General features: G+C 35.8%; 3 protein-coding genes across 9 annotated transcripts; 2 read left to right on the forward strand and 1 right to left on the reverse strand.

Annotated features, from left to right (window-relative positions):
• The first annotated feature begins 2755 nt into the window (after window positions 1–2755).
• LOC129281972 (serine/threonine-protein phosphatase 2A catalytic subunit beta isoform) lies at window positions 2756–16924 on the forward strand. Its single transcript, XM_064113411.1, has 6 exons — window positions 2756–2797; window positions 4134–4307; window positions 5979–6068; window positions 7368–7529; window positions 8212–8330; window positions 10402–16924. The coding sequence occupies exons 1-6, from the start codon at window positions 2756–2758 to the stop codon at window positions 10472–10474; spliced, it is 660 nt and encodes a 219-aa protein (XP_063969481.1). The 3' UTR covers window positions 10475–16924.
• Window positions 16925–19151: 2227 nt separating this feature from the next.
• On the forward strand, window positions 19152–42776 carry LOC129282310 (coiled-coil domain-containing protein 177-like). 7 transcript variants are annotated; one of them, XM_064112706.1, is made up of 16 exons: window positions 19152–19651; window positions 21939–22141; window positions 23142–23259; window positions 24048–24200; window positions 24496–24914; window positions 25347–25532; window positions 26040–26159; window positions 26876–26929; window positions 29048–29173; window positions 31085–31158; window positions 31871–31978; window positions 34014–34116; window positions 34828–34937; window positions 36706–36876; window positions 37966–38107; window positions 42542–42776. In XM_064112706.1, exons 2-15 carry the CDS (start codon window positions 21968–21970, stop codon window positions 38063–38065), a joined length of 2016 nt encoding a protein of 671 aa, XP_063968776.1. In that variant the 5' UTR covers window positions 19152–19651; window positions 21939–21967; the 3' UTR covers window positions 38066–38107; window positions 42542–42776. The 7 variants fall into 7 exon arrangements, with proteins under 7 accessions (XP_063968776.1, XP_063968780.1, XP_063968773.1 ...); XM_064112710.1 differs by having other exon boundaries at window positions 29048–29167; XM_064112703.1 differs by lacking the exon at window positions 19152–19651 and adding an exon at window positions 19720–19848.
• A 5279-nt stretch (window positions 42777–48055) lies between these two features.
• LOC129282254 (translation machinery-associated protein 16-like) lies at window positions 48056–58003 on the reverse strand. Its single transcript, XM_064113041.1, has 5 exons — window positions 57840–58003; window positions 52994–53106; window positions 52061–52183; window positions 51438–51586; window positions 48056–50648 (listed from the first exon to the last, which is right to left on the reverse strand). The coding sequence occupies exons 1-5, from the start codon at window positions 57840–57842 to the stop codon at window positions 50308–50310; spliced, it is 729 nt and encodes a 242-aa protein (XP_063969111.1). The 5' UTR covers window positions 57843–58003; the 3' UTR covers window positions 48056–50307.
• Window positions 58004–72089: the final 14086 nt, after the last annotated feature.

Here is a 72089-nt window from a genome sequence, read left to right on the forward strand (position 1 = left end):
ATGAACAGGAAAATGGAAAGCAAATCTACTCGTGCTCTGAACGTCATAATGATGGAAAGTGAATCTACTCGTTCTTGGAATGAACGATGTAACTGATAAAATAAAAATACAGAATTGTTGAACAGAAAAATGATGGACAGCGTTTCTTCTTTAGATAAAAGACGTAACTGATGAACAATGAAAACAAAACACAGAATTGATGGAACTCAAAAAATGATGGAAAAGGAATCAACTCGTTCTTGCCATGAACGATGTAACTGATAAAATATACAGAATTGAACAGAAAAATGATTGAAAGCGAATCTTCTTTGAATAAAAGACGTAAATGATGAAATTATTTAAAAAAAACTGAATAATGATGAACAGAAATTGGGAAAAACGAATCTACTTTCCTTTGAATGAACGACGTAACTGATGAAATAAAAATACAGAATTAATGAACAGAAAATGATGGAAAGCGAATCTTTGAATAAAAGTCGTCAGTGACGAAAAAAAAAACACAGAATATTGATGAACAGAAAATGATGGTTAGCAAATCTAGTAATATCTGTTCCATTCTTAATGGATTTCACATCTCATTGGTTGTGTTTTTTTTTTATGTTCTATAACTATGATTAATTCTAACTTGATTCTAAATCTCTGTTTCATAACTTCATAATAAAACTCAAATCTGAATTATACTCGTCCTTTGAATTAACGTCGTAACTGATTAAATGAAAAAAGGGTCAATCAATGAACAGAAAAATGATGGTAAGCAAATCTACTCGTCCTTTGAATGAACGACGTAACTGATAAAATAAAAATGCAGAATTTATGAACAGAAAAATGATGGAAAGCGAATCTTTGATTAAAAGACGTAAGTGAGGAAATTGAAAAAAAACAGAATTGATAAACAGAAAATGATGGTTAGCAAATCAACTCGTCCTTTAAATGAACGATGTATTACTGATTAAAAAAAACAAAAAAAAAACAATGAACAGAAAATGATGGAAAGCGAATCTTCTTCTTTGAATGATGAATAGAAAAATGATGAAAATACTCGTTCTTTTGAATGAAATACGTACCTGATTAAAATTACAGAATTGAAGAACAAAAGATAAAAAATAAAAGATAGAAAAAGATTATCTACTTGATTTGATTTGACTTTATTTTACATATTTCACAAGTACAAACAAAATTATGAAAACAATATCAGAAAACTTATGAGAATACAAATCAGACAACAATTAATTCAAATTAAAGAAAATAGCGATTTGGAATTAAAGACAATTTAAAAGAGTGAAATATGAGGGAACCTGCATAAAAAGCAAGACTTGTCCTTTAAACGGAAGACGTCTTTGATAACATAAACACTGAAAAATAAACCATGGAGCTAGCTCCACAAATAAACAGTGGAAAGATAATCTACTCGTCCTTTAAGCCAAAGATGTAACTATAACTGGGTCACTCGGTCAGGAGCTGGGCACATGGATTTCTAGCGGGGACTCGTCTGATGCGCGCGCTTGAGGCAGTTTTTCAACCCGCTGTCTAGCTATTGGGAATTTAGGATTTTCAACCCGCTGTCTATCGGGTTGAATATCTTGAAGTGCAAATGACGGGATGGTGAATTAAAAGAGAATTGGACTAAGTGGGTTTAGCCCGAATGTTGTTAGCCCATCTGATGATTAGACCAAGTGATAATAGACCATCCGTCAGTAAACCGACGGGATTGCATCGGGATTGCGTCGTGTTTTGACCAAAAAGTGCCTAGAGTTGAGGCGCAAACTACATGAACAAATAGAGATCAAATCTGAAAAAATCTCGTGTTTTACGTGAGCATTGGGCCTCTCTTCTGCCAGCTGCATGCGTGAAATTGACGCGTGAATTTCACGCGCGAAATCGGCTGGTGGTAATTTTTTGGGTCACGCCTGTCTCGCGGTAGATGCGTGACCCTTCGGAAGGGTGTCAACTTTATTCCGAGCAATACTGTACATGTAGTTCATTTTAACTATGTGTTTGTTTATGGGTTAGACTCCAATCAAAAACATGTCACAAGTTGTGGGGTTCAGTTTATAGATGTACTGTACATGTACATGTCACCATGCCATGAAGACATGATAAAAAATGCTACATTCATGATGTTTCCCTTTTTTTGGGAGGGGAGGGGGGCTGGATTACATGTAGATGATGACCAAGTGGATGTTCATGGGCATAATAAGCTAATATACAAAGTACCATCATTTTTTCAGAAGAGACCAAGTAGCCACTTTTCCTGTTATTGTCTCGCCTGAACAAAGTTCACCAGAGACCGACAAGTAGTAGTGACTTTTAATGTTACAGTAGTTCATACGTTAGTCTAACTGTTGGTCTGTTACAAAAATGATTAAGTTTTTGTTCAACTTGCTCTCATAATATTTCTGCATCAGTTGTGTTTACACTTGGTACATATCATTCTTAGGGCAATACATGTAACACATGTGTGCCCATTATGATGATGGGGTCAAAGGCCATCCAGGGGTCAAAAGGTCATACATGTAATTTGATTCAACATGCTCTCCTTTATTTCTGCATCAATTATGTGTTCACTTGGTACATACATTTACATGTATGATCCAGGCTTTGGTAATACCACATGTGTCATGTGTAGATCAGGATGATGGGGTCAAAGGTCATATACGGGTCAAAAGGTCAAATTTTTGTTCAACTTGCTCTCATTTCTCTATTTCTGCATCAATTGTGTTTTTATACTTGTATGGTCCTTGGGTAATAATACCACATGTGTGTCCATGAGAATGATTGGGTCAAAGGTGATCTACATGTAGGGGTCAAAAGGTCAGATATCTAAGTTACTTTATTGCAATGGTAAGTGTTCTTGTGTAATTTTTCATTTTATACTATTTGCTCTAAGGTTAATGCCACTGTGTTACATGTACATGTACCTCTGACACATATTGTGGGACACACATTGTGGGACACACACACTTGACTTGTTGCATATGTACATGTACATGTAATTTACATTCCCATGTTGAAGTAACAAATCCCTTTTAAAAATTTCCATGTTGCGTTTTAACCAAGAGTAACAATGGAAAACCCAAGTTACACTTAATACATGTACATGTACATGAATATTGATATACATGTATATTTCACATCCATGGTACATTTTTTTACATAAGACTAAGAGAAAGAAACCCCCTATGAGTTCAAGGGGGGGAGGGGGCTCATCAGTATATCTATCTAATTAGGTGTCAGATCTGAAAATTTTGCTTGTTTTTGACGGCCGAGATGCGTACATGTAGTTCCTATGGTGACTGCTTGTAAATCCTATCAGCTTAAACATCAGACAAGTCCTTTGTGAAACGTGATGTAGCTCTGACAGTAGTGTACATGTAAGCAACATTTTGATGAAATGGATCCCTCACATTGAAACTGTATGACTAATATCCTGTTGCACTGTGATATCTTGATTCCATGCACACATGTTCTTTAACATTTCTAGTTTGTTTTTTCTTGGGGGAACAAGGATGTAGTTAAATGATAAACTGCAGTATACTGTACAACGTTTTCGGTGTGCCTTTCAAAATATTCAAACAATTATGAAAGTAAAAAAATATGCTGACATAACACTTACCATATGTATGGCTTAGTCTTCATTACCCCTTCTTACATTTCATCATTTTTTTAGAGTAACCTACATGTAAAAGGTATCACTTACACTGCAGAAACTCTGGTGTTGATTTACCACCAGCCCAGAATCTATATATTTCCACACAAGAGATGTGTTAAATAACACCAGTTTGGTTTTGGTCTAACACCAGATAGGTGTTTATACAGCACCAATTAGTATTAAAACATAATCGGTTTGATTCCAAACTGGTGTTGTTTCAATTCTTCTCTGGTGTGGACATACGGGTACATGTATACATTCCAGGCTGGTTATGAATTAACGCTGGAGTTTTTGCAGTGTAAATTTTATTTGTATGTACTGTTGAATAGGAAATTTAAGAATGCTCCTATTTCTGGAAATTTCTTAGTAATTTGCTCCTATTTCTTGGCTCTCAAGGTTGGCAAGTACATGCACATGTATGTGTACATGTATGAAATGCTATCATCAGATATTAAAGTTTCTCTTTTTCTTCTGATCAAAACAGGTTAGGCATCCGGAACGAATAACTATCTTGAGAGGGAACCACGAAAGCCGGCAAATCACACAAGTATACGGCTTCTACGATGAATGCCTACGAAAGTATGGTAATGCTAATGTTTGGAAGTACTTCACAGATCTGTTTGATTATTTACCACTAACAGCACTGGTAGATGGACAGGTAAGATCAATGGGAAGTTAGAATTATTTTTGATAGCATGGGTTCTATTCCCCCAAGTTAACCTTGGGTCAAAGTCTTGACAGAACAAAGAATTCTAGTTCACACTTGTATCAAATGCTAGGAATCATCACTCTCATTCAATATCCATAACAAATTATTTAATACTGAAAATTTTCTCAATTTTTATCAAGATTTTGGTCAATCATATAAGTTGGAAACTGTATAATGTTTAACATGTATGGGCCACCTCATTTCAGTTCTGTACTATAGAAATATGTTTTCATGCAGTGCATGCATGACAAATAGAGGTTAAATTTGCATAAGTCAACCTTTCATTTTATAATTCAAATTACCACCCAATATGAAGCAATTTTTGAAGTCTTTGAATCAAGAGTAAAAATGATAAAATGTGTTCTTCCTCTTCCTGACTGCTGTATAGCATTTGTTTACTTGATTGCGTAGTAGTTCATTCATAATACAAAAAGTTGATTTGTGTCACCATGTGACTTGCGCAATAGCCATTATTGTACATGTACCTTGATATTGGAGTCATTCTCTAAATTTAGACTCTTTATTATGATTAATTGGATATTGGGTCTAAAGTCCAATAACCCTGTTAAGTATGATGATCTGACTCCAAGTCTGAGTAATATCAGGATTTCCAATTGTTCTGAGTAATATGTATACTTTGTAGTTTGTATTAATATTTGAACTTATAACTTAGATTACTCAGGATTATAATTCAGTTGAAATGATTGTTTCTGTCATCTCATCTTTTGTCTTAATATAGATACAATAAACAAGCATGAACATGATTAGTTTATAAATTTCTATGAATGAAGTGATAGGAAACTTAGACCATTACTTGGTATTGCATTATTGAACCTTAAAGGACAAGTCCATCCCTACAAAAAGTTGATTTGAACAAATAGAGAAAAATCCAAGAAGCATGATACTGAAAATTTCATCAAAATCGGATGTAAAATAGGAAAGTTGTGACATTTTAAAGTTTTGCTTAATTTCACAAAACAGTTATATGCACATCTTGGTCGGTATGCAAATGAGGGGACTTATGACGTCACTCACTATTTCTTCTATTATATGAAATAAGTTTTCTTCCTCCATGAACATGGGGAATTACAATTGTTCTAACATCGTATGGTTCAGTAAAACTGGTCCTTTTTATTGTCAAATCTGTAAAAATGGAAATATTGTATAATGCGAACAATAAAAAACAAAAGAAATTGTGAGTGAGGGACATCATCGACTCTCTCATTTGCGTGTTGCCGAGTTGTGCATATAACCGTTTTGTGAAAAATAAGTGAAACTTCGAAATGTCATAACTTTCTTATGTTACATCCGATTTTGATAAAATTTTCAAGGTTATTCTTGTTTGATTTTTCTCTATTGATTCAAATCAAAATTTCTCTGGGGTGGACTTTTGACCTTTAACAACCAAGTGAGGGAGAAGAAAAATATGGCATTTCAAAGAAAAACATAATATTGCTGACTGATGCAATCAGGTTATTGTCAAAGTAGATGGCAATCTGATAATGCATCTGTTCATTGCAAAATAAATAAGATGAATGAATAATGATAGCAATTCATTTGTTTAAGATTTCCCTTCTTTCTATGAAAGTAATAATGATTTTATTTTATTATGCTTTGCAGATCTTTTGTCTACACGGTGGACTATCACCTTCAATTGACACACTAGATCATATCCGTGCTCTTGATCGTCTTCAAGAAGTACCACATGAAGTAAGCATTCTATTGTCAAAATGTCTACAGTATATTGGTTTATCTAATGTATCTTGAATATATATGAACATTCAAGTGAAAATGTTGGGCGTTGACGTATTTATCGTAAGAACATATTTGTGTGATCAGAAAAGCTATCAAGTTAATTTTCATTCTTACAATGTTTTCTTTTGTCATATGATAAGTATATATATATATATAGCTTGGCTGCTAGATAAAAAGTCACAAGGCCTTGTCTTCATAATATTCAACGAGCAAATTAATGGTGTAATATATCTCTGCTTGTTCTTTTGCATTTTACTGTACAGGAAATCATCGTTTAATTTAAATTTTATCCTCCAAGAATGAAAAGAAATGGATATACGTCTGATTTAATGCATTAGATATTAATTGCAGCAAAATAATTTATTAAAGGGGGAAACATATCAACTCACATACTGTATGAAAATGTGAAATATTTATGATTTCAATATTTACAAAAGAAAAGAAGAAAGTGGGGATATGACATCAGCCCACCTATGGAATATTCATGACTGATTTGGTGTCAGATTTTGATGAAATAAAGCATTTTGCTTGATAAATTTTACTATATTTATTTAAATATAGTTCTTTTCAGTCTGGATTACCCCTTTATTAAAGCACAAAATGTAGATTGATCAACAGGGCTTATATTAATCCAGTGATGCCCTTCTGACTGGCATTGATGCTTCTTTTATTTGCCTCAGAGACTTTTTTCTTTTTTTCTTTTGCCCAAATGTTGCTGTAATATAGTGGCCGTAAAGGATGAAAATCAAGGCCTTATTATTATTTAATCGGCATTTCAAAATACATGAATTATAGTACAATACAAGTTACAGAACAATAGGACATACGTGACATAGTACAAAGGACCTGGAATAGAGATGAAGGGGCTGCCTGGGTTTGGAAAAGGTTAACTAAATTACCATGACCCACAGGTCTTCTTTCCCACACCCCTTTACCTCCATCCAGGTCAGTATAAGAATATAAAAAGAAACATATGAATTAAAAGTATACAACTGAAACTGGCAACAGTTAATTTGGGGAAACAAATGTAACATGGATCCATCAGCAATTATCATTTCAGTTGATTCGTTGCAATATAAATAATAAAAGAAAAGAAAAAAAAAATAATAATGCAGTAATTTGACTTGATTGTATACATATCCAAACTGTTTGGAATCTTAATTGACTACTTTTTTTTGTCTATGATTGGATAAGAAATTGAGCTATTGAGCCTTGATTTATGAATAATTCGATTGTTGTTTCTCCATTTGTCAGGGACCTATGTGTGATCTGCTTTGGTCTGATCCTGATGATAGAGGTGGCTGGGGTATCTCACCACGCGGTGCTGGATACACCTTTGGTCAAGACATCTCGGAGACATTCAATCACACTAACGGACTCACGCTCATCTCCAGGGCTCACCAGCTTGTCATGGAAGTAAGCATTTCATTCATCACCGACAACTGTTATAAGCTACTGAAATCCTTGCATCTGATTGGCTAAGAGCAAATTAGTCAGTGAAAATCACTGACGAGTTGCTTCGTGGAACACTCCCAGAAAAAATGATGAGGAGGATAAAGATTAGATTCGGTGATATACTGATGATTTTCAAATATTTCAATTTTCATTGTTTCATTAATTCTATCAACTTTCAGTAAAAAAACCCTTTAAAAACCTTTATATTGCCCTTCTACCTGCCATATTGGGATGCTAAAACTTCTTTTGATTAATTATGGTTTTTCCATCTCTCTTGATAAATTAAAGAAATATAATATGTCAGGAATTTTAAAGCGAAAATAGCCTTTAAGTATCATTTAGTTTTTGTCAAAGAGAGAGGGAGAGAGAGATGTTAAAATATAATAAAAAGGTACATGTATGTGATTTTCGTTAAAGTAGACTTTGGATTTTAGTCCCTTATCAGTGCATTACTATGTTATTATTACCATTCTCCATTCTAAAACGACGAGGCAGAAGGTCACATTTTTTACAGTCTTTGGTATAACTCTAGCAGGGATCGAACCTATGACCTTCAGCTCATGAGGCGGGTGCTCTACCACTGTGCCAACATTCCTGGTAAAACAATTCATTCTTTTGTTTTGTAAATTGTTTATATCAACAGGGTTATAATTGGTGCCATGATAGGAATGTTGTGACCATCTTCAGTGCCCCTAACTACTGCTACCGATGCGGCAATCAAGCAGCTATCATGGAATTGGACGATGGTTTGAAGTATTCCTTGTGAGTATCAATTCGTTCATTATTTTTTTGTTATCATCATCATCATTATCATCATCACCATCATTATCATCATCATCACCATCATCATCATTATCATCATCATCTTCATCATCTTCATCACCATCATTATCATCATCATCATCACCATCATCATCTTCATCATCATCATTATCATCATCATCATTATCATCATCATCACCATCATTATCATTATCATCACCATCATCATCATTATCATCATCATCTTCATCATTATCATCATCATCATTATCATCACCATCATCATCATTGTCATCATCATCTTCATCATCTTCATTATCATCATCATCATCATCACCATCATCTTCATCATTATCATCATCACCATCATTTGTTTAGTTGGCCTTAAAAGCATTGTACAGTGTAAATACCAAAATACAATTTGAATAATTAGATATAAATAGGTAAAAATTATAGAAAAGAAGAAGAAAGTAAGTCGATTTCCATGGGCCAGTGCTCGCAAAAAAGTAAAATTCAATGGTGTTGCCATGATTCATTCATTTCCTGTACACACTACTGTCAAACCTGCTTTAGCCACAACAATTAACAGGGTTCCCACAGTCATGGAAAAAAAAAAAATCTGTGGTCATGAAAAGTCAGGGAATTTGGAAAATTTGTGAAAAGTCATGGAATTGCATTAACCTCTTGGCTGTGGCAGCTTTCCAGTTTGTGGTGTCTCGCAACTCTCATACTCTGTGATCATACTCTGCTATTATAATTGGTGTTAGTGATTTCCACTTTTCCCAGTTTTGTCGGATCGCAAATTCTACATAACTCCTGGCATGTCACAGGAAGTCATGGAAAGCAGCAATTTATTCATAGAAAAGTCATGGAATTCTGTTTTCAAATTTCTGTGGGAACCCTGAATTAATGATTCCCACAAAGAGTTTTCCCTATTGAGTGTAAAAGGAACTTGTCCACAAAGACAATTTGCTCATCAAGACCACTTTTCTTGTCTCTTTTGTGTTGTTGAAATTTACATGCATCTGTGTGCTAATGTGACTTTTGGAAGAATTGAGCAATTATCATTTTAGAGATTCTATTACTTTACAGCTGGAAATCCATCATTGTCATTATTTTTCATACAGGAAATTTGCACAATGTCCTCTGTAAACTAATGGAACTTGCCAAATTATCAATAAAACAGTGAATTCAAGAGTTTATAATACATCATATCTAGTACACATTATGAACAGACATCTATTTTAGATTTTGATGTGGCTGGCCGTCCATAGTTGGGGTTAATCTGATCAATCGCGACTCTTTGTAAGACTTGGCCCAGATCTTAGGTGCATTATTCAAATTCATAACAAGAATTGATTTTTATTTTGGATATTTTCAGTAGTGGCCATAACTCTCCACCACCTAAAGATTAAAGGGGAATCCAACCCAAATAAAAACTTGTTTTTATAAGAAAAAGATAAATCAGACAAGTTGATAGTAGAAAGTTTGAACAATATTGGATAAACAACAAGAAAGTTGTGAATTTTTTAAAGTTGTAAATATTGGTAATCACTATACCCATGGAGACTTCAAATTGGCCGCATATGGGATGTCATAGTGATGTAAGGCAAGGACTACTCTTCCATGTACTCCAATACATATTATGGCTAAAATGTCATTTTCCCCAAAAGTTTTATTTCAAATTATATTTTTCTTTCATGAGGACATAAAACAATATACTACCTGGGTTATATTTAGATTACTGCCCCAGGGGAATGGGTACTTAGGAGAAAACCGAAAATCCCTGATAATAAAGTACATGGCCTATGGGAAAGTTGTCCTGCCCCTTGTCATAATTGACTTACCCAGTTGCCAATTTGAAATCTACATACTTTTAGTGATCTCAATTTTAAAGCAGCTATAACTTTCTTATTGCTAGTCCGATTTCTTTGATACTTTCACCATTCTGTTTAATTTATTTTTCTCCTTCCCAACACAACATTCTATGGCCAAGGCTGGATTCCCCTTTAAGTATTGATGAGATTTAGGTGTCATGCTCAATGTTTTCTTTCCATTTCTCATTCTTCAGCTTGCAATTTGACCCTGCTCCTAGAAGAGGCGAGCCACACGTCACACGGCGCACACCGGACTACTTCCTCTAGACTTCAAAATTCCCTGTCATCATCTTATCCCAAATACTGGATCCATCTTGCTGGGTAGGGTAGTGGAAATGATACCTTAACCGCAGGATCACCACTGTATCCAGTTGAAAATGATCCTCCAGTTGGAGTTTCAACTTTTCTCATGATTTCTTCTTCTATAGATTGTAATTTTTCTGCATGTGTGGAGGGGGGGGGGGGTATTTGTTCAAAAAGTTTTAATTCTGTAGAAGGATATGTTGCAGAATGTGAACTTCTTGGATTCATTATCAAATTAGTATTAATTGTGAATGTACCTTGTGTTTTGTTTGTTACATCAGGGTATGCTTACTACTCGAAGTAATGCTGTTTGGCTGGTAAATTAGCCATTTCAGTATACTTAGAATGGAGTGCAGGACTTCATCAATCATCTATGTAATTGTAATTAAGTAGCCCTATAACGGCATAATCTGACTTCCTACTTGAATTACTTATTTTGTGTATTGCATTGTCAGAATACAGAAGAAGTCATGAGAAAATCATAAAACCTGATTGGCACTTACAATCTCAAGTTTTGATCCATTTCTGTAGGAAACCTTACGACTCGTTTCAAAAGGGGGCACTGCCTGATGGTAAAAATTGTCTCCCTGTTGTGCTACTGTGAATGATTGTAGGTCTACTTCTATCCTAATTTACGAATCTGAATCTGAATCTTCAACTTCAGATTAGAAATATTGGCATGTAATATAAATGGTCGGATATTGAATTCTTTTGACAGATGACGGCTCCGCTCTCACACCGGCTGATGAAGTGATTGTTAGTCTACTTGTTAGACCAACCAAATTACATGCATACTTATGTAGTGGAAATGCAAGTATTAAGGGGTATACTGCTTCAGTTGGTGGGGGGTTCACAAAGATTCACCTGGACAAGAAATAACACTCGACAATGGCACACCAGTTAAGACCATTTCTTAAAACTTGATCATCGGTCTCTCTGAATAATTTGCATATCATCACGGTTACGCATCCAAACCAATTAGTTCCCATCAACGATTAACCTTTGGATAAATAATGCTAATTTTTAGGTACGCGTGACCATCAATTTTATGTTATGCGTATTTGTTGAGAATTACAGATGAAAGCGAATGGTGGCCTTCCATAGTTTAGTGCAATAGCAGTCAAAACCAGTCTTTGTGAAAGCCCCCCTCTCCCCGTACCCAGACCGATGCAGAAACAGTTTTCATTGGGCCCGTCTTCGGTGGGATTCCATGCTCGGCTCACTTCCACGTACGCAATGGGAGAATTTAAAAATGACATAAATTAATGAATTCAAGACAGAGCCATGAGGAATTCATGATTGTTAAACGATGTTTATGTATTGTAGATATTGGTCTCAGACGAGAATGGGGATGCATTATAGTCATGTACATGTCATCTCTTCAGAGCTAAAAGGGCATAACACCTGCTCATGCATGCTCTACTGGCTTTCACCACATGCAATCTCCATTCATACTTCTCATTCATGGTGGTTAGAGTTTGAGCTGGGCTGCTTTTGACTAGTTTGAACGTTTTTTGCTTTCAAGTAAATAGATGTGTATAAAAGGGTAGTTCCAACTAACATGTTGCCATTATAGGCTTTTTCCAAGAAATCAGTCTTGTTTTAAGAATCGTCATGGCTGGATGTAACTGGAAGCCTCAGATATGGCCTATTTGCAGACATCTGTTAATTATTACTCAAAAAACAATTTGTTTAGACAGATCATTCCTGTGTGTTTTTTCCTCTCCTTTTTTTTTTAGACTTTTTTCATCAGAATTAGCTGATACATCTATAGAGAAACATGATTTGATGATGGATTTTGCAAAAAAAAATAAAATGTAATATAACATGTTCTCATATCTATTATAATATCTTTATTTAAAAGAATGGATCATAATCAATTACTTTATTTGAAAATGATAATAGGTTGGTCTATCTGAATGTGATATTCACATCATTTTGATTAGGTCGATAATCTGATATGAACATGTCTGCAATTTTTCTAATACCAATCCCCGTTTTTCTTTTTTTTTATGAATGGAAATTTTGACAGAATGCCCAGGCTATGTTATGTGGATCATTACATTATCTGGAATCCCTCCACATTAGTACACCTAATCACATGAATTCATGAGCTATGTGTACATCACTCCACATTAGTACACCTAATCACATGATTTAATGAGCTATGTGTACTCAAGATTGTGTGTTAACTGTAGCAGTCTAAACTAAGCATAGATAAGTACAATAAAAGTGAAACGAAATCAGACTGCGTTGGTTATTATCGATGTGAATCATCTCTTGATGAGAAAGTAAACAAACTGGTTATTCACTACTAACTATTAAAATGGATATATTGTTATCGCGTATATTAGAAGCAGCCTGTTGCTGAGGAGATGTAATTTAGTGGCTGCGTTTTTATCTAGCTATTGAGAAAAACAAGCAAAAGATGTGTTGCGTCAGAAGATACTGAATTGTCTGGCTTCGTTTTAAATTATTGAATTTGTCATAAAATGAAATTGTTTTCTATGTTGTGTATATTGAGAGTTAATTTGATATTTGCTTTTGGAAGAGAGCAAAAGGGGGGAATTGAATTTAATATTTAATGTCTTGATATAAGTCTGTCTTATTGTATTGCTAGACAGAGATGAGCTATAATCTTAAAAACAAATTGGAATATGTTTCACAAAGGTAATGTTGCAAGATAGGTTTTAGGTCCCAAAATCTGTTGTAAGATGCAATTGTAATTCACTGCTGGACTGTTCCTTGCAACGTAGACTAAAATCAACCTTTTTGGCATGTAATTTTGAACATTATCCGAAACAAATTTCTCACAACATGCTCCAAGATTGACTGGTATTGCTAATAACTATAACAAGCTATGGTTCCATTGTTTGCTTTCACCATACTCTGAATCATCAAAAGCACTGATGTAATTTTTTTTATCAACATTTGAATTCTACAGATTTGTGCCTGGGAGTGTTGCAAGAAAATATTTGCAATTAATTGCAAATTCCAGTAGCAAGTTACAGATCAATTTTAAAGGGATAGTCCGGGCTGAAGATATTTATATCATAATAAATGGAGATTCACAGAGCAAAATGCTGAAAATTTCATCTAAATCAGATAACAAATAACAAAGTTATTGAAATTTAAAGTTTAGCCATATTTTTTTTAAACGGTTATATGCACATCATCATGAATATTCATTAGTTGGGTTGATGATATCACATCCCCACTTTCCTTTTTCTTATGTAATTACATGGAATCATAATTGTTTCATTTTTTCATACATGTGTAAAAAATGATGCATCTCCATTATAATGAAATGTTGCAGCAATAAATAATCAGTTGCCAATCCTTATTTCATATGATAAAATACAAAAGAACAAGTGGGGATATGACATCAGTTTGCTCATTGAATATTCATGAAGACGTGCCTAGAACTGTTTCACCGGAATAATGCAAATCCTTAGAATTCAATAACTTTGTTATTTGTTATCCGATATTGATCAAATTTTCAGCATTTTGCTCTGCGAATTTTACGCTATTTATTGAGATATGAATATCTTCAGCCTGGAGTATCCCTTTAACTAAAACAAATTAATTTATAATTGTTGATCATACAAGAAGGAGACCTGCGATCAATAGTAAATTGGCAATTAATTGCAAGACTTATGATTGATTTTGGGATCTAAAATTGACTTGTCTTTGATTGCAAGTTTCTTGTTACACCACCTATGTTGACTCCATTCATGAAAGACTAGTGGTGGAAGCAGCTAGTGACATGATATGGCTTGCTATATACTTTATGACCAATTTTGGCAATCCATTCTGCAAATCTTTGTGAAACTCCGTTATGACTTTCCTGGAGATTATATTGTATATGTTTGGGTTTACAGTGTACTACTTCTTGACCTAAAAACACTGCGACACATTTGATAAAAATCTATTCTAGTTTCCTTAACCCCAACTGTTTTTAAACAAGTTTATTGATACTAAGATTGTGTTAATGTAATTATACCATCAGCGACTTTTTGTATGTGAAATTCCTTATCTATCCATGACAGTTGTAACTGTATAAAAGAGAGAATTAATTCCATGTAGATATTAGTAGCCTGTAACCCATCGTGTCAGTGCAAAAATGCCCTTAACATGACACTCTTGCGCATCACATGCACGCAAAAACGCCCCTAGCAGCATGTGTAAGTGCGTTGCATAAGGGCATTTCTGTACTGATGCGGTGCACGAATATGTTTTGCTAAGGGCGTTCTTGCGCCGACACAGTGAACTGTTAGCCTATTTTTAAATGATGTAAGGTAGTTATCTTTTTGAAGGCTTAGCTTTGTAGGCCCATTTAGATGTGACATGAAATCCTTGTTCTTCTACAGCAGACTATACCATGCCATATCTGAATGATCCTTGCAACATGGCAATTATTTCCTGTGTCTGAAAGGAGACCTTCTGTGTTAGGGTTTATCAGGTATGCCTGGTTGGTCTACACTGCTGTACACATAACTTTTTACCATCCTGATTACCAAAGTCAATAATATTCAATGTTTGAAGTAAGATTTATATATATTAAGTGTATAGCACCAATGTTGACTTTTCCTCATCTTTAGTTTCTTTAAAAATAGATGGTATTCAGTTCTAGTTCCTCCTTTTTAATTATTTTTTATTTGAATTGAGTCGAAAAATTTTGATTTAAAAAGTCTGTTGGAACTTTTGTTTAAACTGAAAAGCGAATAATCCAGCTAATTTTCAATGTCATCGAATTCTCTATGTTGTAGTTGATGTATTGAGCACCATCTTGTGAAGAGGTCCGTTCACATCAGCATCGCCAAACGTTTTAAAGCATTGTTCATTCAGGAGATTATTGTGTAGATGTTGGTTTAGAACGGTGAAGATTTATTTTTGTAATGTGAACAGTGACATTGCATTATACCCATACATCTATATTCAGTGTAATTTCTTACCATTTTATAAACGTAATTTGTACCACTCCCTTTCTGTGTAATATTCCCTGTGACCTGAATTTACACATGGAAGTTAAAAAAACTCAAAGCTTTCATTTTGTATTCTTTTGAGATAATGCTACATGTTGAAATCTGGCTATTTCTTCTGTGGCACAAAAAAAAATGACTAAGGTACCTTACCAAAAGCCTTTGTCGTGTCTTTTATTGAAAATTCTTCACAGCATCTTTACAATTTGTTTTGACGTTTGAAGGTGAAAAGTCTCTTGTTGGATTCTTGAAGGATAGACACAGCTCTGACTTATGATGAGGTACCTTAATTGCATAAATCACTTCTTTGCACCAAGAGAAATGAAATACATGTACTTCATTAAGAAAAAAAAATGATAATCACTTGATATCTCCCTTATATTTAAAAGGCCCATATCCTGCAAATCTAGTTTAAAAAATGGTTCAAGGTACCTTTTTAAAGGTGAGAGCCTACTTTGGAGTCTCTTGTACCTATCTCCCTTGCCATCTTGGCCATGCTTCTACCTTCAGCTGCTTCAATCAAATTGAAAGTCCTTGAGTATCTGTGAGTAATAGAGAGAGGCACTCTTGGGGTCTGTTTCACCAAACTATCATTTGTCAAACCTTGTTGACAATCCATGGAAACTGGTGTTAATTCTAGAACACACATCTCTATGGGTTGTTCATATGGTTCCAGGAGTGTTTTGTGAAGGTTTTTAGTAGCTTATAACAAATAATCACTGAAAATAACTTTTCTTTATGAAATGCTTCTGGGTTGTATTGTTTTGTGAAACTGGTCTCAGACAAACATCCTTGGTTGACCAGGGGCCTGGTTTCATAAAGAGATACAGCTATAGTAACGTTGTCATTATGACAACTACCATGGTAACAAGGCTCAAACTGCAATCACAATCAAGGTTTCCATTGGTAGTTACAATATTGGCAAAGTTAGTATAGTTGTAAGCCTTTCTTCAATGGGCCCCCAAAGCCCTGTTCTAGAAAAGATGAAATTATGGCAACTCAACTATTCAGTGGTGATTACATGAAATCCTTGATTTTATTTGGCAGTTGATAATTGTTGCCATGGTAGTTACCATAGGATTGTAAAGTTATTGTTTTGTGCCCCTGAACTAATATAACGTCCATCAAACTGGTTTTGATCTTGCAGAATATGGGCCTATATATTTAATCTAGAATTAAGATAATGGTCCTCGTGTAATGCTGACTGTACAGCCCCATTCATGCGTTATTAGTGTTCATATTATACTACAACATATCATTTTTTTTTATTTGATAAAGATAAATTGCAGGGAAATGTAGCCCTCTTTGTAATCTTTGTTCCATGTCTAATGAAAAAAAAGCTTTATATCTGGTTTAAACTGAGAAGAAAATTGTTAAATGTGTTTCAAAATAATTAAAAAAAAGCAATGCTATGAGTGTGACACTATTTGAAGATATGGTGTATTGTTTTTCATTTGAGTGTTGCATATATTATTTACAAACTTATAAAATTACAAGATTATAATCATTAGTAAAAGTATATGTAGTAGTAGTAGTAGTAGGAGGAGTAGTAGTTGTAGTAGTGGTAGTAGTAGTAGTAGTAGTAGTATAGTAGTAGTAGTAGTAGTAGTAGTAGTAGTAGTAGTATTAGTAGTAATAGTAGTAATAGTAGTAGTAGTAGTATTAGTAGCAAGTAGTAGTAGTAGTAGTAGTATTAGCAGTAGTGGTGGTGGTGGTGGTGGTAGTAGTAGTAGTAGTAGGAGGAGTAATAGTAGTAGTAGTGGTAGTAGTAGTATTAGGGTGCGTAACTTATCCGCCACTTTTTTACCCTAGAATCATGATCTGAATCATGATTCAAATCATGATTCTGCAGAATCACGATTGCGTTTAGTCGAACTTGAATATAATCATGATTAGAATCACAAACATGAAACACGAAAAAAGGGGCGTTTGGAAAGACGTTTCTGCAGAATCACGTACGAAAATGTTCGAATAAACGATATCGTGATTACAATCATGATTCTATGACGTCATTGTGTCGGGCTACTCTTGCCAAGCTCAAGACGCGCTGTATGCTCAGTGCATTTATACATAATATGATATGCATGCTTTCTGTGTTGGGCATCGCATCGTCCACTTCTTTTAATCTTTTTTTTTTGGTCATGTCTTCAAGTGAACTAGTAATGAACTAACTGAACAGACAATGATATCAATTGTTGTTGAGTTAACAAGTGTCAATATGAAATTTACATCCGAACACAATTTTCGATAAACCGACAAGAAGAATAATAGGTAAACAAATTGTGGTATAATAGACTGAATTCGGAAGGTACAGGATTGATTTTTCGGGAGCCAAAACACGTGCGAAAAAAGTTGACCTAACTTCCTCTGTCAAACTGCGCACTGTGATGCGCACTGGATCGGTCCGAATCCGAGGAAAAACGGCTTTAAAATGAAGGTCGTCTGTACGCCGATTCTGTGGTATTGTGATTCATGTTTGTGTTTTGAATCATGATTCAAATCATGATTCTGGCTTGAGGTCGCATAAACGCAGCCTTAGTAGCAAGTAGTAGTAGTAGTAGTATTAGCAGTAGTGGAAGTAGTGGTGGTGGTGGTGGTAATCTTTATCTTGGTAGTAATGGTGGTGGTGGTGGTAGTGGTATATTAATTTGGTGGTGGTTTTGATGGTCCCAGTGATGGTGGTGGTGGTTGTGGTAATAGAAATTGTGATGGAGATTGTGGTGGTAGTACTCGTAATGGTGGTAGTAGTAATTGGTGGTGGTGGTGGTATAGTGTGTTGGTGGTAGAAATAATGGTGTTGGTTATGATGGTCGTTGTGGTAATAGAAATTGAGCATGCTTAAAATCTTTGGCAACATACTGTCCACTGTGTTGGGTAATGTATTAACCCAATTTGGGCAGATTTTAACCAATAGTTGTGTGAACAGTATGTTGCCCAATGTTGGTTAAAAGTTGAGCATTTTTGCCCATCTATTTTAAGAGTGATGGTTTTGTGTTGTTAGTAAAAAAGTAGTGATGGTGGTGGTAGTAGGGGGTAGTAGTTAAGTAACTCACAAGTTTACAATATAACCAAGAAAATTAAAGAGAATGGGTGTGAAAGATAAACAAGATTAATTGATTAAATAAGACAAGTAGTCCTAAATCAATTTAACTTTAAAAATGAGGAAAGGGAGTACAGAGAAAGAGGGAGGGTGGGCCGGAAGAGGAAGAGAGGGGGGGGGGGGGGGTGAGAGAGTGTGAGAGAGAGAGAGCGAGAGGAGGGAGAGAGATGAAAAGGGGGCGGGGGTGCTTTGATATTTATTCCAGGCCTATATATACACCATCCCCTTCTCGAAATAATTTATGGGAAAATAAGTCACAAATATGAAATAAGCTTGTTATAGTCAAGAATAAATCGATCGATCAATTAATTAACAATGCGTATAGCCAATAACATAGATAGCCCAATACATTCATCTGACTCTATCATCGACATATGAAATTATCAACATTAAAACTTAAGTGATGTGGTATATAACATCGCCTAACAAGATAATGGAGAAGTCGGCTTATAGTAAGCAATGTCAGTCAATCAATTTTAATTTATGACAAAGAAAACGTCTGTCTTCTTGTACATTTAATAGGGCGCGGGAAAGGAAAGAAGAGGAAAATTCCTGGACTGACAAAAGAAACAAGATGTAAATTTGAAAGGTTCTTCATATATGCTAAACAAACATATTGTTCCGCATGGTAGAATATCCCGATACGGCATGATGTCAATCATGATTCTAAAAATGACAACAAAAACATCAACTTATCTTGAACAAGATAATCTAATAATCAGAGTATGGGGAGTACGGTACTCTTAATAATAATAACGGCACTCGATATTGACATTTTCGATATAGGCCGACAGTGTACATTCTGTTTTGGTTAAGGTTAATCATATATTCAAGGCGCATGATCCCTGAAAACAGAGCATCCCGGAAAAAAACTGATGCATCCACTGCATGCATTTTTATAATCCACGACGTAATCACGTCATCACCTTCAAATAGCATCTCATGATGTGGATGTCAGTTCGTATGGCGTCGTCTTGGATGATCGCATCTTCGGAAAACACCTGTGAAGGAATTTATTCTGAGCTGTAGAATTTGGAAGGTTGTGGATATTTCTTGAGGGTAAGCATCATTTTCTTGCTTAAGTTTTCATGAGTTCCGTAATATTTGTTTGTTTTCTTCAATATTTCATTTTCATGGAAGAAAGTGATGACGTTAACTGCACTGGGAAATCCCGCATCAGCATCATCTCGGCAAACAAACGTCCACGGTTCACAGAATTTTGTGCGGCTAATTTACTGTACAGTCCCATATGTGTGGTATCATGTATTGACTATTGTTTTATATTTTTGTTCCTAAGCGAGCTTGTCCTGTTTTTCAGTTGATGGTCACAAATAAATGTTCACATTTGATTGATGCGTGCTTCTGTGCTATAATTATTATAAGCTAATATGTCCAGTAATCTTCAAGTTGGCATGCAAGGATCCTTAGCTTGGAATCCCCCACCTAAAAAAAAATGAAATCGTTAACGCCTGCGTTAACGTGGCGTTGGGGGATTTTAGCCTACAAACAACATGCAACAACAACAAGATCTATAATGTTAGGCCTAATGACACATGTCGCACAACGTACTTTTGTTTTAAGGGTGCAGTGTATGTATGAAGCCTGAATTACAGCACACAAATCTGCTGTCACTTATGTCGGGGTGACCAAAATTAGCGCACATTTAAAATTTATCATGAAGTTGATTTTCAATCAAAAATTTCTCATAGCTCACGCAAAATTAATCAAAATCATAATACCAAACGGAAGGCAAAGATCCCAAAGTCAAATTCGCTTGGCGGAATTATAAATTAGGTCGAGGGTTTCACTCATATCGCGATCTCAAAATTCCATGGCGATCGACTAGTGAAAAAGTGTCCCAAAAAAGTGTGACCTTAATTTGAGCACAATTGTTTTGCAAGGCTTTAGAAAAGAAATCAAGCAGACAAAGGTAAAATAATTATTATCAGATGGAGGTTAAAATGCCATAAATTTGGTTGGTACCACATTTTATTTACTTCAGACCTCTGCTTGCAAACTGGCGATTTCTTGATGCTTGTCGAGAAGATCGGATTTTCTCGGAGCGGACGCAAAATGTAACAAAATTTGCTGATGTTTTGCCAATATTTTCACAAATAGAGACCTTACCTTCAAGAAAATTATCATACTGAGTAATTTAAAGTTGCTCTTTCTGTTGATGATATCAGTTTTTCAAGATATTTAAGTAGATATTGAGATATTCGACCGTGTGCAAAATTAGATAACGCGCGAATTAAGGTCACACTACCATATTAAAGTGAAGGTCAGTTTACAGTACAGAATGGGACGCAAAGGCCAAGCTTACTCTGACTCTTAGACACTCTGATGTCTATTTATATGATTTCCAAATGTTTTGAATGAATTTGATTACATTTCCAAGTAGATCTATTTTGTGAAATGAGATATAGAATAGATCTAGACCTAGGCCTAAAGCTACAAAAGTATTGCTATGTAAATAGATCCAATGTGATATTTTTTCCATTACAGCATGGCATCTATTGGGATGTTGGTCCCTAATCCAAAAGCAGATGAACTGTTTGAATTCAGAGGAGGTAGCTTCTTAATTGGAATTTTGTATTTTTTTCTACTATTAATCATATTATATAAACCTCCTTTAATATTGCAGTGAGCTCCCTGTAGTATATGTATTTTTTTATATTACAAGTGTCTATGCGCCACTAACCATGCTGTTTAATGCAAGCTAAACCACAAGTTGCATGTAATGGAAGTTTTGAATTTGAATGAATCTGTAGTGCATGTACCGGTAGTCTTTTATCAGTTCCAATTTTATCAATGATCATATTAAAATATATACAATGCACATTCTGTAACGTTTCAATGAAATTGAATGCATGATTAATCACTTTTATCCATCATCAAAGCCTCAGGGATATGAAATATAGACTTTGCTTTACAAAAGCAAAGATTCTTAATAAATGCACATAGAATAGATCTTCCACAGCACTGTACATACTCCTGCACAATTCTAAGTACGACGATACACCAACCCGGTGGACTGTACTTTCACGGAAGATGATGAAAAGAAGAAAAAAATAATTAGAATGATACAAAAAATGCTGGAGGAGGAGAAAAAAGGTAGAATGAATGAACAATTTTATTTCTTCTCACCTGCTTACAAGTATTAAATGAATCATCAAGTGCCAAACTACATGTAGGCTTTCCATCTAATCTATCTGTTTTGAAATGTAGCACTGCAATTCTGCAAATAAATGATAATAATAAAAAAAATGTTCAAATAGTGAAATTCAAGCGATTGTGTGTACAGGAAAGTAAGAGTAATTTGTTTTTATCTTTCTTCTGGATCCAGGTCCTGCTCCTCGTGTTGTCCATATAGGGATGATGGACCATTCAAGAGATCACCATTCTGATCTACCCATTGAAGATTGGAGATCATCTCTGATGGAGAAGAAGATAGACCTGTATAACTTTGAGAGCTGCGCTGCTGAAGAGTCGCCCTATATACTCACCAGTCCTAGATCTCTCAGGGCATGTGCAAGAGTGAAGATACAGGTATACACAAATAAATAAAACTCATCATCGAGAACGGGGGAGAAGGGCGTGGTTGAATTTCCCTTAAGTCAAGCAATTATCTATGGTTCCAAGATTTGACATAGGTAGACTCATTAACCTATACTTTTAAAGGAGTTATAAAGTGATAATGATAATGCAACTTATAAAGTGAGGCTGTAAGGATAGCTACCTTGAGGGTGTTTGAAAGTCTCTTGTACCAAAGACCCTCTAATGGTGAACAACCTTTATTGCAGGGCTTAGTAGAAATTACTTTGATGTTAACCAGGTAATTCCTTGATGCTTACTGTACTTTCAAGAATTATCTTTTGTTTCATTTGTCCTAAAAATACAATGGAAAATAGTTCAGATGCTGTTTAGATATAAACAAGAATGCAGTGAGATTGCGGTTACAGCACGATTTGAATTCTGTTTTGGATATTTCCACTTCGAATTAGCAAATCATTTGCACCAGCCTCAAGATTGGAAGGAGCCTAGATAGTTTGATTGCTTTAGAATTCAGTCAGAGTGCTTAAATTCACAGCAAAAAGTAATATGTTCATTCTTTGCTTTTTGCGTAACCTGGGGTGGTGCTATGAGGGAGCGGCAGTAGAGCCACCACCCCAATGATATTTAAGTGCTAGAAAAAAAGGAAATAAAGAGTAAAAAGTGGTAGAGGTAGAGAGTAGGAAGAAGAAACCTTTACAAAAATTGAGATCTGTGTCACGTCATTTATAACCCATTTCATTCTGTTGAGAAAAAGATGACATCACCATTGTGTCATTTTGCCCCCCCCCCTCCAATCAAAATGCCCTAGCGCCAACAACCCTGCATCTAACTTGTATTAGAAATGACCCTTTCAGGGTACTAGATTCCTCTAAGAATGCACAAATCACTTTATGGTTTACAATTATGCATTTTAACAAAACTGACATATGACATGAATGTGATGCCAATCAACTAGTCATATGGTGAACCCAAAGTTTGTGTATTTTGTCATTAGCCTGTGGAATTGTTAGCTAAGCCTGAGACTGATTTTGAGGAGGAGCTGCTAACATCTGGACAACAACCAGGAGAAGCTTCCAGGAAACTCTATGATGCCCATGAGAGACAGAGATTAAGTATGTCGATAAAGATAATCATGTCAAAGTTAGAAGTTGTTTGAATTTTTTCTGGTACTCTCATCCCCCCCAAAAAAAAAATTGTATATGAGTCAATCAAAATTATATTTTTGTAGTAAGCGTCTTATAAATGTTATGTATTATTATTATTATATTTTCTCACTTTAATGATTTTATTTTTCAGTAGATAGGCCTTATAATAAGAAAGATTTTGAGAAATATGAGGCTGAAATTTGGAAAAAGAGGATAAATTTTGCAAGCACACACAAGCTTTGTTACACTTAGTACAAACTGTAAAAGATAATGCCTCTTCATTGTCTTGCCATGTCTTGTCTTGTCTTTTCTGTTGATGCTCACATTAAAACAGTTGATGACTATGATTTTCTTAATTTAATGAAAGTTTAATATAACTTGGACATTTGGAAAGAAACATTTTCAAGAGATGGATCTGATGTAAACTAAGTTTTTATTCAACATTTGTTCTTGTGCTAGAAGGTATACTTCAAAATCATCTATCATCACTATGGTGAACTGCATATAATTTTTGATCTGCCCACATATATATAGCCTATGCTTCTACTTTGAATTTTGTTTTGTTTATGGAATTTTCATGATATGATCAATGATAAAATTTGCCGCCAATGGTTACCTTCATGGAAATCTTGAAATTTTGATTTACCGTACTGATAAGCCATGATACCATGGTAGATAATAGTGATGGGGAAAATACCCATAGTGGTGATTCTGGCCATTCCAGTAATGTCTTGATTACTGTTTGTTCTCCTCAGGAAAGCTGTATATGTGTAGACGAGCAAGAGAGGAGATAATTCAAGAAGAGGGGGGAGATGAAAGGATAGAAGTCATCGACCATGCAAAGCTGCTCTTCCAAGGATTGAACAAACCCCCTGAAAGAACAGTCAAAGCAAATGCCAATGGAATAGGTAAGACTCTGTCCTTACGAGAATCGAAGGACATTAATACTCATTATTGTGAGAATAATGTTCAGGGGAAAATATGTAATTCCTCTATGGGGATATCTTCCTATCTTTTTAATTACTCTTGTTTTTTTTTAACCAATGCAATTGGGTTTGATTATTAAATTGAAGTCAATTATTTAACAGTAAAAAGGAATAGACTCCATCAAATGTCTTTGCATTCATTTTGTATAATTGAACCTCTAAGACAGTACACATCATTCAAATACCCTGTTTTATGTTTTCATCCCTCTTTATGTAGATCAAAGTAAAGTGATTATTCCTAAATCAGGACAAGCCAACTCCAACCTGAGGCCTGGAGCAAACCCTCGACCACCCAGTCATCCTCCAACTCGACCTCCACCATCCAGATCATCGGCGAGCTCAAAGACATCATCGACCTCATCACCTAGGACATCATCCAGCAAGACAAGCTCTGGCTCGACTCCATCTTCGAGAGGCCGAAGGAACCCTACCCCTGGAGACCTTCCTGCGAGGTTCTTCAAGAGGTCAGCGTCCATGCCACCTACATCTAGACAGCGTCCGCAATCAGCCGTCGCGAGTGGGTCGAGTCATCGATCTAGTCGGACACCGTTGAGCCAAAGATTGGGTCTAGATGGAGAAAGACCCTCTAGGCCATCGTCTCGGTCAAGACCTTACAGTGCTAACCTACCAGAGAGGGTAAGAAATTAAGTTGCTAATTTTCTTAAAGATCATTGATCTTGTAGATAAATTAATGTAATTAAAACCAGCTTGAAGTTATAATTAGACAAATCTAATGTAATTAGAGGATCACATTGACGTGTATTGACTCTATGGCCAGTATTCTAAAGTGGGGTTTAACTTAAACTCAGGTTTAAAGTTGTGGTTTAAGTATGGATAGCCAATTGTTACATAAATCACTAACAGTAGAGATATCACATTTCAGCTCATTTGGCTCTCAAATTATTCATAATTGTTTGGGAAGTATAAATAAATATAAAAAACATACAACTTAATAAAAATTTTGACACTTTTGGCTTCCCATAATTTTAGCACAGAGTTAGACCATGGTCTATTAAAGTTAAACCTGACTTCAGAATACGGGCCAATTTGTCTCATTGTTATTGACAGGACCAGAAAATACTAGACTGTATGGTGTTCAAGAGAGAACAAGAGAAGGAAGACCTGAGACATCAACAGATCATCAGGAAGGTCTGGGATGAAGAACGAAGGAAAGAAGATAAGATCAAAGCAGAGAATGAACTACAGAGAAGAAAGAACTTGGTGGAGAGAGAACAGGATAGACAGAAGAAAAGGGTAGGCATTGGGATTTCTTCAGATGATGGGGAATGGAATGAGAAGGAGGAAGTATAAGAAAGAAGGAGAGGAAGAATAATAAAGGGAAATTTAGGGAGGAAATTAAGATAGGGCAGAGAAGGAAGTCCTAAATAGACAAAAGAAAAAGATAATAAAATACAAAAGAACAAGTAGGGATATGACTTCATCAACCCACCTAATGAACATTCATGAAGACATGACTAGAACTGTTTCACCAGAATAATGCAAATCTGTAAAATTCAATTTGTTATTTGTTATCCGATTTTGATCAAATTTTCAGTATATTGCTCTGTGAATTTTACTCTGTTTATTGAAATATAAATATCTTCAGCCCAGAGCATCCCTTTAATCTTGTTCTTATCAAGGATAATAATGTTCATCTTGACATGATCTTCAATGACCTTTCAAAGAGAGATGATTCAGATGAATGAATATTTTGATAGACTTTGCATTGATACATCTTGATATTCTGTGTTTTACCTGTAGGAGAGGATGCAAAAGCAGAGAGAAAAGGAAGAAAAGGAAAAATTGAAGGAGATTGAAATATCTCTGAAATATAAAGATGCTAAACATGTGCAGCTAGCCTCACAACAAGACCTACTGAAGGTAATATTACTGATGTCATTTCTCTCTATGTAATATCTTATATCCCAACACTTGGGGATGCATAGAAAGAAGAAGTTCCATTCATTTTAAATGCATAAAAGACAAATGTGATAGATAGATGGATGGATAGATAGATAGATAGATAGACAGACAGACACACAGACAGACAGACAGACAGACAGATAGATAGATAGATAGATAGATAGATAGATAGATAGATAGATAGATAGATAGATAGATAGATAGATAGATAGATAGATAGATAGATAGATAGATAGATAGATAGATAGATAGATAGACAGACAGACAGACAGACAGACAGACAGACACACACACACACACACAGACACACATACAGACAGACAGACAGACAGACAGATAGATAGATAGATAGATAGATAAATGGTTTATTAATAAAAATCAAGCCATCACCGCGGCTAAGGCTGAATTGCGATGTAAAAAATTACCAGCATATACTTCACACTGGCTCGGTACTTTGAGCTATATGTCCTTTTGACATGGTATTCATACCTAACTTTAGGCCTATGTTATGATATCTACCAGCAAATTTGTATAGATCATTCATACATTCTCCTTCATAATCTTTTAATGTTGTTTAAATGATTCACAACCTATGAATTCTTTTTGCTACTTATAATTATATATAGAATGAATTTGTTTCAAAGGAAAGGTCTTCTTTGTTTCTATTTGTTTAGATTCAGCAGATAGATATGAAGAAACAAGTTGAAAAGGCCAAGAAAGAAAAACAGGTATTTTATGATGTTTTCTGCTCCTTCAACTTTTACTTTCAAAATATGTAGACCAATTCCTCCATCCTCTTTTATTAATTTGTTTTGATATATTATTGAAATAATAGACATCAGGGTCGGTATTCTGTGCAATGCTAAAGCCAGAATTTTAATTATTTTACTCAGTATTCTGCTTAAGTGAAAAACCTGTCAATCTGGGCCTGTATTCAACTGCCATGTTTCATTTAAATCCAAGTCAACCTCCTACTGGCTAAAGCCTGGCTAGCCAGCATGTAGTTTACAAACATACATGCACGCAGGTGGATACATACATTGTGCATTATTTGGCTCAGACTTTGTGACGTCACAATGCATAACTTTGAAATGTGAAATTGTGAACTAGGAAAAACAACTTGAACTAGATAAGGGGGCTAATTTATAATGCTACATTGCAGTTATTATATTTATTGGTATATCATACTTTGAAATATCATAATTGACTTGTTAACATCATGGAAATATCTCTCACAACTGAGATTATATGAATAATCTCTCTTTCTTGTTGTGGCGACACCTATATGTATTATGAATGTATGATCTCTTTCACAAAGTGATTGGTTCTCTTTTGTATTTTCCTTCTATCTGACCCCTCTTTCCATCTCTCTTTCATTCATATGTCACCTTTCTCTTTCACTTGTCGTCGCCTTCCACACAAAGGCTGTTAGCGAAAGGGCCGTTATCGTGCAGTGAACACTATGCGCTAACAGCCTTTGTGCGGGAAGGCGACATTGTCATGCTTGTCTCTTTCCGCATACTTCATTCCATTTAGTCAAGTATATCTTAATATTCTGTTTTCTTATGTAGTGTAAATTATGTATTGTAACTTATTAATTATGCATGTTTATCAATATTATGCATGTGTCCTGCCTATTGCTAGTGAAGGGGAGTTTGTCCCATTATCACTGGTAAAGGACCTGGGTAAATCGTACCTTCTCTATTTGATAATGAAATAAATATATATAGATCTATATATTTGTAAGTATTTTGCTTAGATTTCGCTTGATATTAAGGTAAACTACCTAGAAGTTATTGAATAGGAGTATGAGCATATTGCTTAGTCAAGTAAAATGCTAAGTAAAATACTTAATTCATCATATAGTTTTACTTGAATACATCCCAGTTCTCTGTTTTGCTGGCAACTTTCATTGATCCAGCGATATTTCAGGCTAATCAGTCCATATTTGTGATGAATATTGATTTAAGAAACATAATTGACCTCTTTGTATGCCCAAACCGTATTTTTCTCCATTTTGACTTCACATCATGAATTGATCTGGTCATAAGCATTTCAACCTTTCAAATGAGCTAAAGCAGAGACAAAATTATTTCAGGAAAGCCCCATGTATAAGGGTCATACGTTCGTATTATCCTTGGCCAATATAAATGGATGCTAGACTCTCTTATTTTCATCAAGTATTCCTCATAGTCAGTTGATATCTATGGAAGATATACTTTGAAGTAGTTTTATGGGTAAATCTGCTAGATTCTCTTCTGTTTTAAATTATTCCTTATTTCAAACCAGGAAATAACTGCATTGTGAATGCATTCTATAATTAGCTTTATTTATTCACTTAAATGATAATTTGTGATTCCTTCTCAACTACTCACTTTTTCCTATGAATTTTATTTATGTTACACATGGTAGCTATCCAGACAAACACCACATGTGTTACAAAGTATCTAAATTTCTTATTTTTACTTTCAGTATTTTACCATTTGCTTGGTAATGATGGTTTTTTTTGTTCTTTTAATGCACAGATTTTGAAATAATTATTAGACCAAATCATATTCAACATTTTAATTTGGTTTAATAATCATTTCCCAAGCTGTATATGTGAACAAGAATCTTAATAGATATAAAGTGTCTTAAGTTCAAATCTAAAAAGTCACAGAGGTCATTAAAATTTTCAAAGTTCGGAATATTCAGAATAATCTGGCAATGACAGAGGCATAAGTTTTGACTGTGTGCAGTTTATGATTATATGAATATTTGATCTTACTAGTTTATGTGGAATGGAATTAAATGAAGTTGAATTGAATTGAATAAAAAATCACAATCACATTCCATTGTATCACCAGGCCAAGTCTTTACAGGTAAAAGAAGCAAAAGATGAAGAATATCGGAGAAGTGCAGAGAAACACATCATGCTCTCTCTGGAATCAGCTGAAGCAAAGAGAGAGAGGCAGCAACAAGAAGAAGTGAGGGTATGAATGTATGCTTGCTTAGATCAGGTTGATTTAATTCATCTGTTGATATTTATTGGAACAGACATGTAGCCTGGGTCTCATTCCTAAAGATTAATAAACTTGCATGACCATGAGCACAACCACCACTACACATCTTGATAATAATCGCTGGAGTACGGGGGGTAGCAGGGGGAACTTGCCCCCATAAATGTCAAGTCCAAAAAAAAACAAAAAAAAATTATCACATTCAATTGAAAATATTGTTATATATTTATAGATCAGTGTTGATCAGTGTGGATTGTAGCTTTCTGCAATGGGGTAAAATGCACCCATTTTCAGACCCTGGTTTGATATGTGTTTTGTGCATGCCTTTCCTAATTATTCATTTCTAGTTGTTTGGGTCTTGTATTTATATTTGTTTCAATGAAATCATTGCAGTGTCTGATGCCCTTTTTTATGCATAAGTTGTGGAGCGTTGTGGCCCAGTGGATTAGTCTTCGGACTTTGAAACAGAGGGTCGTGGGTTCGAATCCCAGCCATGGCGTAATTTCCTTCGGCAAGAAACTGATCCACAATGTGCTGCACTCAACCCAGGTGAGGTAAATGGGTACCGGTAGGAAGTAATTCCTTAAAAAGCTGTGTGCGCTATGAACGCCTAGCTTAGCCGGGTAATATAGGAGCGCCTTGAGCACCTAACAAGGTGGATATGTGCGCAATATAAATACCCTATATTATTATTATTATTATTATGCACAACAAAATACAAAGAAAAACATTTTCAAATTCAATGTTTAGAATAGCGCTACATTGTCTGTTATGTGGTATGAAAATGAGTAATTGATTGTACCATCCAGGCCCCTATTGTTTTAATCTTATGCTGTCCTAGTACACTCTTGCAGCCTCATTCCAATTTTTGTCATCATCTTCCCTATTGAATAATTTTATGGGCCTCCTTTTTAGTCAAGTTCCCTCTAATCTTCCCCAACATATCTTCAACAAGAAAGTTTTTGTGCCTTTTCACATGCCTAGGCTAGGGCATTTGGCTTTGATCTCTGCCAGTGAGTACATCAATGGACGTCTATCACTATTGATTTATATTCAGGAAAGTCAAGAATGGGTTCTACTCTTGGGCCATCCTAAAATTGTGTTTAATCCGATAATCTCCTGTACACCAGCAGTTGTCAGCAATTGAATGTCCTGTTTTGCTTGCTATTAGACATCTTTTATGGCTAATCTGCCTTTTGTTCCAAATGACAATTGTTAATCTCCTTACATCAGTTACTTCTAGCATTTGAATGTCATGTTTTGCTTGGTAACCCAAAAACAGGTAGTTAGGACAATCTCCTTAAATTGCAATGGCTCATTTTTTCTGATTGTGGAGATATTGACTGGTTAATTAAATCTATAATTCATTGTGTGATGTTGAAGAATGTTTATACATTGCATAGAGCATATATTGCACAAGCATGCCACTTGTAAACAGAGAATGCAGTTTTAGAAAGTTTATGACAGTACTCTGTATCCACCATCTTATTGGTGCTGGGTTGTAAGATGGTGAGACACAAACACTATACCAGAAATTTCGAAAATTACAAGTTTATCCCCCAAAAATTGATTCCTGTACAGTTATTGTTTGTCCTGATTGTTATGAAATTTGTCCTTATTTGTAATAAAATTTAAAAGTCGTGATAGAAACCTTCAATATCTACCCAAAGGAACAATTTTTATATTGCTTCAGGAGATTTTATTCAAAATCTTTAAATGCATTTTAAATGCATTATATAATAACTGATATAACTTTCTTGTCTTGTGCATGCATCTACCAAGAAATAATTTATATTTTTCATTTTATTGTTTCGTGAATACTGGTGATGATGTTAAGGACAAAATAATGCATGGTTTTTTTTTCTCTCTTTTATGAATAATTAGGAGCTTCAGAGAAAGAACAAAGAAGTCATGAAACAGCATGCTGTTAGGAAGAAGGTCATCGACAAGAAAACAGAGTGAGTTATAAATAACTTGAGCTAAACTAATGTTCTACTTGTAGTTGCAGCAAGTAATAATTTCATGAGAAAGGTTTAAGTTTAATATCAAGATCTAGATCTGGTACGTTTACATTAACCTAATCTTGTGAATTAATGAAGAGCTATAAGTCAGATCGAAGATCATGCACCAACACAGATTAGTATGTGTGGGAGAGTAATATTATTGCTTGGAAAAAGACTACATTCAACCTGCCTGGAATGCCATGCTTATTTTGCCATTTTCCAACTGAATCATTTAAATAGCTCATAGTCTCTCTTTGTTGTAATTCACTTGGTTAGTCATTTTATTGCATTGTGATCAATTTCACTTGAGATCATTTCTACAATGGGCACCTACAAGTGTTTAAAGGTAAAGTTTACCCAACAAAAAATTGATAAGAATCAAGCTTAATGCTGAATTTTTTTATATTAAAATCACATGTGAAATACAAAAAAAAGTTATGACATTTTGAAATTTTGCATATCTTTACCAAATTCAAGAAATTCAATTTGTACCTCAATAGTGCATAGATTATCAATTGATGTAACTTATACAACTGATCTGACTTGCCCTTGTCATATTTTTGCAAGTCTCTTCTGCTGATTAGGTATTTTTTTATTTGCTTTCTTTCCTCCAAGATTGCATTACTAAGTCCCATTTGTATGATTTGATGTCATGTTTTGTCTTCAGAGAGGAGAATGAATATCAAAGGATGTGTATCGATGCGAAGGATAGTAAGCACAAAGAACTCATTGAACAGCAACATTTCCAAAGACATTCAGAAATCAGGAACAGCAGGTAATGAGAGATTTCAAATTTGGTGTTGACAACTGATGTTGGTGTTTGGTTGTTTTTACACCAGACACAGCACTGAATGGGACTGGTGGTAATAGATTGTTTAAGGTTTGACATTTGGTTGATTTTTACACCAGTCACAACTTGAAATGAGTTATGTAGTAATGGGTGGTGTTAAGTTGGGTGTTGAGAACCTGTGTTAGTGTTTGGTTGTTTTTACACCAGACACAGCACTGAATGGGGCTGGTGGTATTAGATAATTGACATTGGGTTGATTTTTACACCAGTCACAACTTGAAATGGGTGATGTTAGGTTGGGTGTTGAGAACCTGTGTTAGTGTTTGGTTGTTTTTACACCAGACACATTACTGAATGGGACTGGTGGTAATAGATTGTTTAAGGTTTGACATTTGGTTGATTTTACACCCGGAGGGGCCACTTCCATTGACGAGTGGATACCATGCGCGACCACGGGGTCTTGAAAAGCACCCTAAACACGTATTTTCCATATTCTGAAAATGCACCCCTTAACAAGTATTGGCGTGTAAAACCCTACCCTTTACAAGTATTGGAAACAAATACTATTGGCAATTATTCCCAGAATTGAGCCTCTAAACAAGTACAGCGATGTATTTTCCATATTTTGAAAATGCACCCCTTAACAAGTATTGGAAACAAATTAAACGATACTCTTGACAAGTATTCCCTGAATGAACCCCTAAACAAGTACAGCGATATGTCACGGGTCTGTCGGTCGTCGGTTTTACCTTTACACACCATTATTTTGGTTTAGTACGGCCCACCTTCCACACCTCGCGCATATCGGACTCTAAACACGTACCGGTAGTGCTGGGGCAAAAATGACATCCTTTATAAAACATTTTGATTTTGTTTTATAATCCCTGCATATTTGACCCTAAACACGTATATTTTTTCGAGCGAAATAGATATCCTTTTTTCAATATTTTTGTGTTTTTGACACCCTTATCACGTTACGTACGTACCCTATCTTGAAAAAGACATCCTTTTTACGTGTTTTTTTGGTCTCGCATGGTATCCACTCGTCAATGTAAGTGGCCCCCCCGGGATTTTACACCAGTTACAACACAACTTGAAATGAGTTATGTAGTAATGGGTGGTGTTAGTTTGGGTGTTGAGAACCTGTGTAAGTGTTTGGTTGTTTTTACACCAGACACAGCACTGAATGGGGCTTTTGGTAATAGATAGTTTAATGTTTGACATTGGGTTGATTTTTACACCAGTCACAACACAACTTGAAATTAGTTATGTAGTAATGGGTGGTGTTAGGTTGGGTGTTGAGAACCTGTGTTAGTGTTTGGTTGTTTTTTACACCAGACACAGCACTGAATGGGGCTGGTGGTAATAGATGGTTTAAGGTTCGACATTGGGTTGATTTGTACACCAGTCACAACACAACTTGAAATTAGTTATGTAGTAATGGGTGATGTTAGGTTGGGTGTTGAGAACTTGTGTTAGTGTTTTTACACCAGACACAGCACTGAATGGGGCTGGTGGTAATAGATAGTTTAAGGTTTGGCATTGGGTTGATTTTTACACCAGTCACAACTTGAAATGAGTTATGTAGTAATGGGTGGTGTTAGGTTGGGTGTTGAGAACCTGTGTTAGTGTTTGGTTGTTTTTTACACCAGACACAGCACTGAATGGGGCTGGTGGTAATAGATGGTTTAAGGTTCAACATTGGGTTGATTTTTACACCAGTCACAACACAACTTGAAATGAGTTATGTAGTAATGGGTGGTGTTGGGTTGGGTGTTGAGAACATGTGTTAGTGTTTGATTGTTTTTTACACCAGACACAGCACTGAATGGGACTGGTGGTAATAGATAGTTTAAGGTTTGACATAAAAAAATTGAAAACACATGGCATTTTCTGATACTTCATACAGCAAGTTTCCAGTAAATATCCTGTCTAATAATTCTTTATGCAGAAATGTAGCAGTGGCAGAGAGACAAGGTTCATTAGATATTAATTCGTTCATTGTAAATTTGATTGACAGGCGGAAACTTGAAGAGCAACAGAAGAAAGCCAGCAAGACGAAGGTGGTCCTCGATAACAACCTGGAGAAATGGAAAGATGATATTGTCAAGCATAGATCAGTGGTAATACTCCATTTAATCTATTTATTGATTGTTTGTTTGCTTGATTGGATTTATTTCTGCTTTCAAGAACACGCTACAAAATGATATACACTGTACACCGTGTTCAGATTATCCCCTACTTTACCGGGACATCCCCTGGGGAATATCCTTGTAAGCGGGAGACCCCCCTGGACATCGGGGGACGTGTCGACACTCTGTGGTTAAAGAGATTAAAGGGGATTAACCAATCCCCTGGTAAACAGGAGACAAGTATGAAATTAAAAAAAATAAAATCCATATTTAATTGTTCGAAATGGACATGAAATGAAATACTCAGAACACAGGGGCCAGCTTGGACAGATGCTTGTCGGTACTGGCCCCTCTTGCATATAAATGCAATTTGAATTGTATTCATACGTTATTTGTTATATCTTTTATTTGACGAGATATTTATGAGATTGTATTTTATCACATTTGTTGATAGATTGTACATTTCTTTCCGGAATTTTATCCTACATTGTGAGCAATGTCAAACCTTTCTATAGTGGAAATTTACTTGAAAATCATAAGTGACATTTGGGAAACATTTCATGAAACAAAAAATCTGTGATTTCCACAGATGATATTGTTCAGAGCCAATCAGATACAAGGATTTCAGTAGCTTATAACAAACAGCCAGTGAAAAACATGGACTGCTTATTTAATGAAGTACTCCTGTTGATGTATTATTAGGTTCAGGACCAAGCCGTGGTAAAGGCAGAGAAAGTAGTTCAAGAGAAAGCCCAGAAAGCCCAAGAGCTTCGTATTGTCAAGGAGAAGACGCACAAAGAAAGAATAGCAAGGTATGGAACCCCTCATATCTATACTGTATGGTCTGTCGTGCACTATAATGGATTGTATGGATTATCTATTAGTATTACAAAGATTTGTGATTGATCCGATTAATCACAACTATGGAAAGCCAGCAACGACAACATCTAAATTGCATGTTTGTTAAAAATATTTTCTAGAAATGACATGTATCCATACATTCACGGTTTTCTTAACAATTCAGTATGCTTCTCTTTGTTTTCAAAGGACATTGAGCAAATTTCCAAAAGAAAAAAATTATGACAATGATGGATTTCCATATAGTTGAGATTGATCAGATCAATCGTAACTCTTTGTAAGACGGGACCCTGTAATGCAATATACTGGAATATATGGAGTCTATTACAGAACATGATACAAGCAACTAGACTGGATCGTTAGCTAAGTCTGTGAATGGTGTATCATGCATTATCATCTTAGATACCTAAAAAAAGAGAAGATCTTTCATGCACTATACTTGCTTTTATGCACAATAAATCCATTATATTCTTCAGAAAATCTGCTATGAGGATTAACTCGTAGAAAATATTGTCAGCATTTGCATTTTGACCCATTACGTACTCATTATAATGGATTCATATTTTTGGATAATTGATTAGCATTTAAATAGTCAAATAACGGTCAATCAATATGTGATATTTACTGTAATGAAGATTAGTACAACCTAAATGGTTGTTGATAGGAATTGTATATTTGATTGAAAATGAAAAAGAAAGTGAGATTTAATAACTGATCCACAGTGTGCTGCACTCAACCCAGGTGAGGTAAATGGGTACCGGTAGGAAGTAATTCCTTAAAAAGCTGTGTGCGCTATGAACGCCTAGCTTAGCCGGGTAATATAGGATCGCCTTGAGCACCTAACAAGGTGGATATGTGTGCAATATAAATACCCTATATTAATTTTGAAATTGAATATGTGTGACATTTGTGAAGTGATTTGCCCTTGTTTTCTAGTTCTGCTGAAAAGTTGTAATGCCTTCAAACTATCATTGGTTGAGAAGTGCATGAAGTGAAGTGAGGATGGAAATGAGTGGGTTTGGATGTACAAAAAATTTGATCACCCTGTTTAGTGCCCATAAAGGGAATGAAACCTTTGGAAAATGTGGACTTGTGTGTAAACAGAAAAATCAAAGAATAAGTACAAGGAAAATTTGAGAAAAATCAGACGAATAATTCGAAAGTTATGAGCATATGAATATTGCGATCACTAAATGCTATGGATCCTCCTATTGGCAATGCAACAAAGATGTGTGATGTCACACATGAACAACTTTCCCTTTAGTAACACCAAAATGTCTCTTTTTGCACTTTCTTATGGTGACACAAACTCTTTATCCATAATGTATTCTTTGAAAATTTGTATTACATGCCCTCTTATTGAAAGAATGCATGATCTACTGATAGACATGATAAAAGAGGTAGTTTAAAGTGAAATATATACAAAAGTACTGGGAAAGTTGTTCAGAAGTGCCATCGCACATCTTTGTCACATTGCCGATAGGAGGATCTCCGTAGCTTTCGTGATTGCAATATTCAAATGCTCCAAACTTTCTCATTATTTGTCCGATTTCTTTCAAACTTTTGTTGAACTGTTTCTTTGAATTTTCTGTTTTCACCCAAGCTATCCTGTTCCAAAGGTTTGTCTGATTTGGTGTGACGACATGAGAAAATCTACAACAACAGGTGATTTTTGTTGTTGTTGAGAACTAATAAAAAATTGTTTACCCATAAATTTCTAAGGGTTGCTGAGGATGCAGAGACATTGGCCAGGTACACTGAGCAGAAGATCAAACACAAAGATCAGAAAGTTCAAGAAGTCATCACAAAGAAGCAGCAGGAGATCGACAGGTCACGGGCTGTGGCGCAGAACTCCGCTAAACTCAGAGAACAAATACGCAATCAGTACACAAGGTATGTTGACTTATGTTTCATCAAAGGATTTGTCAGATGTTTCATCCGAGAAGTTACCTTAGTAATGGTGCGTCTCAGCCAATCAAAATCAACAGAGGTTGTCAGATCTGACAACTTTGACAGATTTGTCAGACACAAATGTTGATGAAGTGCTCTCCAGGTTAGTATTTCGTGAAGGGATTTGTCGGTCATTTTACGCCTCAAACTGAAAATTTTGCATCTGATTGGCCGAGAGCAAATTGGTCTCTGAATAAACATGCTAGCTTTGGGTAAATTGCCAATTCGTCTACTGCCAACTTGTCCACTCACCACATGGTCTACTTCATTTAGTCTAATGCCTTTCCGTCCATCAACATTTCGTCTAACAACCATTTGGTCCAATCATCACTTTGACTGATCACTAGTTCGTCTGACCATTTTGTCTCGTAACCAGTTGATTTAATATTTGTTTTATTTTCATTTATTTTGCCCAATTAACACTTAGTCTAATTAGACCAAATGGTATATGGACTAAATGGCCATTGGACCAACTGGGTATTAGACGGAATGGCATTAAACTAAATGAAAGTAGACCTTGTGGTGAGTGGACGAACTGATGGTAGACCAAATGATAGTAGACAAGTTGGCAATTGGACGACTTGGCATTAGACAAATTGAAAATCAACCCTACCTAGGACACCCACCTGTTTTTTCAAAGGTTTCAAATGTCTGCATTGTTGTAAGCAATTACAGTTCTTTGTTAGTAATGTTCACTGTGAATTGCTGTAAGCTACTGAAATTCTTGCATTGGATTGGTTGAAAAGGAAATTAATCTCTGAATGATGAAATAATGCAGGTCTCCCTATGAAACCCTTCCTGTGTATTAGTTCAAACTTTATCCTAGTATGATGATCTTCTCCTTAAAAGTTGGCTACCCATTTCTTTAAAAAAAAATCATCATATTCTTGCAGGTAGTCAGTCTGGTCGTCATAATTTAAGCATAGGGACGATAGTTGTAAAAAAATTGTGTATTCACAAAAGTTCTACATAACAAAAACTTGAGATAAATCACAATGAACTATTCCTTTTATGTCTTGTTATATTTCTTAGGTCATTTGATCGGATGGCCAAGAAAGCTGAGCTAGACTCAAAGCTTGGAGCCGGTCCTAGTCTTGGGACCAAGAACTACTCTCATGTCATCATCTCGTGATCAAGAACATCTATGACCTCATCCAAAGAGTTTTAACCACAGGTAACTTAATAGCCCAAGTCATATCTCTTATACAGATAACACTGCCAACTCATATCACTTGGTCCCAGCGGAAAACTATTTTACAAGAAAAATTTGACAATATAAGAAGTATAGCGTTCTACGTAATCTGGTGGTGTTTCACAAGGACTTTTGCTGACTTCAAATCACACTCAAATTCCCAATTGTGTGCGGTTAAAAATAAACTTCATCAGACTGGTTATATCATGCTCTTGGTATGCAGTCTACTTTTCAATGAACAGGGTTCCCACAGTCATGGAAAATCCTGGAAAATACTGGAAAAATGTGTGGTCATGAAAAAGTCAGGGAATTTGGAAAATTTGTGAAGTCATGGAAAAGTCATGAAACCCTGAATTAAATTAGTTTAGGATGACACTTTTAATGAGATATCCTTGTGAAACATCCCTTGATTCCCAAAATTGTCTGACTCAGATTATTCTTACCCTTATGATGGTTTTTTTTTCAGCATTTGCAAAGGTGACAGCCTTTTCAGAAAGAGATGCCTCCTCCATTTTGAATGCCATCAGTTTATAGTAAAAAATATACCTCAAGGAGCTGCTTTATCCTGCAGTTGAAGCTGTACAGTTAATTCTCAGTTAGCCTATTAAAGCCAGCACCCTGCCTCATTTGAAAATGTGTTTATCAACATTTGCCACTCACCACCCAGGTGTAGCAAATTGTTACCTGGTAGGAAGGAATTCCTTGAATGCTCAAGTGCCCAATGAGGGCGACCATGCTAAAGGTGGGATTATAATATGCAGCACTTAGAAACATTGTACTAACCGCTATGATGCATATTACTATTACAGGCTATTGTCTTTGTGGTCAGAATATATCAACCATTGTAGTGAGTGATCTAAATTGCAGTTTCATGTTGTTGGTGTTCAGTTCAGTTATAAAACAGCAATTAACATTTGTCATAAATAAGACTGTATGGTCTCATACTCAACGGCAAATTTTGTACAGAAGCCTGTGGGATATTCGATGGATTTCGGCTCTTTTTAGGGATATGCTCTGATACTACACGGGCATTTGATGCAGACCAAAATACGCGTTTTTAATGTATCCCTAAAACACTCTATATAGATGATAATATATAATTATGAACTAGCTGTCGGGATCTTTGGCAGGCTGTGCTGTAGGGCACTTTGGTACTGTGCACTGTACTGTAGGGATCTTTGGCAATGTGTGCTTAGTTAGTGGACTTTTCGATCACAGGGGGGGGGGGTGTTTTCTTTTTATTTCCATATGCTTTGTTGTTACTGTAAAATATATAATTTAGTTGAAACCTCATATATTTAACCAACTGTCTTGCCAAAGTTCCTAGCTAGTAAAATATCATTTTTTTGTAAATTAGTGAATCCAACAATTTTGATGTAATATTTATTTTATTTGTGCAAAAATTGTCGATACTACTTTATTTATAAATGGATGTCAATATACACAAATGTATTGTAAGTTTAGAAATAAGCTTTACATATGTATGTACTGCCCATTAATTCTTATGGCTTAAAAATCATTACCCAATAACAATGAACTTTTTCACCAGAAACTTTTATCGTTTCAATGGAAGTATATAGAACAAACAAGCCTGTTGCCAAAACCCCCCCAAAAAATGCCAACTGCTTTTTAGCGTTTTTTAATGCTGATAATTTTTTTGGTGCAGATAGCTTACAATTATGTTTTTGTTGCCAATAACTTTTTAATGTTTGATACAATGTATGTTTGTCCTTTATCATTACTTCAATCGACATTCCATCTAGTATGAAGCTTATATGCTGCCCAATATTAATATCCTATTCATGTGTGCAAGATTTTGTTAGTATTGCGTTTATGTTACAATACCGTCTTTCCTTTTTTCATATTTTTTTGTCAAAGGTCCATTAATAGTTATCCCACCAAACATTCCTCTTCATAATTGGAAGTACTTTGATGTAATGTAATAAGCAATGTATACATGTAGAAGTAGATTTTTTTTAATAACGTCACTAGAACTTCACTTTTTCTGAAGCACTACTCTCCGTACATGTTTTTTTCTCAGATATTAAAGACTTTCAGCTCTACCCAATAACTTTGAACATAAATCAGAAATTTTGACCAGAATCAATAGGATTGATTGAAATAATTAATGGATTATGCAGATTATGTGTATAATGCAGTTCACTGAAAAAGTTCCAATAATGCACACCTTATTTGCAAATGGTGCTAAATACGTGCTAAATTAAGCGCAAACTTTATTCATGAAATTTCTTAGTCCATGGGTTTGTTCCCCTCCTGGTTTGAACCACTTTTGTGAATTTGGGTTTTCATTTCTTGATGTGATGAAGCATATAACAGATATAACCAGAGCAAATGCCACAAGTAAATTAGCAGAATAGCAGAATTAATGGGTATTCTCTGTGTATTCTGTAAAATTCAGTTGTAATTATTGTCAAATATTTTACTTTTTTTTTCTGAACACTGAAATAGTATATATATATGTATGTGTGTGTGTTTTATTCTGCATGATGTTAAGTTTAGAATTTAATTATTATACAAAACATGATTATGCCATGAAATTCATATAAATAGAATTAACAATGTGTTGAATTTTATCTGAGAACAGTTTATGCACTATGTAGTTACTTATGAATACATAGTAATTGTACTATTGTCTCCTGTAATGTGTGTTAAAATATGGAATGTACTAGAAGATATTGAAAACCTAAGTTGACTGTATTTGCTTTATGTAAGAAAAAAAATTGATATATTATTATGTAGATATCTATGTGTATGGTTTACAATTGTTGGATATCACAAGTAGAGCTGGCAACTTTGAAATGTTGACCAAAAAGTCAGTTGTTTTTGTAGGATGTTGTACACAGCATTGAGTAAAGCTATAAAAGAATGCATCGTGCAGCATTATTTTCCCCAAACAATCCAATAAGTATTAGCACTATACCAATGAAACAATGATCCAAAACCATAATTGTGTTGTACTTGTTGACTTTTAAAATCTGTAATAAGTGTATGTTTCAGCATCATGGAAAGTTGGTAAGCAGCTCAGTGAATGTAATTATTAGTAGATTACCAGGATTCAATGATGTACCTTTCAGTGTAAATATCATTATGTTTTGTGTCAACTACCTTTCCCTCTCCATGTAATGCACTTTGTATATTTTTACCAGTAGGTGCTATTGAATTATTATTACCAATATTATCATTATTCATGTAATTCAGCCTTTGGCTGCTAATTTTTGAATTTTATCGTAATAAATACCATTTATCTATCTGTCTATCCATCTATCTATTATTAGATTGAATATAGATAATATATATTCCATTTAATGTATATACAGTGAAATTTCCAGATTGAATGGTATTTTATTTGAGATCAGCATTGTGACTTTACTAGCTGTTAATAGTTTGATTTACCTGTGCTTGTTTAAAGGGAAATATAGGACTTTATGGAATTAATTTGCAAATGAAATATCAATTTTATGAATTAATATATATGTTACATGAAAATGTATAAAATGATCAAGAAACTTATGAGTTTAAGACTTTGAAGCAGTCATTGTGTAATAAAAATAAAAAAAGCTTTATAATCATCTGTGGTGTTCAGCACATGGAGACCCCAAGGTTGTGACATGTAATCTGTACTGGACAGGAAAAAACGTCTTTTCTTGGGATTTATTAACAATTTATGATATTTTTCTATCAACTACAGACATTGGTGAGTTTGCCAATGTAGTTCGGCTTTTGGTCTAGTGGTATACAAGTACTGTTGGAGTATTTTTATAAGTATCAGCCAATGAAAAACAAATTTGTTGGAATGAGTAAATTATTCTGAATAATAAAGTAGGAAACTAGAATGCCTGTCATATTATAAGGTGGTTTTTTTTAATGTATCATAAAGTGAGGTCTTTTGATGTACTTAGAATTAGAATGTCTATAATGATTTATTCATTCTCACAGATGAAATGTTGTCTTTTATTTTAAACAATTTTCCTGGAATTATTATAAGATGATGGAGTGGATCTTTACCAAATGATAAGTTGCTCACAGGTGACCAGGCTTTTATTTTGCCTTACACATGAATTTACTAATGACCGGTGATGATCAGCCATTGACTAGTCTGGTTTTGAGATAAGGATGGTTTATCCAATAAAATGATTATCTACATCACAATCTCATGGCCAACAAGTAATCGTTTTAGCAGGGCATTAGAATAATTACTTACTATTAATACCTTTGACAGTTTAAACACCTCGGCATTGCCTCATCACATTGTTATTATACTGTGCCAAATGTACCTCATGTATAATGTACTCACTGATATTTATTTTTGGTATATTATTGGTATACTGTATGCCTAGAGAACAGTCCAGTTATCATGCACTTAATAGATATCCCCATTTATTATTGTATCTACAGAGCTTCCAAGTCTCCCGGATCCTGCGGGAGAATACTGGATTTCGATCGAATCTCCCGTTCTCCCGACCCCATGCTAAAATCTCCCGGATAATCGTGATTTTTAGCTGTTAAATTGTAAAAATTCATACAAACGGCTGTTTTACAAGTCTAGCATGTTCAACTCCCTTTACACCCACGTGGAACCTCCGAATCACATTTTCATTTTATCCAGTAACTTTTACCAGTTTTTGTATAATCGTACATTGATTTCCAATGTTAATGAAGATAATTCTACAAAACGACTGGTGAATTAGTCTAACAAGCCATTTTATTTCCGGGTTCTGCAATGTGTTGCATGGAAACACTTTAGCGGCACTCCATGCACATGCCCCCCGATGCGCCCCGGCGCGGCCCTGCCTGGTCTCCGGTCGGCTACGCCGCGCCAGGAGGCTACGAGAAGGGAAGTCCATGAGCATTGCGGGGCATTTTTCGTAAGCTTTTGTGCGCTTTATTCGAGCTGAAACTGTGGATCAATCATGGGATTAACAAGTGGATTACTTTCAGGAATAATTTTATCGACAATCCTGAAGAACAGAAGCAAAGTGGATATTTTTTTGCCTACTAAAGTTTCACTTGGGTTGATCGGATTCAAACATTTTCTCTTTCGTGAGTGAGCTAGCTTAAGCTTGGCGCTGGTTGGCGCTGGCTGAGCTGTGCAGTGCGAAGCACGCCCCGTCCCAATTCGTCAGTGACCATGGAGATCATGGAGATGGAGTCATGCAAGACCAAGACGACAAAATGTTTTTCGAAGTTTAAAGAATTTTCAAGCGGAATGGGACTGTGTGACAATTTTCACAGGAATCACTCAGACAGAGACTTTAATTACAGGCCACATAGACTAGAGTCTATAAAGTCTTTACAGGGCCAGGCAAGCTCATGTACCATGTTTACCACTAAAGTTACTGAAGGTGAAGCCCCTTCCCCTCTGGACAATTAAAGGTATTTTCATGTTCAATGCATTCTTTTATGAATTATTGAAAATATAAAATGTTGTTTCTTAATGTGTTTTGCTATCCAACTCCCATCCATGGGACAGCGTTCCGCCGCGCCGCTCCCTCAAAAAACCATAGTACATGTACCTCCGCGAAATCTACTGGATTCTATCTTCCCAATGTTGGCAGCTCTGTATCTAATTAATTATCTTGTCAGAAAATTTGTGGATTTATTGGTCTTTATGTCAGTCCAGGGCCTCATCTTACAAAGAGTTGCGATTGATCCAATCAATCGTAACTCTATGGAAATCCTCCAGGGTCATAATTTTTTTCTATTTTTTCTACAGGAAATTTGCAAAATGTCCTTTGTAACCAAAGAGAAACACTGAATTAAAAAAAAAAAACGATGAATGCATGAATATACATCATAGCTAGAAAATATTTTGAACAAACATGCATTATAGATGTTGACGTTGCTGGCCGTCCATAGTTGTAATTGATCGGATCAATCACAACTTTTTGTAAGACGGGGCCCAGAATATTTTTCTCAAGATTCATATATTGAATTATACCAAAGTTACAAAAAGAGTGCAGGGACTGATATTCATTCCATTATCTTTTCAGATTGGTATATTCTTTATGTATGTACATATTTTAACCTTGACAAAAAGTGACTAGATGGTATCGGTGAACTGTTAAAATAAATTTCATATAAGAGTTATATTTATGAGTATTTATCGGCATTTGCATCATTTTAATGTATACCAGGGCCCTGTTTTACAAAGAGTTATGATTGATCTAATCAACCACAACCATGGAAGCCAGCAACATCAACATCTCAATGCGTGTTTGTGCAAAATATTTTATAGATAAGATGTATATTCATAGATTAATCATTTGCTTGAAAATTCTATGTGGTTCTTTTTTCCTTTACAAAGGACATTGTGCACATTGTTAACAACAACAACAACATTATGACATTGATGGATTTCCATACAGTTGAGGTTGATCGGATCAATCGTAACTTTTTGTAAGACGGGCCCCGCAACACAAAGCTTAGTGATTAATCAAAGTTTGATTCTACAAGTGACTATACATTGATTCTGATCTGTGGAATTAATAACATTTAGTCATGTGATCAATCTCTTTTTGGGGTCCTAAGTTGTGAGAACAGGGTATGGTTATTATGATTTACTTTGTAAAAGTTTGTAGCGACCATGGACCTACTAACCTGACTAGTGGGTCCATGGAGCAACTGATGTGCATCGTATATAAATTCTTTGTAGTATTATGATTAGCTATTACCGTACTCCAAATCAATTTACATCTTGGTCTCTATATGATAACCTTGTATTGTTGTATATGTAGTCAAACATATTTTTTGTGTCTAAAAATATGTAGGGCATATTAACTCATAGGGTTACCTCCTGTACTATTATCTGCTTTCATTCCTCAGATAATTAATAATTGATATTTTGTTTAAAATGTACTTTCACATTAGGAGGAGAAGTAATTATGAATATCATGGGATTTGAAATGAATGAGACAAGTTTTAGCAGAATTTTAGTGAAATGATGCTAGTTTTCACTTTTAATATAAGAGGTATCTATAACAGAATATGAACTATGCTTGAATATTTCTAACTTGGCTATTATAAAATCTAATGAAATGTGTTTCATATGAAAGCGAACAGTATAACCTCTGTTCTGCACTTAGTTTCAATTTGTGATCAGTAATGCATGAACGATGATGAATCGGTATATGCGATAATTAATGATTTCAGACCTTGCTGTGAGCTTGCTATGTGTCAATGATCATGACTTATTTCTTTTTTCTTTTCACAGAGTCATGAGATGACATGGTTTCATTTGAAATAAGATTCTGATATTCTTTTTGTTTCACTCATTCTGACAGAAAATAAAATATGAAATATGAATTTAATTGCATCTCCTGTACAATGAGGCAATACAAGTCAGACCATCATTCATCCAAAACTTTTCAAAATGAAGTAACAATTGAAATGCTCAGTATGATATGCAAATAATTAGAAACATGATTTCCTGTGAATGTTACAATTCAGTATGAGACTTATAGATTGTTAATTTTAAACTACAACTCATTGTAAAAATGCTACCCAATCACTTTAAACCTTGCAAATGATGCGCTCGATGCCAGTCAAATATATTGCTGTACACATGCGTGACCAAAAAACATGTTTAAAGGGGGTGTTTTTTCAGTTTTGGATGCGGGCCACGCGTGCACTCGTTAAGGGTATAAAAAACACCGATCATTAAAAAACGGGTAGTTTTGAAAGACTGGTCAATGGTCAAACGTATTTAGGGTATGTATTTTTTCCAAAGCTTTTTTTTCAAGACTAGCCAAACGTGTTTGGGGGTATGTTTTTTTTCCCCCAAGCTTTTTCCCGGGGTCATATTCTGGCGACAACTTGTTTAGGGGCCAAAATGTTTACACATTTTTGTAAAAAATCATTTGCAACGTTTAAAGTGATTGGATGGCATTTTACAAACATTTACACAAATGTTTGCACATGTTTAAAGCCCGCAAAAAACTTGTTTTGGGGGTTATTTTGCACACAGAGAAAAACTTGTTTAGGGTTTGCTTGGAAATAATTTGGCCACTCGTGTGTACAGCAATACATTTGACTGCCCCCCCCCCCCCCCCCCCCCCCCCCCCCCGGGGCTCGATGTGTAAGTTTCTTGATGTGATTAGACCATGTGTTTTTATATAGACACATTATTGAAGAAAATAGTTCTTTGATATCATATGCAGTACTATAACATACATGTTCCAGAGAGTGATCATATACCTCATACTGGCCTGGCTCAAAATACTATAGCAAATGGAAGGCTTGAAATAGTCTGCTGTGCAAACCCTTCACTCGAGTTAAGGGTCTGAATGTGCAACCTACTCATGCCTTTTGTACTGAAGGCCCTTTCGCCATGGAGCTACTAACACAGTAGCCCCATGCTCTCGCTCAGAATTGGAACAGCAAGTTTTGTATGTGCTAGTCTTTGTGTGGAGACACACATGTTGCTCAAAGTTTCAATCAGGGTCTGTGCCTGCAGACTAGGTTTGAAAAGGGTGTATAAACATTTATTACTGCCATTATCTTTTAAGGCAAAGTGCTCTGGAGGGTAAATTGCCAATTCGTCTACTGCCAACTCGTCCACTCACCACATGGTCTACTTTCATTTAGTCTGATGCCATTCCGTCCATCAACAGTTCGTCTAACATCCAGTTGGTCCATTAATCATTTGGTCAGATCATTACTTCGTCTAATCACCATTTCGTCTATGTCCATTTCGTCTCATAACCAGTTGGTCTAATATCCATTTCAGTTCATTTTCATTCATTTTGCACAATTTGACACTAGTCCAATTAGACCAAATGGTATATGGACTAAATGGCTATTGGACCAACTGGTTATTAGACGGAATGGCATTAGACTAAATGAAAGTAGACCATGTGGTGAGTGGACGAACTGATGGTAGACCAAATGATAGTAGACGAGTTGGCGATTGGAAATGAACCCTCTGGAGTACCTTGCCCCATATTCATGTTGTTTCTCAGTTGTAGTTGGTCCATTGTAAGAGTCATTAAGATTACTCTGTCTATTATTATGTCTAGTACAAACATTAATGATTCCTTATTTTAGCTGTTGTGAACGTGTATGTACATTTAATATCACAAATCACTTGTTTATAATGAGAAATGTGCTTTTTGATGTCTTTATATGTAAGCTGCCACGTCTTTGCCCTAGTGTGTAGATAGATGCTCATTGTAGTTTGAAAATTCAGGGTGTATATGCAAAAAAAGATGAAAGGTATATTGAATATGAATGTGTATAGAGAGAACTTGACGTGATGGTTGATGATACATTGTAGTATTACTAAGAAAGAAAGCAGTATAAATAAATGTGGTGCTAGAATGAAATGAGTTTCATGTTTGCCATGCTTTGAGTACACTACAACCATTGTGGAGAGGTTTGAATGGCTGGAAAGAGAGAAAGACACATAAGGGAGGGGAGAGGAAGAGGATCAGAAAGAGAGAGTGGGCAAATAGAGATGGAGAGGGGGAGAAAGAGAGAGGGAATGGGGGGGGGGTGGGTGATCAGAAAGAGAGTGGGCAAGTATAGATGGAGAGGTAAGAGCAAGAGGGAAAGGAGAAAGGGGAAAATACATAGTAAATTTGTTTAAAAGAATGAGGGTATTTCCAATTTCATTTCCATCATCACCATCATTTTTATCTCCACCATATTCATCATCACATTCACCACCATCATCACCTCCTTATAATAATTATTATAATCATCATATTCCTCATCAACATTATCATCACCATCATAATCATCACCATCATAATCACCACCATCATAATCACCACCACCACCATCATCATCATATCCATTTATCCCAAGTCCATTGTGAGTTACCTGAATAATATCCAAAGTCATTAACAGCATGCCAGAAAAATGTAGAACCCCCCCCCCCAACAAAAACAAACATACATGAAATACATGATGGTAAGTATATATACTTTTTATATTTCATCCATTGCTCATTGTAACAGCAATACAAAGCATGTTTTTTCCACATAATTGACTGAAAAAAAAAAAAATTATTTCAAGAGGATAGATGAAAGTCCCTCGCATGTGAAAAAAAATCTGAATCACAAAAAAAACCAAGGTAAGTTACCATGTGATACTACCATGTTACTATAGGCTTCTTCAAACACACAGTCAAACTTGTCTCCAGCTTTAGATAAAGAGCATGCAGTCTAAAGAAGCTTAAAGCAACATAAATACACTTCAGACTACAGAAATTTTCCTTAACCCTGGGAAATATGTGGGGCTCAAAAGTGTGTGCGTGTATGGGGGGAGTAGATCTTAGCTCCATCATTTTCCTGGGGTCAAGCTTAGCCAAATTCGATTTCAGACTACCTTTTACCAAAGTGGGCTAGCACGGAAAATGGCAAAGTATGATCTGACCCTGTTAAAAAGCAGGATTAGCCGAGCGATTGCAGTGTTAAGAGCCGAAGTCTGAAACCACAAATCATAGAAGTCGAAATTTCATGTCAAATGCGTGCTGTGTGGCAAAATCATCAATATTCATGAGCTGTGCGGTAGTCCCGGATTGATAGCTTGTTTCCCAAGCTATTACAGCAAATTACTGTTGGGTTATGAAAGACAGTCTTAAAAAAAGATAGATGGGGGTGAAGAAAATGTAGTCTGAAAGGCATAAAATTTAAGAGTCTCACAAAGTAATACCAAGAATCCTTGATTGTGTACAAAAGATTCTTTTTTAAATCCAGCAATATACCTCTAGGATTCACCTTGACAGTTGTCCACACTGCCTAAACAATAGACAACTTTAAAGGTCAAGTCCACCCTATAAAAATGTTGATTTGAATTGATAGAGAAAAATCAAACAAATATAACGTTGAAAATTTCATCAAAATCGGATGTAAAATAAGAAAGTTATGACATTTTAAAGTTTCGCTTATTTTTCACAAAACAGTTATATGCACAACTCAATAACATGCAAATGAGAGAGTCGATGATGTCCCTCAATCACTATTTCTTTTGTTTTTTATTGTTTGAAATATAGAATATTTCAATTTCAACAGATTTGACAATAAGGACCAACTTGACTGAACCATAAAATGTTAAGGCGATGGTTATTCCACGTGTTCAGGGAGGAATGAAACTTTGTTTCAAGGGCAATGAGGAGAAAATGGGAATAAATCATATTTCATATAATGAAATACAAAAGAAATAGTGAGTGAGTGATGTCATCAGTCCCCTCATTTGCATACCGAACAGGATGTGTATATAACTGTTTGGCGAAATTAAGTGAAACTTTAAAATGTCATAACTTTTTTATTTTACAACCAATTTTGATGAAATTTTCAGTTTATACTCACTGGATTTTTCTGTTTTTATTCAAGTTAACTCTTTGTTGGGGTGGACTTGTCCTTTAATATCAAGAGACAAATAATTTGGTGCAAAGCATTGCTTCAACCTGGGCAAATAGAATAATAGTAATAATAGGCATTTATATAGCACCATCTATCTAGAAATATTCCATTCCGAGGTGCGTTGTTATTATTATTACCCCAGCTTTAGCTCGAGCTGCCTTTCAGCACTCATGCATTCAAGGAATTAATCCTGCAGGGTACGCATTCACCTCGCCTGGGTTGAGTGCAGCACATTGTGGATGAATTTCTTGCTGAAGGAAATTACGCCGTGGCTGGGATTCAAACCCACGACCCTCTGTTTCAAAGTCAGAAGACTAATCCACTGGGCCACAACGCTCCACTTTTCGACTTACAAAAGCAAATTTACCTGTAGTTTAAAATGAATTCTGAATATCAAAATCATCCGAACACATTGATTAATTTTGATCAACTGCTTTTACAGATTTATGATACATTTTGAATATATTTCCTTTACTTCTTAAAGGTATTAAAATGACCTTGTTGATGAGTACGCGGAAAATGATGAATGATCTGTATAGTAATTAATACAGAAATCAAATAAAATCGTAGTTTAGTTTCCCTAGACAATACATTGAGTATATAAAGAAATAAAAATGGTTTCATAGCTGTGAAAATGACCATTATTGACACTTCATTATATAAGCATTGATCTAAAATGATTGTTGTTCTCAAACTGATAATGCTCTGATGATGATTCTTCAACATATTCGTTAAGGACCTTGAGTATAATTCAGTCCCCTGTCACGGCAACTCCATTGTTTATTTCTTGCGAGACATTCAAAGACTTTCTACCCCTTCATCTTCTTTACTATCGTTCCTTTCATCTTCCATCTCTTCCTCATTGCTGTCCAACAAATCATCCTCGACCCCCTCGTCATCGTCCCCATCGTCATCCCCTTGACCCTGGTGATCACCTCCCTGTTCATCCACTCTCTCATTATCAAGTTCTTGGCCACGTTCAACCAATCCATGTGAATTCGTTGATTGTGAACCAAAGTCTGATAGGTCAGGAATAGTTCTCACAATCCTCCTCATTTTGATATTTCCAAGGAATTTAGGGCTTCCATCCCATAAACGAAAGAGCTTCAGGTTTTTTCCGTCACAGATGTCTGGAATTTCTTCAAGAGAAAACAAAGTTCAGTACTCGAGTTTAGCCATAATGTACAGATTTAAACACTTGAAATATCACCATTGATATTTCAGCCAAAATATACATTCATAGATTATAATTAATAATTGGTTCACGTACAAGGTTATGATTAGACAGATTTAGCTGCAAAACTTATGCAATCATAAACAGCAAGTAATGTAAATTGTGTCAATAGGTAAATCACAAATAATCATTATATTTATGAATATTCACCTAGGAACACTAAATTTGTATTGATATCAGCCATGAAACTGAGTTCTTGCGCAATATTTCGTCAATCATAAAAGTCAAGCATAAATTCAGAAAATTGTATGCTGAGACATCCAATTCTAATTCAATCACAAAAAGATGTGTGAGATTTCAAAAAGAACATAAAAGAATATGGTATCTCCTTTGCACTTTAAGAACATTGCGTGTAATCGTCTGGGATCTATTTAAATCCCACTCCAGCCTTCCTCCTTCAAATATTCACACACACAATGTCACAGAAAAATATTGGTCAAGAACAAGAGTTACTAAATTTTAAAAAGTTTTAAATTTGTGATGGTATGTGAGCAACTTCTAAAAGTAAATTCCATAAATACGTTTTTTGAACATAATGAATAAGAAATAATTTTCTATTAAAAGGGGTATGAAAGGAAAAGGATGTGATGAAATATCTGATGGACAGATAAAGTCACTTTCATTTTTTATGGCATTTTTGGGGGAGAAATTATATGACATTAAAAGAATTACAAGGAGTAATTAATGTACTCACCAAAACCACAAGTATTGAACTGTTCTTCTTCTCTGTTCATCGTTTGTTTGATAACATCTTCTCTAGTGGCATGTTGCCTTCCACTTCTTGATTTGATGCTATTGACAATTGATATTTGCTCTAGTTCTTCTTCAAATCTCTCTAGATACCTGATCAAGAACAATTAAAATCCAGAAAATATAATCAATTTTAAATTAGACATATACATCTGCAACTGTAATCTACATGCATAATAAAAAAAATCAGTAGTCAAAGTAGTAAAAAAGAGAGATTTTAAGAGAGATGGTGATATGAGCTATATCATAAGCAGCAACAGCAGCAGTAGTAATAGAAGTAGAAGTAGTAGTAGTAGTAGCAGCAGCAGTATTAGTAGCAGTAGCAGCAGCAGGTAGTAAAGGTTAGTAGTTGTAGTAGTGAAATCAGTAGCAGTAGTAGCATCAACATCATCATTATCACCATCATCATCACCACCATCATCACCATCATCACCATCATCATCACCATCATCACCATCATCATCACCATCATCACCATTTTCATTACCATCATCATCATCATCATCATCATCATCATCACCATCATCACCATCAACGTCATCATCACTATTAGCTTAATGATCATACCTTTCTACTATCTCCTCAGCATCAGCTCTGCTGTAGTTTGTTTTATCTGGATCTAATGCATCTTGAAACCACTTCAACTTCTCAATGAGAACAGAGTTCTTAAATGAAGTCTCTTGATGAACTCTGAGAAAGAAAGTCATAGATAAGAGAAGATTCAATTTTGGTCGTATGAATTAAAACACATAAAAACAACAAACTTCATTCAAATTCACATACGAGAAAGGTAGTCAAATAAAATATTAATCTCAAACTAGCTTTTCAAAATTATCTGGAAATATCAAGTAACAAGTGAATTGACCGTTACATGTATCTTGCTTCCTCCCGTTTTCTAATGGTCAATTTGCGGCTATATGGATAGGACCCGAGACCAAAAACTCCAATATTCCAGGAAGCAAGCTCAAACCCTGTTTACTTGCCATAACACAAATGTCAGTTTTGGATAACAATTCTAATGCTCTAATTTTCTTTGTGATGTAAATGAATGCTGAGTAAATACACAAGCTGAATCATAATTCTTTGAATGCAAGATGGCTCCGAATCATTAAGTCTTCCTTCATTGTGATGGTAATAATAATAATATAGGATTTGTATAGCGCACGTATCCACCTTGCTAGTGCTCAAGACGCTCCTATATTACCCCGGCTACGCAAGTCTACTGATTCTGGTGCGCACAGCTTTTAGAGGAATTACTTCCTGCCGGTACCCATTTACCTCACCTGGGTCGAGTGCAGCACAGTGTGGATAAATTTCTTGCTGGAGGAAAACACGCCATGGCTAGGATTCGAACCCACGACTCTCTGTTTGAAAGGCGAGAGTCAGAACCAATAGACCACGACAAGCCCACATTAAGTCTTAAGTGGTAAGTCTTTTGATTTGAAAAGGATAAAACTTATACCATGACACCTTTCCTTCATCATAAATGCTTTGACTCACTTCCTGACTCTCTCTTTATGAATCTCTCTTGCACCGACCTTGTTAGCCTTTCTGCTCTGGGGATGAATCAGCTTCACAGACTTAGCAGCTACCTTAGTCTTTCCGGCTTTGGGCTACAACAAAATAAAAATAAAAACAGAAAGTCAGAAACATTACTGTTGAGCATGCTACATGGTAGAGGTACTTGTGAATTCATATAAATATCAGGTGATTGATTGTATTCAGTACTACGTGCAACATCTTCTCTCTTTTTTGCATATCAGAATTTTGGTGCATTTAGAGCAAGGAGGCAAACCTCCAAATTCAATATTTAATATAAATCCGTGATGATAAGCTGGAACGTTAGCATAAAAAAAAATGGGGTCTACATATATTTTTGGGGTACATGATCCTCCCAGATCCTACTATTAATATGCCCTAAATCAGTAATGATGTGGATATGAAAAATGTAAAAGTTTTTACTTTTACAGGATAAATTTTGCAACTTTTATATCATTGAAACTTTATTATGATCAAACTGCAAAATCTGCATTTTTTAAAACCACTTCTCAAACATGGAATAATGAAAATTTTAGGATATAATATTTGTTTGTAGAATTCTGATTTTTCTAATCACTTTATTTGTAAGAAAAGTGCTGAAAAATCTTTAAAAAAATAAAAATTGCTTAGAGAGAGCAGTAGATACAACAACGATTGGAAAAAGAAAGAAAAAAAAAAAAAATCAGTTTTGGGCGCTAATGCAGTTTCGCACAAGCCGATTACCAGCATACCTCACCACCAGTAATCGTTCACAAATGTCATAGCAAGTCTCTCGGTCGCATTTCGAGGTCAAAATACCCATCGTGTTTCCAAATATAGTGATTGGTAACGGCTATATTTCGACTGCCATCTCAACGACATCGATTGTTCGAATCCTCAATCAGACATCGCTTGGCTTGGCTTGGCTTGGCTTTCCTCCCCACGTACGTGCATAGCGCCAACTTAATGTGTTCCGCCATCTTGCTTGTTGGTTGCCGATAAAATGCGCAGTTTCAGATTTTTTTACGCTCAGTTATTACCCATGACTGAAACATTGACCAATCAAAAACTAAGATTCTATAAGAAATATGAATATTCATATACGAAAGTATAAACATAGATAATTCAGTTTTATGTGAAATTTAAACCCAATACTTCAAAATATGGTTAGTTTTATGTCTCTAAAATGACCCTTAAAACCAGAATTTTATTACTAAAAAATAAAGGTTTTCCCAAGTTGCCATGGTAACGCGGTCTGAGATATAAAAGCTTAGCAAACACTTCATTTCAGTGATCGAGGATGTATTTGTTTACGGTATACGTCTACATAAATTATAACATTTTTTTCCAGACCATGGATGAACTTTCAAAAAGAGACATTTTAGGCAAGTTTTTACGATTTCCGGCAATTTTCTGACACAGGCACTTTGAAGAGGTAATTTTTACAGAATTAGAAGAAGACATCATGGATTTTCCTAATTATCACGACGGATATGCAACTTACTTGTAAACAAATCAAACAAAGTCTATGATACATTTTCGATAATGCAAAAAGAGACATTCAAGTCTCTGATTGAGAGCCGCAGATTGAACATTCGCACGGCGCAATGGTAGCGTTTTCGCCGAATTCGTCGGGGCGAAAACTCCAAGCGAGCCGTACCACTCACCAGTCCCGAACGCTGCGCTGTATGTTTGATGATTTATCTGGTGCCATTTCGTGCTTATAAATTTGTTTTTTCTACAATGCCACTATCTCATTAAAATTGTTTGTCATGATAACATTGGAAATATTATCGTTTAATGGCCCAAAGGATCGACTGTAATAAAATATACTTTGAAATATTGTCAGAGTGATTAGTTAGGTGATGTTTATGGTCAGAATTTAGTCATGGCTTCGGGTGAACTTACGCGAACGCGGTCACTTGCTCACGGGGCGAGTCGGCCTGGCCCTTTGGTGGAAGGCCGTTAGGCAACGTGCAGTGCAGCTAGAGCAGAGTTGGGGAGTTATAACTTATAGGTATAAAAATACTTTGAAATAAGTAATCTGCAAATATTTTTGTCTTATCCCTTTGGATTACTTAGATAAGAAATTCAAATTCTCAAAGTTTAAATCAAATTTTAGACAGTGACAACAAAGAGTGGTGCTGTATGGGGGGGGGGGTCTTGCATGCCCCCAAATTAAATTCACAAACAAGAAAAAAAAAGGAAAAGGTAAGAGAATCTTGCGAAATTGTTCAATTGGATTTTTGTAACCAAAAGTCAAAATTATGCTTATGTCGCTTGCTTGCAACTATATATTTTATAAATTTTGCCTGATACTCCATATCGTAGTACCCTCAATTATTTTCACTTGTTACGCCACTACTAGAGTTTATGATAACATTATTTGGTTGCGGGATCAAAGCATCAGCTATAGCTAAAAATTTATACTTTATGCCTGTTCAACTTCCAATACAGGTTTAGGCCTGTATTTATGAGATGTTAAGATCTATGGGTGCCTTTATTATTTTCATTTTCAATTAAAACAATGATTAATTATGTATTAATTTAGTATTAACCTCGATGATACATTTTATTGTGTTAAATCGTACAATTTCTGTTGTATTAAGCCCGTTATTAAGCCCTTTTAAAAACATGCTCAGTAGCAGACCCCCCCCCCCATATATAAAGACAATAGAAGTGTATATAGAATTAATTGACCCCCCCTATTGAAGACAAAATGAAAAAAAAATACTCAAAATAATCGACCGCCCCCCCCCCCCTTTGACGAGGCAGCTGTCGGTGGCCTGATGTCTTCATTGACTTCTTTTTGCTTGTAAAAATAATATTAAAGAAATAGGGGCTACTCTAAGTGTCCCCTATGAAAATTGATTTGGATCTGCAAGTGCATGAGGCTGCGCCCCCTCCAACGTCATAGCTACCCCATATCTTTAGGTTCAAGCTCTCATATTTTTCAGCTCCCTGATTTTTTGGAAGAAAAAAAAACGAGGCGAAAGAAAAGAGTGAAATAAATGAAATACGATTAATCAAAATTTGATTTGTTTGAAAGAATTATACTTATCAGAGAAACTAAATTAAATTCTACAACCATGAGCTGTAGAGCTGGATATGTTCAGTAGGTATTATGAAAGAAGTCTAATTCTGTTCTGTTTAGGGCACTGATTGAAAAAGCATCAAATAACAGCGATCTTGATAAATTCTGTTTTTTTTTCAAAATCAGAACCAATCAACCTTTTTCTGATTATTCTGTCACTTTCCATATTTTGGAGAAAAAAATCAAAGTGATCATCGACGCCCTGTACTGCATGATGAAACTGTATCCCCACTCGGCCCTCGTAACCACCCCCCCCCTCTCTCTCTCCCTCCCCCCCCCCCCCACCACAATGCCCCTTGCTCATTTCTCTTATCTCACCTTGACCTTAATTAATTAATCTTAACTATTTGGCGGTACAGTCAAACGTGACTGGTCGCCATCATAGTTTCATCCCCAACAAACAAGGAACAAACAATAACAATTCTGTTTTTCGACCCAACATCATTCCTTTCAATACGCGTAAGGCTATACGTGGGCATGCACAAACAACGTGGGTTAACAAAAACTGACCCGCGTTTGGACTGAAATTGTGATTAAAATAAAAATGTTATAAATATGAAAAAAATATGTGTATAATGAAGGATATTTGATAAACGGAAAAACATCAATCGCTAATTCATAAAAATGCTGGAAAAGATTTGACAGAGGTTTTTAACAACGGTAATCAAGGGGAATTAGTGTATGGGTGAATGGCGTTCGAGTTTTAGCCGAGCGTTAGCCGGTGAGGGCGCGGGCCAAATCTGCCTGAATCTGGCAATATGGCGTCGTCCATTAAGCCGACGTTAGCCAGCGGCGACTGCACGTACGTGTCCCCGCTCCCTTAATGTTGATATGAACTGAAGTTAGTGACCAAAAGATTGCATGCGGCATGCCGGCAGTTTGTTCGCATGATTTGGTCGCTAACTTGAGTCCATATCAACATCACGGCGCACGGTGAATCCAAGCGAAGTGATGTCTGACTGAGAATTTGAACGACGACGTCGAGATCGAAGCTGAAATACAGCCGGTCCTGATCGCGATATTTGGAAAAGCGGTGGGTATATTGACCTCGAAATGTGACTGAGAGACTTGTCATGACATTTGTGAATGAGTATTGATGATGAGGTATGCTGGCAATCGGCTGGTGTGAAACTGCATTAGCGATAGGTTTTTGTAAGTCTAGTTAATTATTCCATTCTGCCTTTTCTAATTTCTGGCATTCATTTATGTTCTGTTTTTCATTATCTCGGCCCGGCGATCATTTTTCATCCAACAGTCGCAACAGGGTGCTCAAAAACTGTAAATTTGAACATGTATTAATGAGCCTCTCTAAGTCTAACTTACAAACTGGAACTTGTGGATGGCCAAAAGGCAAAACTTTATCTCACATTTCACAAACTCTCTTTGACTTTGTCCCTTTGTCTTTGAAATAAAAAATTCAATTAGGCCTAATAAAAATAAAATAATGGCGCACTGCATTGTACTTGTAGGCTAGCATGCATGTCATTATCATTATGAATAAATATAATGTAGAAACTGAGCTGTGCAAATAAATCAAGAGGAAATAAGCCAAATATTGCCAACCTACATTTAGATCATTTACATCAATGAATTGAGAGAGATACCGTAATGAGTGCAATCACACAACACAAAAAGCAATGTATGGTACAACACAAAAACATATCTGCTCAAAAAAGTAGTAAAATCTTGAGTGACTATCCCAAACCATACACAAATAAAGATCAATTTTCTTACCATCTTCGCGAATAAGTGCAAACAGCCGTGAAAAACGAGAAAATCTTGCAGAACTAGAGCTTGGCCGAGTCAGACTGCGACTAGTTCGTTCACGAACGAACGTCTCATAATTTTATAAGCAGCATGGATGGATGGGTGTGCAGTGTGGTAGGCACTTATGATCCAAGTTTGAAAGGAGACTCGTAAAATGACGTCACTCTCGCCGATGAATATTCATTAGATCGTGGTCGTGCGTGTTCAATACACACTGCGTGCAGGCATGCAGATAGACATATATGCGAGGAACTTTGGCTCCAGAGACAAGTTGTCAAATAACGTGTGTGTGTGTGTGCGTGTGTGTATCATCGGCTGGTAGTATTCCATGCTGTCTAAGACTTCAAACGCGTCGGAGAGAGTGCATGGCAATTCGGTAAAACGAAGTTTCCGATATAAAGAGATAATAAAATAACACTATGTACAGTACGTTGAGAGGCAAATGTCAGATCAGGGGAGGCAGGAGTACAATCAGGTTTTTTTTTTAAGGGAAGAATAGTGTAGAATAAAAGGTATTTTATATATAGCCAAATGATCTATAGGTGAGGGAAGTGAACAATGATGTTTTTAAAAAAAGAATGAATATACCTTACCTGAATATTATGGTGAAGCCAATTTAAAAGGAGCCGGTGAGACAAGTTTCAATGGAGGTTTTAAAAAAGAATAAACTGTACTACAAATTTAAAAGGAGGCGACGCAAGTTTCAATAGAGGTTTTTAAAAAGAATAAACTGTACTACAAATATGGTGAAGCCAATTTAAAAGGAGGTGAGGCAAGTTTTAATGGAGGTTTTTAAAAAGAATAAACTGTACTAAGAACTAGCTGTGGTGAAGCCAATTTAAAAGGAGGTGAGGCAAGTTTGAATGGAGGTTTTTAAAAAGAATAAACTGTATATGGTGAAGCCAATTTAAAAGGAGGTGAGGCAAGTTTCAATGGAGGTTTTTAAAAAGAATAAACTGTACTACAAATTATGGTGCCAATTTAAAAGGAGGTGAGGCAAGTTTCAATGGAGGTTTTTAAAAAGATTAAACTGTATATGGTGAAGCCAATTTAAAAGGAGGTGAGGCAAGTTTCAATGGAGGTTTTTAAAAAGAATAAACTGTACTACAAATTATGGTGAAGCCAATTTAAAAGGAGGTGAGGCAAGTTTTAATGGAGGTTTTTAAAAAGAATACCCAGGTAACAATACAGCGTTGGACCAACGTTGGATCAACGTTGGGAAATTTTTTCCCAACGTTGCCTCAACGTTGGCAGGCCAACGTTGCATCATCGATAGAAGTGCACGCGCATACATCGTCAGACCAACAACATTTCCAACGTCAGTTCAACGTTGTCCAGCAACAATGTTTCAACGTTGTCTGGCAACGTTGATCCAATGTTGGCTAAATAGTCAAATACAACATTGCTACAACGTTGGTAAGCAACGTTGCATCATCGATAGAAGTGCACGTCCATACATCGTCAGACCAACAACATTTCCAACGTCAGTTCAACGTTGTCCACCATCAATGCTCCAACGTTGGTATAATGTCGGCTGAGTCATCAATAACAGCATTGCTGCAACGTTGATGGGCAACGTTGAAGCAGCGATGGACGTGCACTTGCATACATCGTCAGTCCAACTATGTTTACAACGTTGGTTCAACGCTGTCCAGCAACAATGCTCCAACGTTGTCTGGCAACATTGCTCCAACATTGTTACAACGTTGCTCCAACATTGCTCCAACGTTATTCCAACGTATGGCAGTAATTAACAAAACATTAATTGGTTTCAAGGTGAAGTCCACCATTACAACTCTTCACTCTAATCTTTATCATCATGTCTTATCCTATCCTAAAATCCTACATCCTAATCCTATATCCTATTCCTATCATCCTACACCTATCCACTGTATCCTGTCATTGACTCCTATATATAGAGCAACTTTGCTATACTTGGCAGAATACAGTTAATATCATTTTCCACACTTAACCTTGAATATTTCACTTAGAATAATATGTTTTGATTATAAATGATATGGTAATGGAGCCACATACTTTTCTGAAACTTTTCATGGTGGAAATATTGAATAAACATAAATACTCTAATTATTATAGCAATATTACCTAAAATTTTGGTCATTTACTGATGTAATGAATATTCATGAGTGCATAATCATTGTCCAGATGAGGCAGGTTTGGCAGCGTTGGTCCAATGTTGGTCCAACGTTGGGTGACGTTGATCCAACGTTGGTATAATGTTGGTCCAATGTTGATGGAAAGTTGATTCAACTTTAGTCCAATGTTAGCGTAAACGTTGATTCAATGTTTGTCTAATATCGGTTAAATGTTGTTGTACAACGCCTACTTAGCTTGTTGTACGCGAGCAAATGGGAGGCTGAATGTCAAACATTCGTACCGTTGCACAAAAGACGTACCATCCAAAATGTACCGTCCAAAGTGTACCGTTGCACGACTTTAGGAGGTGACGTCACAATACGATTTAATTCGTTGCGCTCGGTAAAAATGAACAATACGCGTATAAGCCAGCTGGCTAAATGCGCAAGGCTGCCCAAGGTCATGTGCGCTTGTGGGATTTTGCTTTCTGCTTTCGGTATTTTTGCTCCCTTTTCATAGATTACTATAGGGATAAACTCTTTGTTTTTTCATATTTTCGCTAAATTTCGAGGCGTTGTACAACACAAATAGCGAATATTCTTATTCGTGCAATGGTGCGAGATTTCGCATTCGGTGAAAGAAAGAAACGCTCTATTCAACTCGGCTCACGCCTCGTTGAATAGAGCATCTTTCTTTCACCTCATGCGAAATCTCGCACCATCGCACTCATGCCTATTCGCTATTTGTATATTGTAACGTTGATTCTTTGTTGGTCTAATTTTAAACAAATCCAACGATGCACCATCTCCATCAAACAGTTTTCAACACTGTGCCATCATCATCTGTAACCTGTTCATGATTCTATCAAAAAACATTACAACTATTATTACAGCTATTTATTTCTTTTCATTCTTTCTGTTACAAGTCTCTTCACATAATTAAGAGGAATCAAGAGAATTACGTGCGATATTTATTTATCACAAAAACTCACATGTGTAATTGCAGTCTCTCAGTATTTACAAAATCTAAAAGGAAGGTCGCGTAACTTGGCCTCACTCAGAGTAACGTAACTACTGCCTACTGTAACTAAAGAGTGCCTCTTTTTTATTAAGATAGAAGTCAACTGATATCTCAATATGCATGGCCATGGCCCAGTCTCGCTCGTGCCATAACTATTAAATGATATTTCAGCGTCAAGTGTAGCATGCCTCACATAGCAACTACAGGTTTGACTGCAGTTGGAAAACACTCGGTCCAGGCTAGGCCAGGCAGGACCGACCAGGTCAATTCAAGGCAGCATATAATAAATAAGGCAGGAATGCCAGGTAGCAAGTCATTGGGTGATTTCAAGTACGGTGTACGGTGTTGAGAGCGTGAAAGGGCTGCTGAACTGAGCTCCAACACCAAGCGTAATATTATTTTTCATTGAAATGTATTAAAACTCTAATGATTTGCTCTCATCTTAAATGTAAAAGATAATTTTACGGAGATGGTTCGTCGTGTTCACCCCCTGTTCGTGAGCTACAGTTCATCAACACCAACACTGAACTTTAAATCACGATTCTCCCAATCCCTGGGGGCCGGTGTTGCTGAATGGGGAAATTGCTTGTAGATCATCAACACCATGCAGCCACAGTGCAGTGTTGGGTTCAGCAGATGACAATCAACACCAGCCTTCAACACAAACTGCCGGAAATACACCATATTTTCCAAGGTCAATCTCAACACCAGCCTGATTCAAGTACGGTGTTGTCACAACTCCAACACCAGATTTCAACACTATAGCTGTACTTGAAATTATTGAAATCACCCAATGACTGTTGCCTTGCCCTTGGTATCGCATACTCGTTCCCACTCACACGTATTGCGAGGTTAGTATTATATTAGTCACTCACACAAGCTAATTACGAGGTTAGTTAGTATGTTATACTGTGCAGTGACTGGTGTTAAGTACTACTTTACTACTACTTACACGAATATAGTAGCGTCGGACTGTACGCGCACAGAAGCTGACTCCGGGATCTTTCGGAGGGGATCAATGGTTGCAGTTACCGATTATCTGCAAGTGCAAGAAAATTCCACTGTAGATTGTAGGTCCTAAATATGCAGCTTATAAGTACTGTTCCAGATCACTAGATATTCTGGAATTCAATTGTCTATATCCACTATCCAGTCCAAATTCTACCAGATTCTTCAAGTTCAAAATTGAAGGAAGCAGACTACACAGACATGACAGAAGGAGTCCGACGTCGAGACTAATTCTGCGCATCAGAATAGTATGGTATTTTTAAATAGGCACATTTGATGCTTGTATTTCCTTCTTCAATTTCTTCTAGTTATGTGACGGTAGGCCTATGAATTATCTCGTACTTACTGTGAAAGGCCGAGCCAGCTGCAAAGGACGAGGGCGTTTCTGGAAATTCTGGTCTTGAACTACATTTTTTTTCTTGTTTTTCTCCTTTATTTTCTATATTAATCGACACATTTGCATCCCCCGGTGCATGCAGCCTCTCTATTCTACCCCATCTTTATTTTTGTTTTCCCCTTAGACTTAGTTTTAGTTCCTCTTTCCCTTCCCATTATTTTCCTTCTCTCTCGATTTCTTTTCCCCTTATTGCTGGGGGATACCAAGGGTGACATGGATAGACAAGCAAACTTACTTGATCGACCCCCCCCCCCTTGGCCCCATTAATAATTATGCGAGTAGTCGTCTGTATATCATTATCAATTCTCCAATGAACCAGTTTCTAACGTTCTCAACACTGTGTATATTATGCCGGGATATTATGTTGACTGTCAAACAAATATCCAACAAACTATAGTTTCCAACATTGTGTCAATGTTAACTGTCAACAACTCTCCATGCAATAAACTATTCCAATTACGCTGTCCACGTTGTGCCATTGTCCGTTGTTCAACAACTCTCCGTCAAACTAGTTTCCACTCCTTTGTCAACGTTGTGCCATTGTCGACTGTCCAACAAATCTCCAAGAAAATAGTTTCCAACGTTGTTCCTTTGTCGGTTGTTCAGCAACTCTCCATCGAACTAGTTTCCGACGTAGTCAACGCTGTGCCTTTGTTGGCTGTTCAACACCTATCCAATCAAACACGCGTTTCCAACGTTGTGACGTTGTTGGCTGTCCAGCAAATCTCCAACACACTAGTTTCCAATGTTGTGCCATTGTCTGTTGTTCAACAACTTTCCAACGTTGCCAACGTTGTGTCATCGTCGACTATCCTACTGATCTCCAATCTACCAGTTTCCAACGTTGTGCCAGTGTCAGTTGTTCAACAACCTCCCATCTAACTAGTTTCCAGCTTTATCAACGTTGTGTCATTGTATACTATCTAACTAATCTCCAATCTACCAGTTTCCAACGTTGTGCCATCGTCGACTATCCAACAAATCTCCATCGAACTAGTTTCTAGCTTTGACAACGTTGTGCCATAGTTGGTTGTTCAACAACTTTCCATCGAACTAGTTTCCAACGTTGCCAACCTTGTGTCATCGTCGACTATCCAACTAATCTCCAACCTACTAGTTTCCATCGTTGTGCAATTGTCGACTGTCCAACAACTCTCCAACTAACAAGTTTCCAACGTTGCCAACGTCGTGTCATTGTTGATTGTTCAACAACTTTCCAGCGAACTAGTTTCCAACGTTGCCAACGTTGTACCTTTGCTGGCTGTCAACAACTATCCAATCAAACGTGTCTCCAACGTTGAGACATTGTCGACTGTCCAACAACTCTCCAACTTACTAGTCTCCAACGTTGTGCCATTGTCGACCGTCCAACAAATCTCCAACAAACTAGTTTCCAACTTTGTCGACGTTGTGCCATTGTCGGTTATTCAACAACTTTCCAGCGAACTAGTTTCCAACGTTGCCAACGTTGTGCCTTTGCTGGCTGTTCAACAACTATCCAATCAAACGTGTTTCCAACGTTGTGACATTGTCGACTGTCCAACAACTCTCCAACTAACAAGTTTCCAACGTTGCCAACGTCGTGTCATTGTTGATTGTCCATCATCTTTCCATCAAACTAGTTTCCAACGTCGATTCAACGTTAATCCAGCAAGTTTTTCCAACGTCCAACGACTTTCAAGTTTCCAACGTGGAGCCAACGTTGGCTTGTTACCTGGGTAAACTGTATTATGGTGAAGCCAGTTTAAAAGGAGGTGAGGCAAGTTTCAATGGAGGTTTTTAAAAAAGAATAAACTGTAGGATGGGGGGTCGGGTGTCCGGACACTTTATATTTTTGAAGCCTTCTTTTTTGTCTTTGGATTACACTAAAAATATGAATTCAATAGTTGTAATCATCTTCCATTTTGTTCTCTATAATATTTCCTTACATTTTGCACTAAACATTGATGAAACTTCGCTTGTAAATTTTTCCAAATGACTTTCTAAAATTGATCGTCCGGACACACAACCTGTCCGGACACACAACAACTGGGTATACTACAAATTTAAAAGGAGGCGACGCAAGTTTCAATAGAGGTTTTTAAACAGAATAAACTGTACTACAAATTATGGTGAAGCCAATTTAAAAGGAGGTGAGGCAAGTTTCAATGGAGGTTTTTAAAAAGAATAAACTGTATTATGGTGAAGCCAGTTTAAAAGGAGGTGAGGCAAGTTTCAATGGAAGTTTTTAAAAAAGAATAAACTGTACTACAAATTTAAAAGGAGGCGACGCAAGTGACAATGGAGGTTTTAAAAAAGAATAAACTGTACTACAAATTTAAAAGGAGGCGACGCAAGTTTCAATAGAGGTTTTTAAAAAGAATAAACTGTACTACAAATTATGGTGAAGCCAATTTAAAAGGAGGTGAGGCAAGTTTTAATGGAGGTTTTTAAAAAGAATAAACTGTACTAAGAACTGTGGTGAAGCCAATTTAAAAGGAGGTGAGGCAAGTTTGAATGGAGGTTTTTAAAAAGAATAAACTGTATATGGTGAAGCCAATTTAAAAGGAGGTGAGGCAAGTTTCAATGGAGGTTTTTAAAAAGAATAAACTGTACTACAAATTATGGTGCCAATTTAAAAGGAGGTGAGGCAAGTTTCAATGGAGGTTTTTAAAAAGAATAAACTGTATATGGTGAAGCCAATTTAAAAGGAGGTGAGGCAAGTTTCAATGGAGGTTTTTAAAAAGAATAAACTGTACTACAAATTATGGTGAAGCCAATTTAAAAGGAGGTGAGGCAAGTTTTAATGGAGGTTTTTAAAAAGAATAAACTGTATTATGGTGAAGCCAGTTTAAAAGGAGGTGAGGCAAGTTTCAATGGAGGTTTTTAAAAAAGAATAAACTGTAGGATGGGGGGTCGGGTGTCCGGACACTTTATATTTTTGAAGCCTTCTTTTTTGTCTTTGGATTACACTAAAAATATGAATTCAATAGTTGTAATCATCTTCCATTTTGTTCTCTATAATATTTCCTTACATTTTGCACTAAACATTGATGAAACTTCGCTTGTAAATTTTTCCAAATGACTTTCTAAAATTGATCGTCCGGACACACAACCTGTCCGGACACACAACAACTGGGTATACTACAAATTTAAAAGGAGGCGACGCAAGTTTCAATAGAGGTTTTTAAACAGAATAAACTGTACTACAAATTATGGTGAAGCCAATTTAAAAGGAGGTGAGGCAAGTTTCAATGGAGGTTTTTAAAAAGAATAAACTGTATTATGGTGAAGCCAGTTTAAAAGGAGGTGAGGCAAGTTTCAATGGAAGTTTTTAAAAAAGAATAAACTGTACTACAAATTTAAAAGGAGGCGACGCAAGTGACAATGGAGGTTTTTAAAAAGAATAAACTGTACTACAAATTTAAAAGGAGGCGAGGCAAGTTTCAATGGAGGTTTTTAAAAAGAATAAACTGTACTACAAATTATGGTGAAGCCATGCAATTTAAAAGGAGGTGAGGCAAGTGTCAATGGAGGTTTTTAAAAAGAAGAAACTGTACTACAAATTTAAAAGGAGGCGAGTCAAGTTTCGATGGAGGTTCTTAAAAAGAATAAACTGTACTACAAATTATGGTGAAGCCAATTTAAAAGGAGGTGAGGCAAGTTTCAATGGAGGTTTTTAAAAAGAATAAACTGTATTACAAATTATGGTGAAGCCAATTTAAAAGGAGGTGAGGCAATTAGTTAATGGAGGTTTTTTAAAAGAATAAAATGTATTACAAGTTATGGTGAAGGCAATTTGAGAGGAGGTGAGGCATGTCTACAATGATTTTTTTAAAGAATGATAAGTGTAGAATATAATTCAAATGATGAAGCAAGTTATGACATTTTAAAGTTTTGCTTAATTAAAAAAAACAGTTATATGCACATCCTGGTCTGTATGCACCTGAGGAGACTGATGACGTCATCCTCTCACTATTTCTTTTGTATTTTATTATAGGAAATATGAAATATTCTAAGTTTCTCCTTAATGTCAAGTGATACAACGATTAATTCCTCCCTGAACATGTGGAATTAGCTTTGTTTAATACTATATGGTTCAGTCAAGTAGTGGGATGATAATGATGATGAGGAACAGGGCCGGTATTAAATGCTACTCTTAAAGCCACAATTTCAAGTATATTTTACTCAGTATTTTGCAAAAGTAAAATACTTATCCATCTTTGGTATTCAATTGCATTTTTTTTTGGCTAAATATGTTGCTTAAATGTAAGTCAGCCATCTACTAGACTTAAGTCTACATATACAAAAATGATACGCACAGAAATACATTCACACATTTGGCACTATTTGGCTAAAAATTTATAACATCACAATGGGTATTAGTATTTAGTTCAATTTGGATAAGGTAAATTCTGAGATCTGATCTGCATACAAGTTTAAGCATTTTGATAAGCCAGCCAAATTGCTAAGTAAAATACTTACAAAATCAAAACTTAGAATTTAATAGGCGACCGAGGTATTATTTTCTTCCAGAGGACATGTACAGATTTCTTGTTGACAAAGGATGACATGATGATTATTTTGCAAAACATGGCTTATTAAAAAATATATTATGTATATTCCATTTCAGTGACAATTGCATTTTTGGGGAGGGGATTACGTATTTGGGAATGGAAAAGTTCAAAATTAATGCAAACTTAACCTATTTACGCAGGGGGGGGGGGCTCTGAGCTCTGCGATTTAAAAAAAAGTCTTTTGCATGTTTTGAGACCAGTTTTGCGAAGCCCGGGTACTGGGTTCTGAAAATTACCAAACAATTTGTAAGTGCATATCAGACAAAAATGGCTCAAAATTGTGATATTTGTGTACCACGTCAATGGAATATGCGTTTTCAACCAAAATTCATGAATGCCTAATTGTTTTTAGTTTTGTTGAACTAAACTGATTTATTTTATGCTGTTACGAGAGTCCGAGCATCGTTGAAAAAAAACAATGCAATACAAAGGTAAAAACACAAGAAATACATTATCGAAGAACACCACAAAGAGTTTCTAAACCAAAAATTAGAACATTTGGAGCTTTATTTAGGGAGTTAGAGGAATAGGTATAGTATACTAATTATGCACAAATGAGCATAATCAATTAATAGCAATTTGCATGAAATAAATAACTACACAATTTTGTGGATTATTAAAAGCAATTGCGATCTTTTTCTTCACTATTCATTGTTTTTAGAAACCTCATTGTAGACTTGCCTCATGCACCTCTCAAGATGGCTTCATCATTTGAATTATATTCTACACTTATCATTCTTAAAAAAAAATCATTGTAGACATGCCTCACCTCCTCTCAAATTGCCTTCACCATAACTTGTAATACAGTTTATTCTTTTTAAAAACCTCCATTAACTAATTGCCTCACCTCCTTTTAAATTGGCTTCACCATAATTTGTAATACAGTTTATTCTTTTTAAAAACCTCCATTGAAACTTGCCTCACCTCCTTTTAAATTGGCTTCACCATAATTTGTAGTACAGTTTATTCTTTTTAAAAACCTCCATTGAAACTTGCCTCGCCTCCTTTTAAATTTGTAGTACAGTTTATTCTTTTTAAAAACCTCCATTGAAACTTGCCTCGCCTCCTTTTAAATTTGTAGTACAGTTTATTCTTTTAAAAAACCTCCATTGACACTTGCGTCGCCTCCTTTTAAATTTGTAGTACAGTTTATTCTTTTTTAAAAACTTCCATTGAAACTTGCCTCACCTCCTTTTAAATTGGCTTCACCATAATTTGTAGTACAGTTTATTCTTTTTAAAAACCTCCATTGAAACTTGCCTCACCTCCTTTTAAATTGGCTTCACCATATACAGTTTATTCTTTTTAAAAACCCCCATTGAAACTTGCCTCACCTCCTTTTAAATTGGCTTCACCACAATTCTTAGTACAGTTTATTCTTTTTAAAAACCTCCATTAAAACTTGCCTCACCTCCTTTTAAATTGGCTTCACCATAATTTGTAGTACAGTTTATTCTTTTTAAAAACCTCTATTGAAACTTGCGTCGCCTCCTTTTAAATTTGTAGTACAGTTTATTCTTTTTAAAAACCTCCATTGAAACTTGCCTCACCTCCTTTTAAACTGGCTTCACCATATAATACAGTTTATTCTTTTAAAAAACCTCAATTGAAACTTGCCTCACCTCCTTTTAAATTGGCTTCACCATAATACAGTTTATTTTTTTAAACCTCCATTGAAACTTGCCTCACCTCCTTTTGAATTGGCTTCACCATAATTTGTAGTACAGTTTATTTTTTTTTAAAAACCTCCATTGAAACTTGCCTCACCTCCTTTTGAATTGGCTTCACCATAATTTGTAGTACAGTTTATTCTTTTTTAAAAACCTCCATTGAAACTTGCCTCGCCTCCTTTTAAATTTGTAGTACAGTTTATTCTTTTAAAAACCTCAATTGAAACTTGCCTCACCTCCTTTTAAATTGGCTTCACCATAATTCTTAGTATAGTCTATTTTTTTTTAAAACCTCCATTGAAACTTGCCTCACCTCCTTTTAAATTGGCTTCACCATAATACAGTTTATTATTTTTTTAAACCTCCATTGAAACTTGTCTCACCTCCTTTTAAATTGGCTTCACCATAATTCTTAGTATAGTCTATTTTTTTTTTAAAACCTCCATTGAAACTTGCCTCACCTCCTTTTAAATTGGCTTCACCATAATACAGTTTATTATTTTTTTAAACCTCCATTGAAACTTGCCTCGCCTCCTTTTAAATTTGTAGTACAGTTTATTCTTTTAAAAACCTCAATTGAAACTTGCCTCACCTCCTTTTAAATTGGCTTCACCATAATTTGTAGTACAGTTTATTCTTTTTAAAAACCTCCATTGAAACTTGCCTCACCTCCTTTTAAATTGGCTTCACCATAATTCTTAGTATAGTCTATTTTTTTTTAAAAACCTCCATTGAAACTTGCCTCACCTCCTTTGGCTTCGATCACCATAATACAGTTTATTATTTTTTTAAACCTCCATTGAAACTTGTCTCACCTCCTTTTAAATTGGCTTCACCATAATATTCAGGTAAGGTATATTCATTCTTTTTTTTTAAAACATCATTGTTCACTTCCCTCACCTATAGATCATTTGGCTATATATATAATACCTTTTATTCTACACTATTCTTCCCTTAAAAAAAAACCTGATTGTACTCCTGCCTCCCCTGATCTGACATTTGCCTCTCAACGTACTGTACATAGTGTTATTTTATTATCTCTTTATATCGGAAACTTCGTTTTACCGAATTGCCATGCACTCTCTCCGACGCGTTTGAAGTCTTAGACAGCATGGAATACTACCAGCCGATGGTACACACACGCACACACACACACGTTATTTGACAACTTGTCTCTGGAGCCAAAGTTCCTCGCATATAACTATCTGCATGCCTGCACGCAGTGTGTATTGAACACGCACGACCACGATCTAATGAATATTCATCGGCGAGAGTGACGTCATTTTACGAGTCTCCTTTCAAACTTGGATCATAAGTGCCTACCGTGCAGGTACAGTGTCGCCGTAGTCTGCTATGCAGACTCGTACTCGTACTCTGAATGGCTCGTATGGTGTGATCTCAGCGCGCTGATGCTGGTTTGCGAAGCGAGAATGTCAGAATGTAACCCTAGTATTTCAACAAGAAAAATTATATTGTCAGAAACAACATAGATGTACAGATGTACATAAACTTAAGTTTGAAAACATATATTGATGTCTTATTCAGAGACTACTTCGCTCGAAAGTGGGACCCTTACACATCCAAAAATATATCTTCCCTTGAACGAGTCCAGAGACAAGCAGCCCGATTTGTAACAAATACATATGAAAGAGAATCAAGTGTTACCCAACTTCTAAATTCACTCAAATGGAATTCTCTCCAAGAGAGACGCGAAGCACATCGTTTAAGCTGTTTCTTCAAAATGTTACATGGCAAACTTGATATAGACGCCCGAGCGAACACTAAACCTAAACCAAATAGGAACAGACGGGGACATTCCTTCCAGTTTGAGGTACCAACTTCCAGGCTCGATGTGTACAAGAACTCCTTCTTTCCCCGCACAATTGCAGCGTGGAATGATCTCCACCCTACCCTGGTATGTCAAACTGACCCAGATAAATTTAAAGCTGCGATTCTAAAAACTCCCTAAATCCACCCTCAACCACCACAACCTCCAGTTAAAATTCCATCAGGAGTATTTTGGAGGAACCACAACCAAGTACCAAGTAACGAAGTTATTTTCAGAAATAAAAGACAAGTTCTTACATAACACAAACAAAAGTGAAACCCAGGGACCTGAGAAGCGGGGGTGCTGGGTGCTGAAGCACCCCCAGAAATTATCCTGGGGGTGCTGCTAGTATTATTTTCCATAGGCAGCACCCCCACGAAATAAGGTTCCCCCTGTATTTTTTTGATATGTTATAATGTACATAATTATCACATCAGACAATCGCAAATCATTTACATAGTCTTTCACATATTCCAATAACATCCCTCCTATATAACGCGACTCAATCAAGCTCCAGCGGGGCAGCACTCCGATACAGACGTATAGTCGCGCGCAATACGTGACACTGGGGTGGTTGGCATTGGACTTGAAACTTCCAGGTTTTATGTCGAATCAAGTGAGCGCGCGCCCGACCGCCCGTGTATTGTATACAAAAATTACAAGTAATAGAAATCAAATTTCACAGTCTTTTTCGCCCTGCCCCATGGCCCTATATACGGGCTGGGAAGCGGGTGTGCTGGGGGTGAAGCACCCCCAAAATTTGGGGGTGCTGCGTGTGTTATTTTCCATATATATAGGCAGCGCACCTCCTGGAAATCTAGTGGTAGGTATGATAAATGACAGAAATGTAATGAAAATGAACGACGTTTTGTAGAACCCCCCCCCCCCCACTTCATAATTTTCCGACACATTACTTGAAATAGTGTTTAAATTCACCCTCTTTCAGATCGGAATATCAAGTGTTTTCTGCTCGCGCTTCGCGCTCGCATTATTGATTTTTATCATAAAAAATGTATTTAGAATGCCCAGATACTAAGTCTAACTTCAAGTTGATATGGGGGGGGGGGTACTCCGGGCTGAAAATATTTATATCAAATACATTTTATCATAATAAATAAATTTTATCAAAATCTGATAACGATTAGTTAAGTTATTTAATTCAAAAGTTTAGCGATATTTTATGAAAATGGTGATATGCATGTCGTCATGAATATAATAGGTGGGCTGATGCTGTCACATCCCCACTATCCTAGCTGTTCCTTGTGGAATCAAAATTGTTTCATTTTTTTTCATACCAGAATGAATGATATGTCTCCCTTATAATGAAATAAGTTGCAGCAAAGAATATCTAATGGACTAAATCAGTTGTCAATTCAACTGTTTTGGTTCTTGAAAGGAAAATATTGAATAAACTTAATTTTATACAATAAAATACAAAAGAACAAGTGGGGAATAATGCTAATCTTTAAAATGCAATAACTGTGATTCTTGTCTGATTTTGATCAAATCTTTATTCTTATGTTCGTCTGAGTTTTCTTTATCTGTTCAAACCATTTTACATTCAGTGTGGAGTTTCAGATCAGAATATCAAAAATTTTCTGCTCGCGCTTCGCGCTCACATTATTAATTTAAGAATATATC

The sequence above is a fragment of the Lytechinus pictus genome, chromosome 18, assembly GCF_037042905.1.
Source record: "Lytechinus pictus isolate F3 Inbred chromosome 18, Lp3.0, whole genome shotgun sequence".
Classification (NCBI taxonomy): Eukaryota; Metazoa; Echinodermata; class Echinoidea; order Temnopleuroida; family Toxopneustidae; genus Lytechinus; species Lytechinus pictus.

Excerpts from the sequence above, each read along its gene's own strand:
- LOC129282310 (XM_064112703.1), top strand. Across the intron at positions 23,260-24,047 it reads CCATGAGAGACAGAGATTAA|GAAAGCTGTATATGTGTAGA; the intron begins GTATGTCGATAA and ends TGTTCTCCTCAG. Across the intron at positions 24,915-25,346 it reads GTGCTAACCTACCAGAGAGG|GACCAGAAAATACTAGACTG; the intron begins GTAAGAAATTAA and ends TGTTATTGACAG.
- LOC129281972 (XM_064113411.1), top strand. The coding sequence starts at position 2,756 with ATGTGTGTCCATGAGAATGATTGGGTCAAAGGTGATCTACAT. Across the intron at positions 6,069-7,367 it reads TTCAAGAAGTACCACATGAA|GGACCTATGTGTGATCTGCT; the intron begins GTAAGCATTCTA and ends TCCATTTGTCAG. Across the intron at positions 7,530-8,211 it reads CTCACCAGCTTGTCATGGAA|GGTTATAATTGGTGCCATGA; the intron begins GTAAGCATTTCA and ends TTATATCAACAG.
- LOC129282254 (XM_064113041.1), bottom strand. Across the intron at positions 52,184-52,993 it reads CATAAAGAGAGAGTCAGGAA|AGTTCATCAAGAGACTTCAT; the intron begins GTGAGTCAAAGC and ends TTTCTTTCTCAG. Across the intron at positions 51,587-52,060 it reads GCTGAGGAGATAGTAGAAAG|GTATCTAGAGAGATTTGAAG; the intron begins GTATGATCATTA and ends GTTCTTGATCAG.